This window comes from Eubalaena glacialis, chromosome 2 (genome assembly GCF_028564815.1).
Source record: "Eubalaena glacialis isolate mEubGla1 chromosome 2, mEubGla1.1.hap2.+ XY, whole genome shotgun sequence".
Classification (NCBI taxonomy): domain Eukaryota; kingdom Metazoa; phylum Chordata; class Mammalia; order Artiodactyla; family Balaenidae; genus Eubalaena; species Eubalaena glacialis.
This window is the reverse complement of record NC_083717.1, coordinates 156,635,712-156,707,800: the sequence shown is the minus strand read 5'-3', so window position 1 is coordinate 156,707,800 and position 72,089 is coordinate 156,635,712. Positions and strand designations below refer to the sequence as shown.

At 36.5% G+C, this 72,089-nt stretch overlaps 1 pseudogene; it reads left to right on the top strand.

Annotated features, from left to right (window-relative positions):
- The first annotated feature begins 15,504 nt into the window (after window positions 1–15,504).
- Window positions 15,505–33,659, top strand: LOC133085780 (protein tyrosine phosphatase type IVA 1-like; annotated as a pseudogene).
- The last annotated feature ends 38,430 nt before the right edge of the window (window positions 33,660–72,089 follow it).

The window sequence follows — 72,089 nt, the reverse complement described above, 5'->3', positions numbered from 1 at the left end:
TTTTATTTATCTTTCTTTCTTGCAGAATGTAAGCTCTTGTTCCCCAACTGTGACCTCAGCACTTGCAGCAGTACCTGGAACAGACAGTGCTTAAATATTTGTTCAACTAATGAATATGTAAATGCTTTACATTTTAATTAATAATACTTTCCTAAATCCCTCAAAGATAAACGTTATATTTCATCCATCTATGGATCTCTAGCTGCTGTGGTCCCTGCTCTCATGAAACATATTCTGTGGAGGAGATAGAATGTAAATGAGTAAACAAATGAGGTAACTTTCAGATGGTGAGAAGTACTAGGGAGAACATAGTTTCCTAGGGCTGCTTTTACAAAGTACCAAAAACTGGTTGGCTAAGAACAGGAGAAATGTATTGCCTCACAGTCCTGGTAGCCAGAAGTCCATACTGAAGGTGGCTTGTGGCAGCATAATTCCAATCTTAACCTGGTATTTTCCCTGTGTTAACATGGGGAAACATAGTTAACTTTCCTTATATACTTGTACTCTCTTCTCAATTAATTTGTAAACATTTCAAGGCGAAAGACCAGGTTGATGGTCTCACATTCCATGTATGTGATGTTCAGACTTAATATATAGCTAGAAGTAAATGGGCCCATTTTATTAGAGAGCAGTCAGCAATAGTAGGAATGAACTTGTTATTCTTATTAGAGTGAATAGATCTTTTAAAATCCCATGCATTCCTACTGTTAACTGACCCCAGAGGAAGCTGGAAATAAATTGTTTATTAAGGGAAATAACATTTTATGGCCCAGAACTTTGCTTTAAACATATCTTAGCATATAAATTTAGATATTAGGAATAATCACAGTGGTATACACAGAAAAGACTTGTTGAATGGAGCTATAATACAGATATCAAAAAATAAAAACTTCTCAAAAGGACATTCTGTACCTTCAACCTTTCTTTCACCTCTCAGTTAACTAACCTGATAATGGGGTTCTGCTATGTCAGTAATTAGAACTATATTGGAGTAATAAGCCTGCCGTATGTTTCCCTACCATTTCACTGCATTTAGTATGCTATTGCTGATGTTTGGTTTTATAACTCTTTGGAATGACCTTTACCAAAGATGGGAGACTGAGAAGATGGCACAGTGAGGACTTTTAAGTTTAGAAGCTCACCCTAAGTGTCTGAGAGTAGAATTCCAGTTTTACTTTAGGCTCTCCTGTGACAGTCTCCAGAAGACAACACATTAGCTGCAGAGTTATGCTGTGCTATGGAGTGATTTCCTGCACATCCTAATCAAGGTACGTAAACTCTGAACTCAAACAGCATTGTCAGTTGATAGTTCTACCAGTTGTACATAAGTCTGGAAACTTAGATAATTTTTTTTTATGTATGCATGCATTTACAGATAGAAAATGTCTTTCATGACATTCTATATATTTGATTATGTTTTCCAGACTTTATGGACCCTCTGTTTTCTCTTGGGATTTTTCTGGACTTTCCAGAAAGTTGTAGAGATATAGGATCTTCTTAAGGAAAGTTGACATTTTTGGTACAATTTACTTCTAAAAGAGTTTCTATAGTGTTTGTTGAATCCTCAATGTCTACTGTCTTTCTCGAGAAATTTTGGCAATATACATCAAAAGCTTTAGTGTTTTGCATCCTATGAATTAATAATTCTATCTTTAGAAATTTATCATAAAGACATAATCATGAATGTGAATAAAGACTTAACTATGTAAATGTTCATCAAAGCTCTGCTTGTAAGAGGGGAAGCATAAGTTGTATTTTGCTGCAAGGCACAGAAAATCATATTAATAATGTGGAAATTGTCTACTCCTAGTTTGTTTCTGCAATCCGATTGAGAAACTAGGCTCTTTCTATCCTTCTTCTCTGCCATCCTCACTGGGCGGCATTTTTTTAGTCCTCTTTATGTTGGCCATAAAATTATGGCCACAGATCCAAGCAGCAACCTGGAGAAAATGAAGTAAATGATAAATAAAGCTCTCCATTCATCATGGGGAGGGGTGATATTTCCCAGAAGTCTCCCTATCTCAGTAGACTTGCCCCTACCTCTCATTGGCCAGAAGTGGGTCATATGGCAAATTCTAGTTGCAAGGAGGCTGGGAAAGTAGGTATCCGGAAAAAGAGATAGAATTTCCATGATTTATATGGAACACTCTTCAATCATTTCCTAGGGGATAAATACACTGCAACCCCAAACAAAATCGGGGTTAAATTGACAGGAAAAGGAGAAAATATGGCCATTGTGTAGGTACTAACATTCTTGCCACTCATGTGTGAAATAATTAGGTACAGATGCAATGAAACTTGCAAAGTTATGTTATAAATTTACTTCATACCATGTAAAGTAATTGTTAAATTATAAATATTACAGTTCTCTGTACTTTGGAATATTAAAAAAATTCCTGGATTCAAAATATGGAAGGAAGACAGTAAGGCTTTGCACTAAAGTATTCCAAAATTCATCTCTGGGTAGAAGGAATTGTTAGGAATCAGAGTGAGACTAGAGTTTTGGTAGGTAATATTTGACCAGGTAATCAAGTAATACTGGACTTCCAGCCCATATTTCAGCCATTCTTCTACACAAATCCTCCAAGGAACAAATTTGTTATCTGGCAGTATATCTGACATCCCAACCAGCTGGTGCCCCAGGATAGAGATCTAAATAATCTCTTCTAAATCTAATGCTCACTCAACCCCCATTTCCCTCTACTCCCAAGTCCAGCCTTCATCTTGGGACCTTCTAGATTCTGGTGGCAGAGAAAAGAGGGGAACAGACAGTGTCTCATGAAAGGCCTGGATTCAATTACAACTACTGCCTCCTATTTGGAGGTGTGAAGAGGGGAAAAAATTTCATCCAGTGTTTAACTTTTTAAAATATAATGACTCTGACCACTGGAAAATATACCCTAGCAGCATTCCAATCTATAGCCTATAATGTTAAATCTCTGTTTCAGAAAGTGAAAGAGGAGGAAGAGAGGAGAGAAAAATGTTTCCCTCTCTTGGTCCACAGGATAATTTACATTTCATATGAATCTTCTAAATTTTCTACAATGAACATATTTTAATTCTATAATAATAAAATATTATAACAGCATGACATTTTTGACATGAGTTGCATATTTAATGAGGTGTTATTTCCTGAAAGATTGTTTTCCACTTTTTAGTTTCATAGGTCATAACCTTTGCTGCAGTAAATAACATGCAGTAGTCAATACTGGGGAAGTGATAGATTTTGCAATTAATATTTACAGCAAAGGGAAATAAATGAAAATTTTATAACTAAAAGGAATAGGATTAGGAAAAGGAATATAAACAAAAAATTAAATGTGATAGAAAAATAATATCTTAGATTTGAAACGAAGCTTAGAAGTCATCTACTTATTCTAATTTTTCATTCTCAAAAAGCAATCACCTTTTGACATATAGTCACTTAAGTTCTGCTTGAATGCTTTCAGTAACACAGCATTCACTATTATTTATATTAGTATAAGTTATATTACCACTGTTTAGTTATTACCAGCCATTTTTTGTGTTGTACCAAAAACTTTTGCTTTAAGATCCCACCTCCTCTCCATCTCATGGTCTAAGCTTGCAAACTTCCCGATATGTGTTTGGTGAGATGGATGCAGATGGATCATGTTCTTTCTAAAAGTTTTACATTATTTATTTTTGCTCAAAAGATCATAATTTCTATCTATGATCCTAACAGTATTTAAACCCCCATATTTTCAATGTTAGGTGTAATTCTAATATTCCCTACTCATTCATTAATAGATAATTCTCTTGATTTTCTTCTTATCTGAAGAACTTTTCTTTTTATGTGTCTTGCAAGTTCTGTCTCCCTTTTTATGATACCTTTTCTAATTCTCTATCTGCCTTTGTGCCACTTTTTTATTCTCCTTCTTGATGACTTTATTCTATTAGTTGCTATATTACTGTGTAGCTATATCACAATACAAGACAAAAGGTATTTAAGTTTCTCTTTCTATAGAATTCTGAATTATTCAGATAGGCCGTATGTTACAGAGGTAGTTCTACTATGTTTCATCTGCTCTTAAAGCACAGGTGGAAGTCTCCATGTCTTATACAAATTTGTGTCACCCAGTGCTTAACAGAGAACCTAATTGTAAGGTCTATACATAGGGTATACAAGGAAGCATACTATATCCTTCATCTATACTATAAATATTAGCTATATGTGTATATACAATATTGATATAATCAGATATATATGTATATATGATAATGAAAAATTTATAGTGAATCTAGTACACTGGAACTGTTTATCTTTTTGAACCTTTAAGAAGCCTGACTGTAAGCAATACTAAGACCATTGGCTTTCTCATAGCTGACTCTTGAACTAGTTAATAGTTCTTCCAGAAGCGAGCTTCTTGCTTCTGCTGATAATTTCTTGGGAGTACTGAAAAAAGCATTTTTAAAAAGCTAGTATTACAGGAAAGACTGTTAAGTGAAAGAGTGATTACAAAACTATGGAAACAATAAGAAATTTTGAGTTACAACCATTCACCAGAGTGCAGGATTGATCTTCTTGCCAAACTTATGCTCTGTCCATCTTGTGCAATTACTGTTTTTTCACATAAATAGGATCATTTTTGGAGTATGCCAAGAAGGATGCTAATCTATGCTTTTACCTATAATGGTGTATTTGCTATTAAAAGACAAATACAAAATTACTTATCTTCATTTTTCATGCATCATCACACAAATATAAACAGTCTGTCTGGTTTTAATTAGTGATTCAGATAAGAAACAAATCGAACTTAAAGAATCTTTTAGATTTTCTGCTACTGAATTTCCATTTATGATGCAGACTCCAGAAGTCACCCATGACTTCTCTTGATGGATTTTATCACAGTTTTAGAAGAATGTAGAATTTATGTGCTGTAATTAAAGATTTTACACTCAGTCTTTTTCCTCCGAGCAAATATTTAAAATTCCAAATATCCACAAAATGTAAATTTTTGTTAGGTCGCCTTCCTTTGAAAGAAATCAGTGAGGAAAAAGGATACCTAAAGGAACATTACCTAGCAAATGAGAAATACATAATTTAGACAGTGCACTAATGGTATTGCTTTTGTAATTGACATAAAAGCAAAGTGTACAGGGAAGTTTATTGTTTTTGAGGTCACTCACACCTGATTCAAACTCCAGGTCGGTCCATCACTTTCTAGGTATGTAATCTCATGATATTTATTTAGCATCTGCTTCATTCTCCTTATCTCTAAAATGGGGATGATAATATCAATCTTTTAGCATTGTAATGAAAATTAAATAGAAACATGTATATGAAACACTTAGCTTAATGTCTGACATATATATTTTTATTATTATTATTAATGTCAAATATAGTTTCTCTTCAATTCAACATTCTATTGGAAGATCTAGCCAGAGAAATTGGAGAAGTAAAAAAAAAAAAAAGCATAAAAGACATCCAAATTAGAAAAGAAGATGTAAAATGGTTTCTGTTCACAGATGACATAATCTTATATGTAGAAACCCTAAATATTCCACAAAAAAGTTAGAGATAATAAACAAATTCAGAAAGTTGTAGGATATAAAATCAGCATGCAAAAATCAGTTGCATTTCTATACATTAACAATGAGCAATCCAAAAAGGATATTAAGAAACAATTTCATAAAAATAGCATCAAAAAGAATAAAGTACTTAAGAATAAATTTAACCAGGGTGGAAAAGACTTGTACACTGCAAACTACAAAACATTCCTGCAATATATTAAAGAAGACATAAAAATAAACTTAAAAAGTCCCACATTCATGGATTGGAAGACTTAATATTTTTAAGATGGCAATACTACCCAAAGCCAGCTGAAGATTCAAAGCAATTCCTAACAAAATATCAACAATGTTTTTGCATAAATAGAAAAATCTATCCTTAAGTTCATTTGTGATTTCAAGGAACCCCACATAGCCAAAACAATCTTGAAAAAGATAAAGTTGGAGAACTCATACTTCTTGAATTCAGAACTTGCTACAAAGCTACCATAACAAACAGCATGATTCTAGCATGGGAAACAGATACATAGATAAATGAAATCAAATAGAGAGTCAAGAAATAAACTATTGCATATATGGTCAATTGATTTTTGACAAGGGTGTCAAGACCATTAACAAAGAAAGGATAGTCTTTTCAACAAAGGGTGCTGGGAAAGCTAGATATCCATATGTAAAAGACTGAAATTATACCCTTACCTTACACCATATACAAAAATTAACTCAAAATGGACTAAAATCTCGATGTAAGAACTAAAACTGTGACAACTTCATTAAAAAAAAAAAACCTAGAGGAAAATATTCATGACATTTGATTTGCCGATGATTTCAACATTGTCGTAAAGTACAAGCAACAAAAGAAAAGTAGATAAACTGGACTTCATTAAAATTTAACACTTTTGTCCATTAAATGACATTATCTAGAGAGTGAAAAAGCCGCCCTCAGAATGAGAGGAAATATCTGCAAAGCATTTATTTGATAAGGGATTGATGTCCAGAATAGATAAAGAACTCCTATAAGTCAGCAACTACTAAAAAATAAACAATTTAATTTAAAAAATACATAAGGACTTGAAAAGACATGGAAATATCTCAACATTATTAACCATTGGGTAAATTAAAATTAAAATCACAACGAGATACTACTTCACACTCATTAGCATGGCTATTATAAAAAACAGGAAAATAAATATCGGTGAAGATGCTGGAGAAATTGGAAATCTTGTGCATTCTTGAAGGGATATAAAATGGTTCAACCACTGTGCAAAACAGTTTGGTGGGTCCTCATAAAGCTAAAATAGAAGAATTACTATATGATACAGCAATTCCACTTCTCATTATATACTTAAAAGCTTTATTCAAACAGATACTTGAATGCCTATGTTCATAGCAGCATTATTCACAATAGCCAAAACGTTGAAAACAACCCAAATATCCACAACAGGTAAATGGATAAACAAAATGTGGCATATACATATAATGGAATGAAAGGGTTAAAAGGGATGAAATTCTGATACATGCTACAACTTGGATGAGCCTTGAGAACATTTTGCTAAGTGAAAGAAAGCCAGACACAAAAAAACAATCGTATAATTCCACATATATAGGGTACCTAGAATAGGCAAATTCTTAGAGACAGAAAGTAAAACAGATGTTATTAGGGGCTGTGGGGTGGGGAGAATGGAGAGTTATTGTTTAATGGGTACAGAGATCCTCTTTGGGATTATGAAAAAGTTATAGAGTTAGATGGTGGTGATAGTTGCACAACATTGTGAATGTACTTAATGCCACTGAACTTTACACTTTAAATTGGTTAAGATGGTAAATCTTATTTTATGTATATTTTAGCACAATAAAATATTTTCAAGGAACAGGATACAAAAAGATATCCCATATATACACTAATCAATAGAAAGCTGGAGTAGATATATTCTGTCGGAAAAGTTTATATTGAATCAAGTAAAATTACCAGGAGTAAAGAAGGAAATTACAGTTATCCCTTGAACAACATGGGCGTTAGGGGCACCAACCCCAGCACAGTCAAAAATCCACATATAACTTTACAGTCGGCCCTCCATAGATTCAACCAAATGTGGATTATAGAATATGTATTTATTGAAAATATTGCATATAAGTTGACCCACACAGTTCAAATCCCTGTTGTTCAAGGGTCAACTGTACATACAAGCAAAAGGTCAAGTCAGCAAAAAAACACAAAAATCCTAAATGTGTTTGCATATAGCACATACCAATAGAATTTCAAACTAGAAGAAACAAAAACTGATAGAACTAAAAGGAGATATAAACAAACCAACAATTATAGTTGGGAGATTCAAAACCCCTTTCTCAGTAACCAATAGAAAGTCAATAGGATATAGATAAAGAACCAGATAACACCAGTAACCAACACACATGGCATTTTGAAAACACCCCAAACCAACAGAAGAATAAACATTATTTTCAAATCCTATGGATCGTTTGCTGAAATAGAGAAGAAAAAAAGACAAACTATATCTTAAAACAAAATTACTATATCATATATTCATAAATTTATGGATCCTCAAAGTACTCAAGATATATCCCAGAATGATAATGGCTCATTATATTTCTTAAAGATCAAATCAAATCTTTATAAAACCCAAGAATGAAGAAATGCCACTGTCATGTTTTCCCAAATTTATTAATACTATTCACATACTATATTACTTTCCTTGAGTGGCCAAATATCGAACCATTTAGAACACATGTTCTCAAACTTTAACATGCCTCAGAATCACCTGGAAGGCTTATTACAACCCTATTTGCTGCACCCTACTTCCAGAGTTTCTAATTCAGTAGGTCTGGGGTGAGGCCCAAGAATCTGCAATGCTGACCAAATTCCCAAGTGAGGCTGAGGCTGCTGATCCAAGAACCACACTTGGAGAACCTCTGCTTTGGAAGATTAGAGCCAAGTTGTTCCAAATTTATATAGCCGTTTCACTATAATCTATAAAAACATTCTTTGACTTTCTTACGATCAGGTGGCAAAAATTATATATTACAAAAACGAATTAAGACCAAAATCGCCATAATGTTTTCAAATAGATGTTATTTTGAAATAAAATATTATATTAGAAATACTATACTGAGAAAATATGTAGTTTTTTTTACTCAAGCTAGAATCTGATAAAACTCTTATACAGATCAATTTTGTAATACTTATCAATATTATATTTAAATGATTAACTAATTGCATACCTAATATCTCTTTTCTCCACTTGATTTCTCTCACTTACCCATAAGGGCAAGGACTATCCTCTCCTCTATAGTTTACTGTTGTATCTCTATTGCCTAGCGCAATGTGTAATACATAACAGGTATTTTTAAAATAATTGTTGAATAAATAAATTTTAAAAAACTACTATATCTTAAACCAAACATTAACCAAATTTAATATAATTGAAGTCATGCAAATTATGTTCTCTGACCATAATGGAATTCAACAAGAACTTAATAACAGAAAGATAACAAGAAAATCTCCAAATACTTGAAAATTAAACAACATATCTAAATGATACATGGATTAAAAAGGAAGTCACAGGAAAATTAGAAAATATTTGGAACTGAATGAGTATGAAAGTCCAAATAAATGAAAGTTTGTGGGATGTATCTCAGGCAGTGCTTAGAGGTAAATTTATACCCTTAAATGCTTATATTAGAAAAGAAGCAAGATCTCAACTGAATAATCTATTTTTTCACCTTAAAAACTGAAAAATGTAAAATAACCCAGAGTATGTAGAAGAAAGGAAATAATAAAAACCAAATCTATTCAATAAAATTGAAAAGAGAAAATCAGTGACCCAAGGATGATTCGTTGAAAATATCAATAGAGAAAATCAGTGAAACCCAAAGATGATTCTTTGAAAACATCAATAATAATAATAAATTAATGCTAACTTCTGCCAAGACATACAAGTAAACTATAGACAAGTATTTCTCTTAAATACAGACACAAAAAATCTTCAATAATATACTAGCAAATCTAATCTAATTACATATAGAAAGAAGAGTACAACATAACTGAATGATGTTTATTCCAGGAACGGAAAGTTCATTCAATGTTTGAAAGTCAGTCAATGTAACCCACCATATTAACGCAATAAAGAAAAAAAATCACATAATGATATCAATTGATGCAGAAAAATAATTTGACAAAATTCAACATCTATTCCCTCATCACAAAAACTCATCAAACTGGGAATATAAGGCACTTCCTCAACTTGATAAACAACATCTACAAAAACCTACCACAAATATCACTTAAGAGTAAGAAACTGAATGTGTTCACTCTAACATTGTGAATAAAGCCAACTGTCTACCCTCACCACTACTAGTCAACATTATAAGTCATAGTCAGTACAATAAGGTAGAGAAGATAAGGTAGAGAAAATTTAAGAAATTAAAAGCATATATATCAGAAATAAAGAAATATAACTGTCCCTATTCACAGATTACATGATTGTCTAGGTGAAAATGTTCATGGAATCTATCAAAAAGTTTCTAGAACTAATAAATGTTTTGGAAAGCAGCAGGGCATAAGGTCAACACACAAATATCAATCTTATTTCTATGTACTAGCAATGAATAACTGGAAAATGAAATTTTGAAAAATAGTATAACTTACATTAGCACCAAAACTTGAACTTTTTAGGTATAAATCTACCAAAACATGTGCAGGCTCTCTATGCATAATGCTACGAATCACTAATGAAACAATTCAAGGACGATGTAAGTATATCAGAAGGTATACTATGTCTTGGATTGAAATACTTAAAATAGTTAAGATGATCTTACAATTTTCTTTGTCAATAACACCTCAGCAAAGCTGAAAAAAATAGTTAAGATGTCAATTTTCCCCAAACTAAACTACTTATTGAAGAAAAATCCCAACAGGAATTTTTGTAGATAGATACTAGACAAGTTGATTCAAAAATTTATAGGGAAAGGTAAAGAAATAGAATAACCAAAGTGATTTTGAAAAAGAAAAATAAAGTCGAATGACTCACATTACCCAATTTAAACACATATAAAAATCTAAATAATCAAGACAGCATGGTCCTGGTGAATGAGCAGATACAGATATCAACAGAGCAGATAGATGTTTCATTGAACATAGAATCCATAAATAGTTCCTCATAAATATAACCAACTGATATTTTATTGTGGGAAAATACACAGGAAGTTAATCACATTTATGCTTTTAAATGTACAATTCAGAAGAATTCAGTTCATTTGGCCAATTGATTTTTGACAAAGTTGCAAAGGCAATTTCATACAGAATAGATTGTCTTTTTGACAAATGGTGTTGGGATAATTTGACATGCAAAAAAACAATCTTGACTCAAACCTCATCTCTTATACAAAAAATAATTCAAAATGAACCATAGAACTAAATTCAAAACATAAAACTATAATAAAACTTTAAAATAGGAGAAAATCTTTATTACTGGGATTTAGGTTAAAAGTTCCCAGACACGATTTTAAAAGAACAGTCCATCAAAGAGAAAAAAAGATTGCCAAATTAAACTTCATCGTAATTAACATTTTTTTCAGTGGATACACTGCTGTGAATAAGCAATGAAATACTGCTAAGAGAATAAAAAGACAAGCTGCAGACTGGGAAAAATATTTGCAAATCTGATCTCCAACAAAACGTGTATCCAGAATACATAAAGAATCTGTAAAGAACTCTCATATCTCAACAGAAAGGAAAAAAACAACCCAACTAACAAATGGGCAAAAGGCTTGAAAAAACACTTTATCCAAGAAAATATACAAATGGAAAATAAGAACATTAAAAGTATCACATGCTAACCAGAAACATAGATGAAAAAGGAATTCTGGGAACTTTAGTTCAGCATGACCATGTTGGCACATAACAAAAACATCACAATTGTTAAGTCGTATTCTATGGTATGGATATACCACAATTTGTTCTTCCATTTGACAATTGACAGATATTAGGGATCTTTTCACTTTTAGACTTTGATGAATAAAATGGCCTCAGAATTTTTTGTTCAAGTGTTTTGATTGAGCTGTGTTTTAATTGCTCTCGGGCAAATATCTAGGCATGGGATTCCTGGATTCTATAAATGTATATTTAACTTCACAAGAAACTGCCAAACTGTTTGTAAGTAGCTGTACCATTTTGCATTTCTAGCAACATTTATTCAACATTCTTGCCAACCTTTCACATTGTCAGTCTTGTTGATTACAGTCATTCTAGTGAGTGTCTAGTGGTATTTCATTGCAGCTTTAATTCATACTTCCTTAATAGTTAATAGTGTTGGTAATCTTTTTATGTACTTATCTGCCATCTGAACTTCTTTTCTGAGGGTCTTTTCAAATATTTTGGCCATTTGTTTTGGATTGCTATCTCGTATTATTCAGTTGTAAGACTTCTTTATATTTTAAGGGCATCTTTTAAAAATAAACTTCCTACTTTATAATAGGTTTAGATTTACAGAAAACTTGCAAAGAGAGTACAGAGAGTTCCCATATATCCCCCACCTAGACTCTGCCATTATTAACATCTTACTTTTAGTATGGTACATTTGTCACAATTAATGAACTGACATATTAACTAAAATCTATACTTTATTCATATTTCCTTAGTTTTTCTTAATGTCCTTTTTCTGTTCCATGTCCAGTTGAGGATTCCACATTACACTTAGTCATCATGTGTCTCTTTTGTTCCACTGGGTGGTTACAGTTTCTCAGACTTTCCTTGTTTTTGATAACCTTGATAGTTTCGAGGAGTACTGGTTAGGTATTTTGCAGAATGTCCCTCAATTGAGATTTGTCTGATTTTTATATCATGATCATACACGGGTTATGGATTCATCTGAAAATGCCTTTATTCCCCCTTTCTGAAGGATATTTCCCTGGACATAAAATGTGCCATTGGCAGTTCTTTCTTTTTCATAACTTTAAAAATGTTGTGTCACTTCCTCCTGGTCTCCATTTAAATCGGGGTTCCCCTATAGATACTGTGGGCTTTTTTCAGGCTGGTTGTTATCTTTGTCTTTAGCTCTCTAAAATTTAATGATGATGTATCTTGATTTATCCTATTTGAAATTAGTTTGGTTTCTTGAATCTGTAGGTTTATGTCTTTTGCCAAATATGGGAAGTTTTCAGCTGTTATTTCTTTGAATAATTTTTCAGTTCAACTCTCTCTCTTCTCCTTCTGGCACTCTAATGATATAAACATTAACTTTTTTGTTATTGTTCCAAAGGTCCCTGAGACTCTGTTCATTTTTAGAAAATTTATTTTCTCTCTGTTGTTCAAACTGGGTAAATTCTATTATTGTATGCTCAAGTTCATTGATTCCATTCTCTGTCATCCCCATTCTATTATTTATCAAGTTTTAAAATTTTGGTATTTATATTTTTTAGCTCTACAGTTTATATTATTTTTTATAGTTTCTATTACTTTGCTAAGATTTTCTAATTTTTAATGTATTTCAATACAATATGTAATTGTTTATTAAAGCATTTTAATGATGGCAGCTTTGAAATCTTATCAGATAATTCCAACAATTAAATCATCTCCTGGTTCTTGGTATGTGATTTTTACCTACTGTCTCCTGGATATTTTGGATATTATGTTGAGAGACTATGGATTCTATTTTTTTATCATCTTTTATTAGTAGGCAGTCTTCATGTTGAAGTATAGCACTAGGGCCAGTTGGGTATGTATAGTCAACTCCTCGCCCTTTGATGTCAGAAGAGGGGAGGGGGAAACAGAATGCCAGCTAGCCCTGCTTCCCACACCTCCTTCTACTTCATTGATGAATAATTGGATAGTATCTTAGTCACCCCCTTGGCCCTAAATGGGTGGGGGAGTAAAGCCTGACGGTGCCGAGTCCCACCTCACACTGCTTTGCTAAGCCGGTTGCTGCTGGGTGGAAATAGAAGTTCAGTTGCTGCTGAACCCCACTGACAGCACCTTGCTGGGGAAATTGGAGCACAGCTTTCTGTAGGCCAGCAAGGATGTAACAGCAGCTTCCTGCTTGGCTCATCACAGCATAGCGCAGGGGAATCAGAGTGCTGCCTGCTTCTGTTGGACTGGGGAGTGGGTGAAAGATTAATTTCCACTTGGCCTTTCTGAAACGATAGTGGGTGGGGGTGAACTTTTTCCATTGGTATTTGATTGGAGTAGGGTGGGAATTGCCAATAAGTTTATTCTTGTTGGGTCACCCTATTGTGGGCCCTTAAGCTAGAGTTAAGGGTTTACTTGAAGCCTTTTTAACCGTGCCTATTGGCATTCAGAGTTGGAGGCTTCTGCAGCACGCTGTCCAGAGATATATGGAAGGCAATGAGGAAACAGAAGAACTCACCACTGTTGTTCCTCAAGTCCCCAGAAGCCTAGGCTGTCCACCTTCTTTTTTTCTACCTTTCAAACTTTCTTTGCTTGTTGTGTTATCCTGTCTGGGATTTCTCAGTTGTTCCAGTTGATTTTTGATACAGCGATCCAAACAATTCAATGGAACAATTCAATAAAAATTCAACCATTTGCAACTAATGGTTTTGAATATGATTTTGTATTACTGAATATACGTATGAAAAAAGTAAACCTCAACTCCAATGTCTCACTATATACAAAAAAAAGAAGTTTGAGAAAGATTATTGACCTAAAACTAAAAACTAACATTATATAACTTCTAGAAAAAAGACATGAGAATGAGAATATCTTTGTGACCTGGGGTTAGCTAAACATCTCTTAGGCAGACACAGAATGCAACCATAAAAGGAAAAAATGTTATGGTGTACTTAATCAAAATTTAAACTTCTACTCATAAAAATAGAGCTTTAAGAAAATGAACCAGCAAATATTTATATAACATATATATGACAATTTATATGCAGAATATACTAAGAATTCTTATAAGTCAAGAATAGACAAAATCCAGTTTTAAAAACATATAAAGGACTTGATAAAGATGATACATGAATGCCCAATATGCACAGGCAAGCTTGTATTACTTTTCAGGACATTAGCTATTAAAACCATAATAGCATGTCACTTCAAGTCCCTAGAATGGCTAAAATTAAAAAGGCTGTCAGTACCAAACTTTGGGGAGATTGGATAACAACGGAAACTCTTATATGTTATTTATGTTATTAGTGGGAGAGTAAAATGATAAAAAACAGAAAATTGGAAAACAGTTTGGAAGTTTCTTATAAGGTTAAATATACTACTACTCTATGATCCAACAATTTCAGTCCTAGGCATTTACCCAAGAGAAATAAAAACCTGTCCACATAGATACTTGTACAAGAATGTTCCAGCAGCTTTATTCACAGTAGCAATAAAACTGGAAACCATGTAAATATTTATCAACAGTAAAATAATCAAATTCTTGTTTAATCATGCAATGGACTACTTCTTAACAACAATAAAAAACTTACACACAACAATGTGCAAGAATCTCATAAACATTATACCAAAGGAAATAAGCCACATCTAAAGACTGCATGCTGTGTGTGATTCCATTTATATGAAACCCTAGAACAGGCAAAACAAATCAGAAAAATAGTTGCTTTTAATGGGGAGAAATTACACAGGGAGAGCATGAGAGAATAGTCTGAAGTAAGGAAAATGTTTTATATTTTAACATGAGTATGAGCTACCCAGGTGTATGCCTTCTTCAAAACTACTAGATTTGTACACTTAAGACAGAGGCATGTCACTGTATGTAAATTTCACTTCCAAAGAAAAAAGAACTGTAATTAAATTTTGAAATAGAGAATTTTTCCCAGTTTACCCTTCCCACTCCCCATGGGAGGGAGACTCAAGAGGGAGGAGATATGGGGATATATGTATATGTATAGCTGATTCACTTTGTTATAAAGCAGAAACTAACACACCATTGTAAAGCAATTATATTCCAATAAAGATGTTAAATATAAAATGGAGAATTTTTAAATGTTAGGACAATGGGTTGGAAGTTCCTGTTTAAAGTCGTTGAGGTAAGTTTAGGGCGAAAGAACATGCTACAAATTTTTCAATGAGAAAAATGTCTATTAATCTCATTCCATCAAAAAGTAATCTAGAAAGAAAAATGTGAATATATTAAAAAGGATATACGCTGACAGACAAGCATTTACCTCTCAGATTTGTGTGAAGATAGTCCTTCTAGTCTGAACTGGATCACCTCATCTGACAATTCTGTTGCCAATAATGATGAAAGTGCTGTCAAAGTTTGGAAGAGGAAAACAGTTTGTACATGGAAGGTGGGTTGGTCCAACAAAAGACTGAAGAGCCCTGGCCTCAGGAGCTATTTCCTCCAGAGCCCTTCTCAAATATGCTTCATGTGTTAATTTTCATTTGGAGATGGAAGAGCAATGTACTGCTAACAATCTGTGTATGTCAAAATCTTCTCTTTATTATGCTGAGTAACAGTGAAAAAGGACTTTTACTTAGACCTACAGGTTGTTGATTAGATGAAAACATTTCCTAGATCTAAAAGCTGTTGAATATTTCATGGGAAAAATAAACAATTTATTAGAATCTCCAGTTTCTCAAATAGTGTACTTACTTAGCTGCAATGCTATCTCATGCTTTGGGACTGGCTAGACCACCTCAGAAAGGACATTTTAGCTCTGGGATTCTTAAGCATTTTTTAAAATGTTTCCAGTCCTCATAAATATTTGTTGTGATAATCAGAATTTCATCTTCTCCCCTAGATACAATTCAGCAGATTATTTTTATACTTTGAAGCATCATTGCAAAAATTCACTGTCAGAGTGTCACTTAAGACTAAACAGCACACTACAAAGGCCATGGAGTAATATTTTAACAACTGATCTATTTCTTGACATTACTTCTAGCTGTGCTGCTAATATACATTGCCCTCAAGTCCAAATCAAAAACTGAATCATGAGTAAATATTTGAAATAACCACCAAAATGTGGTACATGGGTCACAATTTTACCCTCTAAATGTGCCACTAGTAAATTTTACTCTCTGAATGTGCTACTAGTAAGTTGAAGACAAGTGTGGGCTGTCCCTGGAAGTTCTCTTTGTTATGTTTTGCATTTTTTTGTTCTGACATAGAACTAGATCTCATTAACAATAACAATAGTGCATTAGATGATATTGAAATTTAACTTTCCGTCATATTCCCATTAAAGTGACATTTCTAGTCAATTCTTTGTTCTTATGAAACATTCAGTTTTTATAAGGATGAGCTTAACTTGAACCATTATAACACTGCTAACATTATAATGCTGCTAATAATTGTAATGGAAACTGCTATAACCTTTTATAATTGTTACATTATAGTTAACATGCTGAACCACAGATAATAAGTAATAAAAATTAGATGGTAGATGTAGCCATTATTTATTATTATTTTGCTTTGGGGGGAATCCATTTTGTAATATACAAAGTTTATCTGAACAGGAACTTGCAATGGCAGTGTACTATGCTATGAGTTTAAAATGCTATCATCTCAAGAACCTTCAGAAATATTGTAAATTCTAGAGGATTCTAAAATATATTTTATTTTTTAATATATGAAAATAAACTTCTTATGATAAAGCATTGTTTATTAGAAGGATACAAAGTAGCGCAGGAGATTTCATGTCAATATTTTAGTCTGGCCCACAGCCTGAAACGTGGCTCCAGAAAGTGCTGGAGGCTGTGAGAGGAAGACGTGAAAACCAGGCTCCACGAAGTCCTAAAACTGACATTCCCTTCACCTGCCGGGAGCTTCAGTGTCTCCCTCGGCCGACTTTGGTTTTCAGCATGAATAAAGGCAGAGTTTTTCTTGTCGGTAATAGAAGAACATTTTCTCCACTTCTTATTTATATACTTTGTTTTGGATGCCAGAAAATGAGTTAAGTAGTATATCCTAGGTTTCAGATGTGAAAGCAGCTTCTGAAGGAAATTACCAGCATGAGGCTTCTTTCCTGTGTAGCAAATCCATATTCTTTTCAATCTGTATTTAAACACATGATATAATAGTCACCTTATGGTAATTCTTTAAATGATTGCAAGCAGCTGGAGTTTTTCAAGTTCTAATGTGCTTAAATATACAATAACTCTGGCAGTGATCAAGCTAAATACGGCAGAAATAAAATAACATAAGAAACTATATTTACCATCATTTCAAAGCTCTAACTAGAATTAGAATGATGGAAGAGAAACTCTAAACTTACTCTTGCAGCTTTCTCTAACTTTGTAGAACAAAACTCTGAACTCTCACCTAAAGGGTAAACCCACCTGAGGTGAGATGCTTTTAATTAGATTGAGCCAGACCCCAGAGTGGGTCAGGAAGGAAAAAAGAGGAAAAATCTTCCTCAGAGCTTTTCTTCTACCACTGTTCTCCTGAATAGGCCTAGAAAATAGTCCAAACTTTCTCCCTGGGACAAAAACATAAAGACATATCTTGTTTTTGAAAATAGTGCATGGTCTTTACATGATTTTCAACTCAATTCAACCCTCTTTGAGTACTGTTCTATGCTAGGTACATATGTTAGGCCCCAAACCTGGGCCCTAAATATGAAAAAGACACAATTCCTGGGCCTAAAGAATTTAGTCCATTATGGGAGACAAACCCTTTAGTACTAACTATAAAGCAAAGTGATGGCGATGTTTGAAAAAAGCAAAAATGCATGTCTATGGTATCCCAAATGACTTCATCAGCCATCATTCATTTAAAGGCTTTTTCCTTTGTCATATTGTTTTTATGTTAATGGGAGGATTTATGAGGCTGTGCTAGAGAAAAAAAAATGTTAAAGGCATACTTATACAGAGCTAGCAATATCTCCTTTGTCAATAACAAATCTAGGTAATTTTAGTTCCTGCTCAATTATGCCAAAGGAAATTGATAGAAAACAGTATAAAACATAGATGTGAATAATACAGAGTAACTCAAGGAGATGGCAATGGAGCGGATATTCAGACTTCAAACGGGACTGCTAACGAAGATGGCTTTGGTTTCTTGCCACTTCCTTTAGAGCTAGAGAGAACGAGATGATTTTACGTATTGGAAGTATAAATTGCTTGTACATAGATTTCCCCTTTTCATCCTCAGATTGGATGAAAGGAAAACTATGCCAACTGAAAGCAGGCTTTAGAATCTCAGACTCCCTGTTATCTTTTGATTTTGTCATGTTTGACTTTCACTAGCCATTGTTCTTCCAAACCCTTGATTCAGGCAATTTTTCTGGACCCTTCTTCTGAAGTATGATATGACCTTTATTTTCCATTTTTTAATGAATTGACTTATCAGGAGTCATTCTAAATTAAGCATAATAACAGTGGAATTCTACATGAAAGACATTCTGGATTTCTGAATGTGCACCAAGAAGAATGTCATTTGAAATAATTAACTAAAAGTAGAATTTCCTATAATAAATCTACCTTGTAGATCAAGTATGAAGACGCTTTTTGCTGGTTTCTGTTTCAACCGTGACTTGCTGCAGACATTTACTCCCTCTGAGGACTCAGTGTCACTGCTTAAGTTAGGACCTTAAATATATAAATATTCTCACAAAAGATAGAAGTCAGTGTCCATATAACACAGATGACACTCTAAATTCAACCTTATCTGGAAATAGGGATTTTTGCAGAAATCATTAGATAAAGTGAAGTCATTCTGGATTAGTGTGGGCCCTAAATCCAATGACTTGTGTCCAAGAAGAGAGGACACACAGAGATTTCCACAGAGGAAGGACACCATGTGAAGACAGAGGCAGAGATTGGAGTGATGCCCTCACAAGCCAAAGAATGCCAATGATTGCTGGCAGAGAAGGCCTGGGAGAGAGGCCTGGAACAAATTCTCCCTCAGAGCCTCCAGAAGAAACCAATCCTACCGACATCTTAATTTTAGACTTCAAGCCTCCAAAACTGTGAGGGAATAAATTTCTGTTGTTTTGAGCCACCCAATTTGTAGTAATTTGTTATGGCAGCCCTATAAAATTAATATGGTTTCCAATTACTTTTATAACCAAAATGCCCCAAGCCTCGTTAACATCTGGGCAGGTAAAGAGTCACACATGTAGTAATAACTCAGATTTAATTGGGACTTGCTCACACTTTCTGATGCGTGATATTCAGGCCCTTTGAAAAGATTTCCCCCTCCTCACAATCAAAACCCTTTATTTCTGGGTATCTCCAGGGAGGGTTTCTCGGGTACGCACAGATGTCTGCCCCAGTAGAGCTTTTCATGGCCCCTGTGGATATCGCTCTTTGCCTGGTACTGTCAATGAAAAACTGAAGAACACGAGGTGCCAAAGTTTCAGGGGGTTCTGTGACACAGGAGGGAGGTAAGCCTCCCTAACCCTTCTGTGTTACATTGAGATAAAGGGGTTCTAAAACATTACTGATTTAGTAAAATAGCTTTTTAAATTTCTAAGTGTGTCTTTCTCTCTCCCTAGAAACTAGGCAAGGGGCTATGAAGAAAACGGGAAATTCAAATAACATCCATCAGACTGAACCTATTGCTGCCTCTCCATCAGTTAAGGAAGTTTTCCTTTCATCCAATCTGAGGATGAAAAGGGGAAATCTATGTACAAGCAATTTATACTTCCAATACGTAAAATCATCTCGTTCTCTCTAGCTCTAAAGGAAGTGGCAAGAAACCAAAGCCATCTTCGTTAGCAGTCCCGTTTGAAGTCTGAATATCCGCTCCATTTCCATCTCCTTGAGTTACTCTGTATTATTCACATCTATGTTTTATACTGTTTTCTATCAATTTCCTTTGGCATAATTGAGCAGGAACTAAAATTACCTAGATTTGTTATTGACAAAGGAGATATTGCTAGCTCTGTATAAGTATGCCTTTAACATTTTTTTTTCTCTAGCACAGCCTCATAAATCCTCCCATTAACATAAAAACAATATGACAAAGGAAAAAGCCTTTAAATGAATGATGGCTGATGAAGTCATTTGGGATACCATAGACATGCATTTTTGCTTTTTTCAAACATCGCCATCACTTTGCTTTATAGTTAGTACTAAAGGGTTTGTCTCCCATAATGGACTAAATTCTTTAGGCCCAGGAATTGTGTCTTTTTCATATTTAGGGCCCAGGTTTGGGGCCTAACATATGTACCTAGCATAGAACAGTACTCAAAGAGGGTTGAATTGAGTTGAAAATCATGTAAAGACCATGCACTATTTTCAAAAACAAGATATGTCTTTATGTTTTTGTCCCAGGGAGAAAGTTTGGACTATTTTCTAGGCCTATTCAGGAGAACAGTGGTAGAAGAAAAGCTCTGAGGAAGATTTTTCCTCTTTTTTCCTTCCTGACCCACTCTGGGGTCTGGCTCAATCTAATTAAAAGCATCTCACCTCAGGTGGGTTTACCCTTTAGGTGAGAGTTCAGAGTTTTGTTCTACAAAGTTAGAGAAAGCTGCAAGAGTAAGTTTAGAGTTTCTCTTCCATCATTCTAATTCTAGTTAGAGCTTTGAAATGATGGTAAATATAGTTTCTTATGTTATTTTATTTCTGCCATATTTAGCTTGATCACTGCCAGAGTTATTGTATATTTAAGCGATTAGAACTTGAAAAACTCCAGCTGCTTGCAATCATTTAAAGAATTACCATAAGGTGACTATTATATCACGTGTTTAAATACAGCAAATAGATCTTGGTTAGTCCACCTGCCAATTCAAGTGTTTCCAAATATTAACTATGGATGAATGACATGAAATCCTCCCTGAATGTCTGGGTGATTCTAGAGTAAATCTAACTTTTCCTTTCCTCAAAAGAAAATGTTGTAGAACTCTATTATTTTCCATGTTTTCTCCTCTCATGAGATTCTGTAGAGGTTCTGATATAATATTGTGACAGGTTTTTTTTCAACCTGCCCCTTTTCTCAGGGCCAGTGGGGGGTGGAAGCTGAGTGAAGAGAAAAAAAGTAGGTCAGCTCTTTCAAAAAAGTAGCAGCCATTAAAAGTAAATATCACCCCAGCTACAAGCTCAGGTGCTGACATTCACTCACATCAGCTGCCCCTCTGCTCCTCCACAGCAAACTTGAGAGCTATTGTTACTGACCAGGGAATATTTCCTGTGTAACAGTCAGTCTTGCTGATTTGTTCTCATATCAGGTACTGCTAGACATGATGGAAAATATGCTAAAGAGATCACAGTTCTGTACTGAATTTTATAATTTTAACACATCCCTCTCAGTGTATAGCAGTTGGGAAGAATGGCCTATACGTGGTCGTGGTGGGTAACTCTGGGATAGGCCGGAAAGTGTAAAGGTGCCCTGGAGGAAGCTCCAAGGCTTTGATCCTTCTTTTCAGTTTCTACAGTATTTGATTCTGACCCCGTCTCTTCTTAATTCCAATCTCTAGGCTCTGTGTAGTAATGACCACCATTTGTTTTGTATTTTTGTTTGTTTGTTTGTTTGTTTGTTTTTTAATTTTATTTATTTATTTATTTATGGCTGTGTTGGGTCTTCGTTTCTGTGTGAGGGCCTTCTCTAGTTGCGGCAAGTGGGGGCCACTCTTCATCGCGGTGCGCGGGCCTCACACTATCGCGGCCTCTCTTGTTGCGGAGCACAGGCTCCAGACGCGCAGGCTCAGCAATTGTGGCTCACGGGCCTAGTCGCTCCACGGCATGTGGGATCTTCCCAGACCAGGGCTCGAACCCGTGTCCCCTGCATTGGCAGGCAGATTCTCAACCACTGCGCCACCAGGGAAGCCCTGTTTGTTTGTTTTAATTGAAATTTTTATCGAGATATTTGAAGATTCATGTGCAGTTATTTTTTCTTTATAGGTTTCTTTTATAATTTATTCTTTAAAAGTTATTTTTTTTCATCTTTATTGGATTATAATTGCTTTACAATGTTGTGTTAGTTTCTACTGTAAAACAAAGTGAATCAGCTATATGTATACATATATCCCCTCCCTCTTGAGCCGCCCTCCCACCCTCCCCATTCTACCCCTCTGTACCATGCAGTCCTCTCTAGGGTTTGAGTCTCATTTCTCCCTAATAGTTCTTCCAAAAGGTCATGGCACATGGGGCTCTCTGTCCACACTTGAAAACAAAGGTTGCCTGAGGGGTTTGGGCACCTATCTTTCATTTCTACCTTTATCCCCATTCTTCATCTTGTTTGTCCCTTGTTTCTGTGTGCCTGAATTCTCACTTTCTCTCTAGCCCCTTGGACTCATTTAAAAGAGCTGTCTCACAGGTTTTCTTTCTTCCCCAGGACCTTCTGTCTTGTACGTCTCCTCTAGGCTCTACAAACTGCAGCTAGGAGACAATGGAACACACAAACTTTAGGCTTTCCTATCGTTCCTCAGACCCAGGTTCCCCTTAATTGGGAGATGGAGAAAAATCAGGATAAAGGGCACCTTGGAAATAAACAGAAGAGAAATTTTTCTATAATTCATTGTTTCCTAAAGATTTAGATTTCTCATCTAATAAGTGTTGTTAATTGGCTAGACAAATCATAAATGAAGAGGACGAAAGTCCCTGCATATTTAATAGTGCTTTATTCCCTGGTCAAGCACTGGATTTTCGCATGGTCGTGGATCCAATGGCTCAACACAGGGATATAATTACTTTCACTGAAGCAAAGTAAGTGATGACAATTAGATAATCAATCTAATCCTCATGACTATTGTTATGATTGTATTTACTTACTAAGAGCTGCCTAAAGAGGGTAGTTTATTGAAATAATAGCATAAATGATGAAAGGTAGTGAAGATCAAAGCAAAGGTTAATTTTCTATTGAAATGTGCCTGGTGCATAAACCAACATACAAGATTCTTCTTCTTCCTTGTTGAGCAAGTTGATTTTACCATACCACTGTAGAAGTCATCACATTTCAAGTGGATTAGATTTTTTTTCTTGTGGTTTGTCTTCCAAGTTCTGCTTCTCTGTGGACAATGCTAGACATCAGCTTACTGTTGGACATTAGCTTTGGCAAATGTCATGGGAGAAAACTTAAGTTAGGAGACCCAGATTCTATCCTACATCTCCCTACATTGGCTCTGTACTGGGTCAGCTTAGCTAAGTTAAACCATGTTTTTTAGAGCTCCTCTGCATGATTCTGGGTTTGCATGGTCCATAGGAGATATTGTGTACAAGATTTGGTAGATGGAAATGAGGCAGCTCTGAAGGTTGGTGCAGGGCACCAGGCAATTTGGCTTATGCACAAGTGCATGTGCAACTATGTAGTGAAGATGCCAGCTTGTCCTATATACCCATGGCATTGAGGTTGGATATGGTAAGACATAGACATGAGTTCCAGTTTGTTTTCACAAGTTCCAGTTGCCATTCTTTGTCTCCTTCTATTTTTGCAAGTTCCAGTTTGTCCTCGCTCTCATTCACATCCAGTTTTCCAACTGCCCCTCTGGCTAACCTCTAGTGACTTGAGGTTCAACATTAGACACAGAAATAATAGGCTGCTCCAACAACTCCCATAATTGTATGATGTCCAACCCCTAAAATAAATTATTCATTCTATATCACTTGTAGCAGTTCTGTTGCTATGATATAACCCTGACTGGTATATTCTCTAATTAGGTAAATTTAGGTACGCTTTAATTTCTAAAATTAGGATACATACTTGGTTTATATTTATCCTAATTCCTTTGTGAGAATCAACAGAGAAATCTCATATGAAAAAAACTGAAGAGTATTTGGCATACAAATGAAAGGTATATATGTGTGTGTGAACAGACACAGGTATACATTTTTACATACTAATTGGTATATTGTCAGTGAGTTTTGCTTTATCTAGGAATAAAATAATTATTAATTTAATTAAAGCTTTTAAAGTTTCAAATTAATTTTAAGACTTCCAAACAAGTGCCCCAGGCAATTTACTTGACACATGCAAATAATATTGAAGATAATTATGGAAGATAATGAAATGCTATAGAGATGTCTGGAAGTGCAAAATATTATTCAATTAAAAGATTTTTTTTCTTTTTATATCAAATTTGACTCTGCAAACTAATTGCATTCAGGTTTTGATTTCTGACATTAAAAGACAGCCAGTGTTCCTGAATTTTCCTTCCAAGACTTTCTGGAAGACAGTCAAAATCCATTTTGTCTGATCTCTCATCTGTCCTGAATGGAAGAGATGAGATCTTTGTAATTGTTTAAAGTCAGAATGAGCACATATGGAAGGTTCTCTCTGCATGGAACATGATTTATACTACATAATGTTTGTTGAATAAATAAATGGATGAATGAACCAATCAATCAATGAGAACATGGTCTGCACATACTGATGCCCTCTTACATTGCAGAATAAGGAAAAGCACCTAACTTCTGATGGATTCCTTCCTCATTTTCTAGGTAGAAGCTTCGCCTGTTTCCACAGACTTGCTTTAGTTAACCTGGTCAGAGGGTAAAAACTAAAGACAACTATGCCAAGTGGTACTCCAGTTAACAATATAGGCCATAAGGCTAAGAGAAGTTGATAGTAGCAATGTATTTTCTTTTTGGTTTATCCTTTATGTAATTAATTACACCTACTAAGATTCATTGTTGGCTTCTGTTTGATCATATAAAATACTGAGATGAGAGGCCAGGCTCTACAACCTCGTACATATGACGAGCTGATGAATTTCATGAGTATGAGTTAAGAGTATTTTAGAGTCAGGTAACTTTTGAATGAAAAAGATAAAGATCTTCCAAAATGCCAATTCCTCTCACTCTAACTACCTGGATTTTAAAAATTTTATATTATGAGAAAGTCAGAGTCATGGAAGAATTTAGTCACCCCTTAATTAAACACGTAGGTAGATCCAGTTCTGGCCAATCACATGAGATTGTCAACTGGAAATGAAAGTGTGTGCTCTTGTTAAACGAGTAAAATTAAAGGCCAGGTAGATTGAGATAGATTAAGTACCTCCACTTTAAATCCATACTCTATGCTCCTGTTGTGATACCATGATGGCTGTGAGGGATGATGAGTAGTGAAATTAACTTGCAATGTACACGTAACCCAAGAGTTTTACATAATGACATAATATTTAAAGACTGTTCCTAAGGAATGAGCAGTACTTCAACTATTTAAGGGTTTTATTTTCATGTAAGACTGAAACTCCAATCAGCTTTTCAAATAAAAATGACTGGAGGAAAAAACCCCAAATTTTGTCTTAAGGACCTAGTGTTGTGAAAAACATTTTTATTTGCACCTTGATGTTTTCTATTCCCTTAGGCAGAAATAAGATCAAGATTATGGAAATTGAATAGTCATCAGGATTGCACTATAGCCTGTTAATATTAAGCAGCCAAAATGTCCTCTTTCACCTGTTATAATGACTGCATTACTCCAATGAGATATTTGTGCTAAGTGATAGATATAATGAAATCTTCAATTTCAGGTCCTTTATGGGGGCAAAGAAGTTAACTGTATAATGGAAAAACTCTTTAGAGCAGAAGGTCATGTTTTTCACTCAAAGGTCATACCATTTAGCGTAATTGATTTAAAATATCTCTTGTTTTAATTGGCAATGGTCAGAAAAGGGGAATAACTGAGCAGAACAGAGAGAAGCCTTCATCTATAGGGAAGCTAGATTATTAGAATTCGAGTCATTGTTTTAGAAGGGCAGAAAGGACAAAAACAAGATGGTTAAGACACCCTAGTGCCATGTTATTTGGTGCTTAAAAGTCCATGATTTAGCTATTCAAATTAATTCTATGGTACTTTCATCCCAAGATGAGAATTGTATTCCTGAAAAATTTGCGTAGGAGACTTAGACTTTGTGGTTAAGAAACAAGACCTTGTTTAACAAGCATGATTAAAATAAGCCAAATTCATCATGGCAGTTTTAAAATATAGCCCCCAATTCATTGAGAAGTGGGGTGTATATTTCCCCCTCCCCTTGAATTTGGGAGAATTTGTGACTACAAGAGAAATGATGGTAAGTGACTTTTTGAGCTAGGTCACAAAAGGAAATAAGACTACTGTCTCACTCACTGGAGTACTTGTACAAGAGCCCTGAGGTTGCCATGCTGTAGAAGTCCATAGAGCCCATGCAAAATCACAGGGACAAGCCTGAGACTGAGTGAGAGAGCCCTAGCAGGTGCCAGCTGTTCCAGCCCTCTTCTCTGCCAGCTCCAGCTACCATCCAAGTGCAACCTCATGAAAGACACCAAGGCAGAACATACTGCCATGCTCTTTAGGAATTCTTGACCTGCAGAAATTGTGAGACATAACAAAAATGATTGCTATGTTAAGCCATTAAGTTTTGAGTTAATTTTTCATGCAGTAACAGAGAAAAAGAACATAATTTAGTATCTGGAATTGGACTGTATCTATAACACAAACCTAAAACAGCTGACATTGGCTTTGGACTCCAGTGATGAGCAGGAGTTGAGTGGACTTGAGGAGTCCATAAATAGAAGCTAGATAGGCCTCAAGGAGATTGTTAGTGAGGACTTAAAGGAAATTAAGAAAAATGTTATTTGAAGCTGGAGGAAAGGAGATTCATTTCATGTAGTGCAGAATGTTTTGCAAAACTCTTAATTATGGAAATATTAAAAATAGAAAATGTACCTCATGAACTGATAGATCTAGCTAAGATTTTTGTGCAGAATATTGGAAGTATAAGCTCTTTTAGCCATGTATGATAAGTTATAGTTATAAACAGATGAACCACAAAAAGGAATTACTCATTTTTCAAGCATAATTTGGAAGAAATATAAAGGATCCAGGGCTTTCTGAGTGTTAAGATAAGATCATTTCTCAGTGCCAGTCTCTCCAGATGGCAAAAATAAAATAATATAACGTTTAAATTAAGAAATAGCTTCAGGACAAAGACTAAATCCTGGGTGGGCCTATAAGATTCCTTGTTAAGACCTCAGAAAAATTTAACTGTGTCACATAAATCCTTTCAAACAGAAAAAAAAGCCTTCGAAAGATTTTAAGGGCATCTCTGGCAGACTACACCCCCTCACTGGTAAACAATAGGTCCCTAAGAATCTTAGGAGTGTTTTCCCATAGAAGCCTTGCAGGGAACTCAAGGTAGAAAAGTGTTTATCTTGAAAAGATTTGTGGGTTTGATCTCTGTCTAAAAGAATCAGTTATAAATTGCTACACAGAAAGCCCATATCATTTTTAATGTAATTGTGTTAGTGTGGACAGAATGGGACAAAGGCAACACAAAATGCAAAAGAGCATTTGGATCTTTGAGTCTCTACAGGCAGGAGACAGTCTGAGAAAAATGACTCAGTTGCATACACAGCCTCCTTTTTATGGGAAAGGAAGGATAACTCAAGTGGAAGAACAACGATCCAATAAGATGGAACCAAGAACTCTGAAGAATCAGTCCCAGGTTGCAGAACTGGCTCCTAATCAAGGAACTGCAAACATGTGTCTGACTGGGCTTCAAAATTGCTGTGTATCAGTGAACTTTGGGCCTCCCATTTCCACCTCCCCTTTCCTTTTGAATAGTTGTTCCTATAGCACTTATCCTATGCCTACCCCACCAGTGTATATTGGATGTGTAGGAGGAAAATAACTTTTCATTTTAATTCACACATCTTAAGATTGAGAGAAACCACACCTGAGGGGATGCATCCAAGGAAACTAATCCAGGGGCCCTCGTGCCATTCTGTAATGAGGTCTTGGGCCTCAGCCCTGAGCCTGAGGCTGCAATGAGATCAAACTTGTGGAGGCTATCAGGAGAGAGTGACTGTATTTTGAATGTGGGAATAATGCAAATAATTTTGGACCAAAGTGAAAATTGTGGAGGTTTAAGAATATGACCCCATATTATTTGGCACTCCATTATTGCAAAATAATGGCTATATTCCCTGTGTTGTACAATATATCCTAGTAGCTTATCTATTTTATACATAGTAGTTTATACCTCTTAATCCCCTAATCCTAACTTGCCCCTTCCCCCTTCCCTCACCCCACTGGTAACCACTAGTTTGTTCTCTATATCTGTGAGTCTGTTTCTTTTTGGTTATACTCACTACTTTGTTTCATTTTTTGGATTTCACATATAAGTGATATCATACAGTATTTGTCTTTCCCTGTCTGACTTATTTTACTTAGCAAAATACCCCCCAAGTCCATCCATGTTCTGGCAAATGGCAAAATTTCATTCCTTTCATGGCTGAGTAGTATTTTATCATGTGTGTGTGTTGGGGGGACATCTTCTTTATCCAATCATCTGTTGATGGGCACTTAGGTTGCTTCCATATCTTGTCAATTGTAAATAATACTACTATGAACATTGGGGTGCATGTATCTATTTGAATTAGTGTTTTTGAGGTTTATTGGGTATATACCCAGGAGAGGAATTGCTGAGTCATATGGTAGTTCTACTTTTAGTTTTTTGAGAAACCACCATACTGTTTTTCATAGTGGCTGCACTTCCCACCAACCGTGTACTAGGGTTTCCTCTTTTCCATATACTCACCAACATTTGTTATTTGTATTCTTGTTGATCATAGCCATTCTGACAGGTGTGAGTTGATATCTCATTGTGGTATTAATTTGCATTTCTCTGATCATTAACAGTGTTGAGCATCTTTTCATGTGCCTGTTGTCCATCTGTATGTCTTACTTGGGAAAATGTCTATTTAGGTCTCTGTGCATTTCTTTATTTTTTTAAGATTTTTTTTGATGTGGACTATTCTTAAAGTTTTTATTGAATTTGTTACAGTATTGCTTCTGTGTTATGTTTTGGTTTTTTGGCCACGAGGCATGTGGAATCTTAGCTCCCCAAATAGGGATTGAACCTGCACCCCCTGCATTGGAAGGTGAAGTCTTATACATTGGACTGCAAGGAAGTCCCCCCATTCTTAATCAGGTTTTTTTTTGGTGTGTATTGAGTCGTATTAGCTGTTTAGATAGTTTGGCTATTAACCCCTTATCAGTAATATCATTTGCAAATATTTTCTCCCATTCAGTAGGTTGTCTTTTCATTTTGTTGATGGTGTCCTTTGATGCACAAAAGCTTTTAAGTTTAATCAGATCCCATTTGTTTATTTTTGCTTTTATTTCCTTTGCTTTAGGAGACAGGTCCAAAAACTATTGCTATAATTTTTGTCAGAGTGTTCTGCCTATGTTTCCTTTTAGGAGTTTTATTGTTTCTGCTTTTATATTTAGATCTTTAATCCATTTTGAGTTTATTTTTGTATATGGTGTTAGAGAATGATCTAATCTCATTCTTTTACATGTATCTGTCCAGTTTTCCCAGCACTGCTTATTGAAGAGACTTTCTTTTCTCCATTGTATATTCTTGCCTCTTTTGACATAGTTTAATTGACCATAAGTGCATGGGTTTATTTCTGGGTTGTCTCTTCTTTTCCAGTGATCTATGTGTCTGTTTTTGAGTTAGTACCATGCTGTTTTGATTACTGTAGCTTTGTAGTACAGTCTGAAGTCAAGGAGCATGATTCCTCTAGCTCTGTTCTTCTTTCTCAATATTGTTTTGGCTATTTGAGGTCTTTTGTGTTTCCATACAAATTTTTAAATTAGTTTTCCTAGTTCTGTGAAAAATGCCCTTGGTATTTTGATAGGGATAATAAGAGCTCATTTAATTAAGAGACTACCAATTATATTGTACATATCTTAAATTAGAAATGCTAATTATTATCCAATTATTTTTATTTATCATACATTGCTCACTAAAACTGTTTCAATGTGATTCTGTAAAGCCTTTTTGTATCTTTGTAGAAATATACACATCATAGGTATATTTTTAAAATTTGTTATTAATATTTTTTATTGGAGTATAGTTGATTTACAAGGTTGTGTTAGTTTCTGCTATACAGCAAAGTGAGTCAGTTATACATACACATATATCCACTCTTTTTTAGATTCTATTTCCATATCGGTCATTACATAGATATATTTTAATGTATGTAGTTCTCCATGCAAATACTTAGCACATTTCTTTCTGACTTCCTCATTTGGATACCTTAATGACTGACTCAGGTTACAGGTCTCAGAGATAGTAATTTAGAGGTTGTTAATGGAAAAGCCATTAAAATATTTACAAGTTGTATCCCAATAGAAATGTTCTGAATTTCAAGTATACTAGAACTGAAATCCTGGGAAATGAGAGATAGTCATACAGAAGTTTGTTTGTTGCATGAGCTAGACTTTTGCCAAAGAGAAATCCAAAGTTACAAAGGGATTGATGGATCATGTCTAATAAAGTTTCAAAAGTTTATCTCTATAAATTGTGAAAACTAGGATCCCTAAACCTCAATAGCGTTGAACAGCCCATATCTATCCACCTTTTCCCCTGAGCAAAAGAGGGGATAGATATGAGATGGCTGTCTCAGAGGCATGCAGGGATGAAAGGAGATGCAGCTCTGGAGGGGTTGTGGGGTGGCTAAACTCTCCCTGGAGAAGTGGGATATATATGCTTTCAGGCTAATATGGTACAGTAAATGTGTTTCTTAAAATGTATCTGCCCCATTTTGAAATGGTGTGATAGCAGGTGATGTTGGTCTGTCTCCCTGAGGGACAAATGGGAAGAGGCAAGAGAAAAACACTCCTGATGGTGCTACTTCATCAGGGACTCTAAAGAGTCAGTGTGTGGAATGTAACAGAAAAGTGTCAGCATAGCAGTGAGAAGAGTAATGTGGTTGGTGGGTGCAGTCCAGAGAACTAGGGTAAGTGTGATGTTTGTGAGGTTAGCATGAAGCTGTGGGAAAAAGGAGGATTTCTGAAATCCTTCCCACCTCAGCAGAAAGAGTATCTGGAGTGGGATGAGAGGAGGAGGAGGAAAAAAACAAGTTGCTAAAGAATAGGGAATACTTATATCCCCCTGACTTTCTTGTTGGTTTAGGAAACTCTATGACACTAACACATAGAGAAAATAAGTGCTTTTCCTTCTTCCTGTCTTAACTGAACTAGAGGAATGGATAGAAAATCCACAGGAAAAACAAAGGGAAAAGCTTGGGAAACCATCCACCAAGATCACGAGTCCTTTAACATCAAAATTCACAGTTATCCCTTACCGATGTAACTGAAAGTTAGTGAGGAGACTTGCTTTCCTGTTTGATGAGTAGTTATTTTAAGTTCCCCTTATTCTTTTTTTCTATTATTCTACTGTGCCTTAGATGTATATAGCAATTTATGTCCACAGAGCTCAAAATATTATACGAGTTATCTCATTTATCTTCAATCCCTGGAATTTTATACCCATGTGAAATTTTCCTAGTCGGATTCTATAAATTCAAAGGTATAAATTTGGGTACATTTTACCCAAGGGGCTTTTAGATGTTGAGATCTGTCAGGGGCTATTTTTAGACTAGAGGGAATGCAACATTTCTAAAAATAAGGATTCCATCGACTAGAGCCCTGTGCATTGCTGAAAGCAGCCTTTTGAGCAGAATCATCAGCAGGAATTCGATAATCCGCTGACCCTCTCTCTTGGGAGTTGGCAAGTGAGGCAGGTGGCTCCAAAGTTAAAGGCATATTCTGCCCTATATTTTTGTACTGATGGTACAAAGAAATGGATATATCAATTTTAAGATGGCCTCTAAAGCTAGCTATATACTACAATTGGATTCCAATTAGCAAGAAGGAAGCTAAATATGTTAGAAAGAGTTTGGACCTTCATGAGAATCCATGCTTTAACTCTTACCAGCCCTTTTTAAAAAGAGGCAGAAGTAGGAAATCATGCATCTTAGAGTTATGCCAAGGGACCTGAATTGCTAGAGCACAGGGCAAATGTGGTGAGGATGAGTGGCAATTGAAGACGGAGAGGTAGGCTGTGGCCAGACAATATATGGCGTGATGAATATTCTGGATTTTATTCTGAAACAAGGGAAGTTAGTGGAGCGTTTTCAGCCAGGAAGTTCTGGTCTACCCATTGGAAACAGAGACTAGAGTAATCCTGAGAAACAGCTAAGAGACATTTCTGCCCAGCCCCACGTACATCCTTACATTTCTCCAAGCAAAACACACATAAACATCCTGCCTCTATCTATTAAGTCTCTTGGCTAAATAGATTCTGTTCATAAATTTTTTCATTAATGTGCTTTTGAATTCCCTCATTTCCCAGCTTTCCCTTCTTTGAATAAAAGTTAACCTTTGGGCCTCAGCATGCATGTTGGCTCCCTCTGCTGTGGGCCAACTTAGCACCAGGCTCTCCTCGGGGCATCTCACTGCATGGTAGAACCTGATGCCCCACCACCACCTGTGTCCCTGCCAACTACGGTCCAGCTGTATGATTAGACCACAGCCTTTAAAGAGTATTCCTTTCTTGGCCACATTTATGGAGTTTCTGACGGCCAGTGGAGATTCTTCCAGGCACAGCATGGCCTCTCTGGAGACAAGTGAAATATAGAAATTCATCACTATTTCACCAAGAAACCCCCATAAGAGCATTTAACCTGGACACAGAGTGTTGAATTGAAATCTGCAGAATATTTGCAATGAGTTCTGACCTAGATGGGATAAAACTCAGTGTGCTTCCTATCCACTGCCTCAGTATTACTGGATTGAAAGACTGCTACTTCTTGTTAGGAAATTCACTTCATTTCCTATTACTTCCAGCTTCACACTCAAAGCACTGAGAATTTCAAGTGGAGTATATTAAAATAGAACAGTTTCTTTATGTCATTTCTGTATTCAATTGAAAAAAATTTTTTTCATAACCTTATTGGATGTTTTTAACTAAATTAACATAGCTTGAATAAACCTTCCAGATCTTGTGGAAGTCTCATAAAAGAACATGAGATTTCCTATTACATTCAGTCTAACCAATGCAACCTTAAACATTTTATGGAGAAATTTAAGAAGTAAGGAGTTATCACAACAGGATAGCACTGCCCTTGTGAAGGAAGAAGGCATCCATGTTCACAAGTGGCCTTTTGATGATGGTGTCCCGCCATCCAGCTAGATTGTTGATGACTGGTTAAGTCTTGTAAAAAATTAAGTTTTGTGAAAAGCATGGTTGTTGTGTTGCTACTGAGTTGCAGGTCTTAGCAGAGCTACAGTGTTTGTCGTCCTGGTATTAACAGAAGGTGGAATGAAATATGAAGATGCAGTGCAGTTCATAAGACAAAAGTAGTGTGCAGCTTTTAACAGCAAGGAACTTTTGTATATGAAGAAATATTATGCTAAAATATGGATGTGCTTCAAAACTCCAATGACCTTAGAAACAACTATTCTAGTCAACAAAACCAGGATGCCTGATGCTGTTACCTTAGAAGTGGAACTTGAGACAGGTCCTAATTTGCCGTTCATACTAGCCAACATGGTGGCTTAGTGAGCAAGTCTAATGAAGCTTCCATAGCAGGCTGAAAAGTAGTTTTACCAGATCACAAGCTTGGCATAATTATAATCTCTATGTTTCAATTACAGTCAACCTATTTGGATGCTTAATGAAAGATTCTCATTGTTCAGCATTTAAAATGTACTTATTTTTTGTACCAAATGGAATGTTCCTTTCCTGAAATCATGCAGAATTATGTTGTCTTTAAATTGATTCTTATCCAGAATCTTATCAAAGTATAAAACAATTAGGGATATCAGGTGTCAAAATATCCAACACAATACTTGTATATTTTTAGTATCATGCAAAACTGAAATCCCAGGAACTATGAACATTCTAGTACTTATGTGGTTCATTTCTTCAGTCATTTCAAACACTGAAAGTAGGGCCTATATGGTTATTTGCCTGCTCAATTTATGTTTACATCTCTCGTATTTGTACCAGTCCACCTCAGGTTTGTACAACCATTGGTATTTACTGAATTTTTACCAAATCTTATGTTGATTATTTAACACCTTCATATGCATCTCCTTTTATGTTCTTTTTTATATATATATAAATTTCTTTCTTTCTTTCTTGATTTGTTTTTGACTGCATTGGATCTTTCGTGCTCTGCGCAGGCTTTCTCTAGTTGTAGTGAGCGGGAGCTACTCTTCGTTGTGGTGCGCGGGCTTCTCATTGCGGTGGCTTCTCTTTGTTGCAGAGCACGGGCTCTAGGTGTGCGGGCTTCAGTAGTTGTGGCAGGCAGGCTCAGTAGTTGTGGCACACAGGCTTAGTTGCTCCGCGGCATGTGGGATCTTCCTGGACCAGGGATTGAACCCGTGTCCCCTGCCTTGGCAGGCGGATTCTTAACCACTGTACCACCAGGGAAGTCCTCCTTTTATGTTCTTATGGAAAATCTCCATTTTGAAAATCTACATTGTACAGAAGCACATGTTTTTAATGACTTCAGACAAAAAAACCTTACAACCTATCTTTGTACTTTATGGCACAACTTAACAGGGAGGGTCTGAAAAAATCAGTGGGAGGGGATATTAAATATTTTTCATAAAATGTTGCCTTTGTCTTGTATAGAACATATAGGATATATCCTTTAATTTAGTGAATATTTTTAAAAGGTAGGATGCTTTATCATGCTTAAAATAATTTTCAATTATCAAATTTCTGAAATTCTTATAATTTTCTTATGAACATTGGAAGTTGCTCACCAACTATTATTCTTTGAAGTGTTACTTTTTTCCCTTCTCTTCCCAACCTCTCTTGCAAAAAAAAGTGGGTTTCTGCTAATGAATTGAGTAGACATCTAATAATTTATATGTATTTTGCATTGTGCAACCAAATATTTGCATACTTGGTCATTGTTTTTTTTTGTTGTTAACTGATAAAATTATGGTGCATATTAATGTTATTTCAACCATATATTTATACTGTCTGGGAAAGTGTGGTTAGAGTTCTGTGGAAGATATCATTTGTCAGTGTTCACCAGCTTGTAAAAACCCTAGTGTAAGAGCTGAAACATCTAAATAAATAATAACATGCAAAATATAAAATAAAATAAAATGTAAAGAGAGCTACTCTTTGCACCTTATTACAGTGAAGCACCCAAGTTTATTCAAGAATTTTATTTTAACCTCCCATCCAGGGCTTGACCCCCATGGACATGTCCTCTCTAAGGCAAATGTTTTTGATCTCCTTTTTCCTATTACAACTTCCTATCATGTCTCTTATACTCTAAATGCTCAGCTCTCTTATACTGATGGAATAATCCTTTCTAAGGTTTCAAATTCTTGTTTTCTTTCTGTGTTTCCTTTTAGATAGTTTCTCTTGTTATGTCTTCAAGTTCACTAATTTTTTTTTCTGTAATGTCTAATCTGTTTTTAATCCACCCCGTGTACTTTTCATTATGTGCATTGTAGTTTTCATCTATACAAATTTGATTTGCAACTTCTTCCATGCCTCAATATCTAGAATGCAGTTAAAATAACTGTTTTAATATCTTTATCTGCTAATTTTAGTAATTATATTGGTTCTGGATCTGTTTTGTCATTTTTCTCCTCATTATTGGTATTTATATGTTTTTTCCCATGCCTGGTATTTTTGATTGGATATCATTTATTGTGAATTTTGCCTCAGTGGGTATTGCATATTTCTGTGTTCCTATAAGTTTTCTTGAGCTTTGTTTTGGAATGCAGTTAATTTATTGGTAACACTTTGATTGTTTTAGGTTCTCTTTTTAAGACTTATTAGGTTGCAACCACAGCATTGTTTAGTCTAGGGCTAACTAGTCCCCAATACTGAAGCAAGATGCTTCTGACTCCTTTACATAATACTCTGTGAAGTGAGATATTTTCCAACCTGGAAGATGGGAACAGGCATTATTCATGGTCCTATATGAGTGACACATTCTGTTCCCTCTAATTCTTTCAGTTAGCTCTTTTCCCAGCCTCAGGTAATTCCCTCCCATGCATATTTTAATTAAGACTCTAGGTTGATAAAACTGAAGACTGACCTTATGCAGATTTTTGGAGTTCTTTCTCTGTGCTGCTCTCCCTTTTTGTTCATTTTTGTGAACTGTAGTTTCTTTAGTTTCCTGGATTCTCAGTTCCATTTCAATTCGAGTTCTGTAGGTAAAGTGACCAACTGTCCTAGTTATCCCAGAATTTGGGTGGAAGGGGATCATGGGATGCAGAACTTTCACGTTTAAAATTGGGAAAATCTTAGGCAAATTGGAACAAGTTGGTCACCCTCTGCCCTGTTTTCGCCCCTGTGGTGTTACAGCCTGGAAACTCTCTCAAAATAATAAAATGGAGAACCTATAGGATAACATCTTTGTTCCAGTGTCTTGGGGGTCACCATCCTGCATTGCCTGAAATCCAGGGTCTTAAAAACCATTGTCCCATATTTTGTCTGTTTATTTTTTTCTCCTTTGATTGTTTCAAATGGGATGGTAAATCTTCCATTTTGGCTGGAACTGAAACTCGTTCTCTCTTGATTTCTGTCTATCAGGTTTTCTTCACCATCTCTCCCCTGAAAGTGCCCTAATTAGAAGTCACCAATGGGCTGGGTGCTGCAAAAGTCCAATGATCAGTTTTCAGGTTCATTTTACTCAACCAATCGGCTGTAGTTAACACTCGATTACTAATTTTCTTTGAAACAACTTTTTCAGTTCGCTACCAGGATAAAATTATCTTGGTTTTCCTTTAACAAGTTACTCCTTCTTAGTCTCCTTTGCTGAATCATCCTTATGTCCCCAACCTCTAAATGTTATAGTGCCCTGGGCCTTAGTCCTAGGACATCTCCCTGTTTCCCTCTACATTCATTCCCCAGGTGAGCTCATCAAGTCTCAAAGTTTTATATATCTTTAAACACAAACTCCTAATTTATATCTCTAGCTTTCCAAAATTGTGTACTTAAGTGCCTACTCAAAATTTACACACAGAGGGACGTCCCTGGTGGTGCAGTGGTTAAGAATCAGCCTGTCAATGCAGGGGACGTGGGTTCAAGCCCTGGTCTGGGAAGATCCCACATGCCGCAGAGCAACTAAGCCCATGCGCCAAACCTATTAAACCTGCACTCTGGAGCTCATGTGCCACAACTACTGAAGCCTGCGTACCTAGAGCCCGTGCTCCACAACAAGAGAAGTCACTGCAATGAGAAACCTGTGCACCGCAGTGAAGAGTAGCCTCTGCTCGCCACAACTAGAGAAAACCTGCACTCAGCAATGAAGACCCAACACAGCCAAAAATAAATAAATAAATAAATAAATAAATTTTTAAAAAGAAGGAAATGGTGACAGAGGACATAAGTGCCTTTAAAAAATAATTTACACATGGAGAAGTTATCTCAAACTTAATATTTCCAAAACTGAACTCTTAATTCCCCCCAGTCCCTGAACCTGTTACTTTCAGATCCATCTTATTCTTAGTAAATGGCAACTCTGTTCTTCTGATTGCTTAGGCCAAAGTCTTGGCATCATCTTTGACTACTTTTTCACACTTCTAATCCATCAGCAAATCTAGGCAGTTTTGTCTTCTCACTATCTTTACCTGCTTACATCCTATCCAAGTCATCATCATCTCTCACTTGCATTATTGCAAGAGCCCCTAGCTAGTCTCTCTGCTCACACACCTGTGTGTATTTTTCATGTGGCTTCCAAATTATTAATTTCAAATTGTGAACTGAATTGTGTTACTCCTCTGCTTAAAATGCTGCAGTGCCTTCCATATCACTCATATTAAGACATAGTCTTTACTTTGACCTTCATGGGACTTTATGCCCTAACCAAATATTATAAGGACAACCACCCTTCCTTTTTCTCTACTCCATCTACAATGACCTCTATATTTTCTTCAAATATGTAAAGCATATTCCTGCCTTCAGATCTTTGACCACCGTAACTCACTCTTCCTGGAGTGCCTCCCCTGAGATGGGTGACTCACTCCATTATTTCCTCCAGATCTTGGCTCAAATGTCACCTTATCAGAGGGTCTTCCCTGACCATCTAATATGAAAGCACATTCTCCAACACAGTCCCCACCATCTCCCTTAATTATTTTCTTATATTTTTCTTCATAGTACATAGTACTGTCTGACATGCTTCTTGCACTGGGTTATTCCAAGAGAACAGGGATGTTGTTTGCAGAGACATGCCTAGTACCGGCACACAGTGGATACTCAATAGGTATATGTTAGGTGAATAAATGAGTGAGTGAAACTCTGTAGTTATGGACATTTCTTATTTAGGACATTAAACAACATAGCTGATTTAAAGTGAGCACTGATTACCAGGTAACTTTTCAGATTGAATGTAGCAGCATTCTTCTGAGGCTCTCTCAAGTATGCTTGTAAGATATCAGTTAGTTAAGCCTTATATGTATATGTCTTTTTTTTTTATTGGAACATCATAGGATATAAATCAATTCAAAGAATCATCATACATAAGGACTTTCTTCTCATAATTTTAAGGAAAGGAAAAATCTTCCTTCAGCTGAATAAAGTTTGAACTTTAAGTTTCCAGGGGGTGAAAAAGATATTATTTACAGCTATCTTCTAATGTTTTGATTAGAGCAAAATGGTCCAATTCCTTCCAAAAATGTTATTCACCTGGACACATGATGACAGTATTTCAATGACACAAAAATCATACATTTTCCTCATTCAGTTTCAAGCAGAAAACGAAGTTTCACTTTTTCAGAAAAAACAGCCCCATAAACTGGATTCCATTCCTTTTATTTCCAAAAATATTCTTTCAATTTAGGTCTTACAGTTTATGAAACATTAAGTTTAAATGTTTTTTATTATTTTTTGGTTAATGAAAATCTTCCTCCTCAATTTTAGCAATAGAATTTTTTACCAAGACAATATTTTACAATATTTTAACAACTGTTCTCTGGACCAGGAATTATATGGTTTCTTCTGTTGTAATGGGTGATTTTTGCTGCATGTCACATAGAGGTGGTCTCAGTAACTGATTATAAGGGACGACAGGTTCAACTACCTATTTACATACACTTTCACATCTACAGGAGAATTTTCAGAGTAAAAAATATTTTTGCCTTTTATATGAGTATTTATAGATATGCCTACTCTTTTGTAGAAAAATGTATATTGTATATTCCAAAGTCATAGAAGGAGACAATAATATTACAGCATATATATACATATATAGTTGACTGAGAAGCTGATTAAAATTAAAATTTAGTTCATTGTAAGGAATAATCATAATCTCATAATTATAAGTAAAAGTCACTTTAATATGGAATTATTTTACTTTTAGAAACCCTATTCTTATCTAACATTTAATTTTCTCGCCATCTAAATCTTGTAAGGAAGCTAGCATAAGATATCATTATTCCTATCTTACTGATAAAAAAACACGTTCAGCTAGGAAAAGTGATTCTCCCAAGGCTTCATAATTAGTCCCTACTCTTTACAAATGATTATGGAACATGTTTTTCTGGTATGTAATATGCAGAAGGAGTAAGCAAGGGAAGACGAGAACATAACAGTAGATTTCAGGATCTTTTTTTTTTTTTTAATTTTTATTTTATTTGGAGAACAGTTGATTTACAATGTTGTGTTAGTTTCAGGTGTATAGCAAAGTGATTCAGTTATTATGTACATGTATCTATTCTTTTTCAAATTCTTCTCCCATTTAGGTTGTTACATAATATTGAACAGAATTCCCTATGCTGTACAGTAGGTCCTTGTTGGTTATCCATTTTATTTTATTTTATTTTATTTTTTAACATCTTTATTGGAGTATAATTGCTTTACAATGGTGTGTTAGTTTCTCCTTTATAACAAAGTGAATGAGCTATACATATAAATATATCCTCATATCTCCTCCCTCTTGCATCTCCCCCCCCCCATCCCACCTCTCTAGGTGGACAAAAAGCACAGAGTTGATCTCCCTGTGCTATGCAGCTGCTTCCTACTAACTATCTATTTTACATTTGGTAGTGTATATATGTCCATGCCACTCTCTCACTTCGTCCCAGGTTATGCTTCCCCCTCCTCGTGTCCCAAAGTCCATTCTTTACATCTGCATCTTTATTCCTGTCCTGCCCCGAGGTTCTTCAGAATGATTTTTTTTTTGATTCCATATATATGTGTTAGAATACGGTATTTGTTTTTCTCTTTCTGACTTATTTCACTCTTTATGACAGTCTTTAGTTCCACCCACCTCACTACAAATAACTCAATTTCATTTCTTTTTATGGCTGAGTAATATTCCATTGTATATATGTGCCACATCTTCTTTATCCATGCATCTGTCGACGGACACTTAGGTTGCTTCCATATCCTGGCTATTGTAAACAGAGCTGCAATGAACATTGTGATACATGATGCTTTTAAATTATGGTTTTCTCAGGTTATATGCCCAATAGTGGGATTGCGGGGTAATATGGTAGTTCTATTTTTAGTTTTTTAAGGAACCTCCATACTGTTCTCCATAGTGGCTGTATCAGTTTACATTCCCACCAGCAGTGCAAGAAGGTACCCTTTTCTCCACACCTTCTCCAGCATTTGTTGTTTGTAGATTTTTTGATGATGGTCATGATGACCAGTGTGAGGTGATACCTCAATGTAGTTTTGATTTGCATTTCTCTAATGATTAGTGATGTGGAGCATCCTTTTTTGTGTTTGTTGGCAATCTGTATATCTTCTTTGGAGAAATGTCTCTTTAGGTCTTCTGTCCATTTTTGAATTTGTTTGTTTGTTTGTTTGATATTGAGCTGCATGAGCTGATTATATATTTTGGAGATTAATCCTTTGTCAGTTGCTTCATTTGCAAATATTTTCTCCCACTCTGAGCATTGATTTTCACCTTCTTTATGGTTTCCTTTGCTGTGCAAAAGCTTTTAAGTTTCATTAGGTCTCATTTGTTTATTTTTCTTTTTATTTCTGTTTCTCTGGGAGGTGGGTCAGAAAGGATATTGCTGTGATTTTTGTCACAGAGTGTTCTGCCTATGTTTTCCTCTAAGAGTTTTATAGTGTGTGACCTTACATTTAGGTCTTTAATCCATTTTGAGTTTATTTTTGTGTAGAGTGTTAGGGAGTGTTCTAATTCCATTCTTTTACATGTAGTTGTCCAGTTTTCCCAGCACCAATTATTGAAGAGGCTGTCTTTGACCCATTGTGTATTCTTGCCTCCTTTATCAAAGACACAGTGACCATATGTGCGTGGGTTTATCTCTGGGTTTCTATCTTGTTCCATTGATCTATATTTCTGTTTTTGTGCCAGTACCATACTGTCTTGATTACTGTGGCTTTGTAGTATAGTCTGATGTCCAAGAGCCAGATTCCTCCAGCTCCGTTTTTCTTTCTCAAGATTGCTTTGGCTATTCGGGATCTTTTGTGTTTCCATACAAATTGTGAAATTTTTTATTCTTGTTCTGTGAAAAATGCAATTGGTAGTTTGATAGGGATTGCATTGAATCTGTAGATTGCTTTGGGTGGTATAGTTATTTTCACAATGTTGATTCTTCCAATCCAAAAACATGGTATATCGCTCCATCAGTTTGTATCATCTTTAATTTCTTTCATCAGTGTCTTATAGTTTTCTGAGTACAGGTCTTTTGTCTCCTTAGGTAGGTTTATTCCTAGGTATTTTATTCTTTTTGTTGCAATGGTAAATGGGAGTGTTTCCTTAATTTCGCTTTCAGATTTTTCATCATTAGTGTATAGGAATGCAAGAGATTTCTGTGCATTACCTGCTACTCTACCAAATTCATTGATTGGCTCTAGTAGTTTTCTGGTAGCATCTTTAGGATTCTCTATGTATAGTATCTGCAAACAGCGACAGTTTTACTTCTTCTTTTCTGATTTGGATTCCTTTTATTTCTTTTTCTTCTCTGATTGCTGTGCCTAAAACTTCCAAAACTATGTTGAATAATAATGGTGAGAGTGGGCAACCTTGTCTTGTTACTGATCTTAGTTGAAATGGTTTCAGTTTTTCACCATTAAAAATGATGTTGGCTGTGGATTTCTCATATATGGCTTTTATTATGTTGAGGTAAGTTCCCTCTATGGCTACATTCTGGAGGGTTTTTATCATAAATGGGTGTTGAATTATGTCAAAAGCTTTTTTGGCATCTATTGAGATGATCATATGCTTTTTCTCCTTCAGTATGTTAATGTGGTTTATCACATTGATTGATTTCCATATATTGAAGAATCTTTGCATTCCTGGGATAAACCCCACTTGATCATGGTGTATGATCCTTTTAATGTGCTGATGGATTCTGCTTGCTAGTATTTTGGTGAGGATATTTGCATCTATGTTCATCAGTGATATTGGCCTGTAGTTTTCTTTCTTTGTGACATCTTTGTCTGGTTTTGGTATCAGGGTGATGGTAGCCTCGTAGAATGGGTTTAGGAGTGTTCCACCCTCTGCTATATTTTGGAAGAGTTTGAGAAGGATAGGTGTTAGCTCTCCTCTAAGTGTTTGATAGAATTCACCTGTGAAGCCATCTGGCCCTGGACTTTTGTTTGTTGGAAGATTTTTCATCACAGTTTCAATTTCAGAGCTTGTGATTTGTCTGTTTATATTTTCTATTTCTTCCTGCTTCCTTCTCAGAAGGTTGTGCTTTTCTAAGAATTTGTCCATTTCTTCCAGGTTGTCCATTATATTGGCATATAGTTGCTTGCAGTAATCTCTCATGATCCTTTTTATTTCTGCAGTGTCAGTCCTTACTTCTTCTTTTTCATTTCAATTCTATTGATTAGAGTCTTCTCCTTTTTTTTCTTGATGAATCTGGCTAGTGGTTTATCAATTTTGTTTATGTTCTCAAAGAACCAGCTTTTAGTTTTATTGATCTTAGCTACTGTGTCCTTCATTTCTTATTCATTTATTTCTGATCTGATCTTTATGATTTCTTTCCTTCTGCTAACTTTGGGGATTTTTTGTTCTTCTTTCTCTAATTGCTTTAGGTGTAATGTTAGGTTGTTTATTTGAGATGTTTCTTTTTCCTTGAGGTAGGATTGTATTGCTATAAACTTCCCTCTTAGAACTGCTTTTGCTGCATCCCATAGATTATGGATCATTGTGTTTTCATTGTCATTTGCTTCTAGGTGTTTTTTAATCTTCTCTTTGATTTCTTCAGTGATCTCTTGGTTATTTAGTAACGTATTGTTTAGCCTCCATGTGTTTGTATTTTTTACAGATATTTTCCTGTAATTGATATCTAGTCTAAAGCGTGGTCATCAGAAAAGATACTTGATACAATTTCAATTTTCTTACCTTTACCAAGGCTTGATTTGTGACCCCAGATATGATCTTTCCTGAAGAATGTTCCATGAGCACTTGAGAAGAAAGTGTAGTCTGTTGTTTTTGGATGGAATGTTCTATAAATATCAATTAAGTCCATCTTGTTTAATGTCTCATTTAAAGCTTGTGTTTCCTTATTTATTTTCATTTTGGATGATCTGTCCATTGGTGAAAGTGGGGTGTTAAAATCCCCTACTATTGTTGTGTTATTGTTGCTTTCCCCTTTTATGGCTGTTAGCATTTGCCTTAGGTATTGAGATACTCCTATGTTGGGTGAATAAATATTTACAATTGTTATATCTTCTTCTTGGATTGATCCCTTTATCATTATGTAGTGTCCTTCTTTGTCTCTTGTAATAGTCTTTATTTTAAAGTCTACTTTGTCTGATATGAGAAGTGCTACTCCAGCTTTCTTTTGATTTCCATTTGCATGGAATATCTTTTTCCATTCCCTCACTTTCAGTCTGTATGTGTCCCTAGGTCTGAAGTGGGTCTCTTGTAGGCAGTATATATACGGGTCTTGTTTTTGTATCCATTCAGCAAGTCTATATATTTCAGCTGGAGCATTTAATCCATTTACATTTATGGTCCTTATCGATATGTATATTCTTATTACCATTTTCTTAATTGTTTTGGGTTTGTTTTTTTAGGTCTTTTCCTTCCCTTGTGTCTCTGCCTAAAGAAGTTCCTTTAGCATTTGTTGTAAAGCTGGTTTGGTGGTGATGAATTCTCTTAGCTTTTGCTTGTCTGTAACAGTTTTAATTTCTCCATCAAATTTGAATGAGATCCTTGCTGGGTAGAGTAATCTTGGTTGTAGGTTTTTCCCTTTCATCATTTTAAATATGTCCTGCCATTCCCTTTGGGCTTGCAGAGTTTCTACTGAAAGATCAGCTGTTAACCTTATGGGGATTCCCTTGTATGTTATTTGTTGCTTTTCCCTTGCTGCTTTTAATATTTTTTCTTTGTATTTAATTTTTGATAGTTTGATTATATGTGCCTTGGCATGTTTCTCCTTACATTTATTCTGTAAGGGACTCTCTGTGCTTCCTGGACTTGAATGACTATTTCCTTTCTCATATTCGGGAAGTTTTCAACTACAATCTCTTAAAATATTTTCCCAGTTCCTTTTTTATTCTCTTCTTCTTCTGGGACACCTATAATGTGAATGTTGTTGCATTTAATATTGTCCCAGAGGTCTCTGAGAATGTCCTCAGTTCTTTTCTTTCCTTTTTTTTTTATTCTTCTCTATGGTCATTATTTCCACGATTTTATCTTCCAGGTCACTTCTCTGTTTTTCTGCCTCAGTTATTCTGCTATTAATTCCTTCTAGAGAATTTTTAATTTCATTTATTGTGTGGTTCATCATTGTTCGTTTGCTCTTTAGTTCTTCTAGGTCCTTGTTAAACGTTTTTTGTATTTTCTCCATTCTATTTCCAAGATTTTGGATCATCTTTACTATCATTACTCTGAATTCTTTTTCAGGTAGACTGCCTATTTCCTATTCATTTGTTTGTTCTGGTGGGTTTTTACCTTGCTCCTTCATCTGCTTTGTATTTCTCTGTCTTCTCGTTTTGCTTAACTTACTGTCTTTGGGGTCTCCTTTTCACAGGCTGCTTGTTCGTAGTTCCCATTGTTTTTGGTGTTTGCCCCCAATGGGTATGGTTGGTTCCATGGCTTTTGTAGGCTTCCTGGTGGAGGGGACTGGTGCCTGTGTTCTGGAGGATGAGGCTGGATCTTGTCTTTCTGCTGGGCAGGACTGCATCTGGTGGTGTGTTTTGGGGTGTCTGTGAACTTCTTAAGTTATTAGGCAGCCTCTCTGCTCATGGGTGAGATTGTGTTCCTGTCTTGATAGTTGTTTGGCATAGGGTGTCCAGCACTGTAGCTTGCTGGTCGTTGAGTGGAGCTGGGTCTCAGCATTGAGATGGATATCTCTGGAAGAGCTTTCGCCATTTGATATAACGTGGTGCCGGGAGGTCTCTGGTGGACAAATGTCCTGAACTCGGCTCTCCCACTTCAGCGGCTCAGGTCTGACATCTGGCCTGAGCACCAAGACCCTGTCAGCCACATGGCTCAGAAGAAAAAGGAGTAAAGAAAAGAAAGAAGGAAAGAAAAATAAAATAAATAAAGTTATTAAAATAAAAAATAAATATTATTAAAAATAAAAGGGTAATAAAAAAAGAAAGAAAAGGGCAGCAAAACCAAAAAGCAAATCCACCAATGATAACAAGCATTAAAAACTATACCAGAACAAACAAACAAACAAAAAAAAGGAAAGACAGAACCTTTGGACAAGTGGTAAAAGCTATACAGAAAAAAAATCACACAAAGAAACATACACATACACATTCATAAAAAGAGAACAAGAAAAAAATATATGGGGAGGAACCAAGATGGCGTAGTAGAAGGACGTGCTCTCACTCCCTCTTGCGAGAACACCAGAATCACAACTAGCTGCTGCACAATCATCGACAGGAAGACACTGGAACTCACCAAAAAATATACCCCACATCCAAAGACCAAGGAGAAGCCACAATGAGATGGTAGGAGGGGCACGATCACATTAAAATCAAATCCCATAACTGGTGGGTGGGTGACTCAAAGACTGGGGAACACCACAGAAGTCCACCCACTGGAGTGAAGGTTCTGAGCCCCACGTCAGGCTTCCTAAACCGCGGGTCCGGCAACGGGAGGAGGAATTCCTAGAGAATCAGACTTTGAAGCCTAGTGAGAATTGATTGCAGGAATTCGACAGGACTGGGGGAAACGGAGACTCCACTCTTGGAGGGCACAAACAAAGTAGTGTGTGCATCGGGACCCAAGGGAAGGAGCAGTGATCCCAGGGGGGACTGAAGCATACCCACCTGCTAGTGTTGGAGGGTCTCCTGCAGAGGCGGGGTGGGGGGCGCTGTGGCTCACCGTGAGGACAAGGAAACTGGCAGCAGAAGTTCTGGGAAGTACTCCTTGGTGTGAGACCTCCCAGAGTCTGTCATTAGCCCCACCAAAGAGCCCAGGTAGACTCCAGTGTTGGGTTGCCTCAGGCCAAACAACCAACAGGGAGGGAATCCAGCCCCGCCCATCAACAGTCAAGTGGATTAAAGTTTTACTGAGCTCTGCCCACCAGAGAAAGAGTAAGCTCTACCCACCACCAGTCCCTCCCATCAAGCCTCTCAGATAGTCTCATCCACCAGAGGGCAGACAGCAGAAGCAAGAAGAACTACAATCCTGCAGCCTGTGGAACAAAAACCACATTTACAGAAAGATAGATAAGATGAAAAGGCAGAGGGCTATGTACCTGATGAAGGAACAAGATAAAACCCCAGAAAAACAACTAAATGAAGTGGAGATAGGCAACCTTCCAGAAAAGAATTCAGAATAATGATAGTGAAGATGATCCAGGACCTCGGAAAAAGAATGGAGGCAAAGATTGAGAAGATGCAAGAAATGTTTAACAAAGACCTAGAAGAATTAAAGAACAAACAAACAGAGACGAACAATACAATAACTGAAATGAAAACTACACTAGAAGGAATCAATAGCAGAATAACTGAGGCAGAAGAACAGATAAGTGACCTGGAAGACAGAATGGTGGAATTCACTGCTGTGGAACAGAATAAAGAAAAAAGAATGAAAAGAAATGAAGACAGCCTAAGAGACCTCTGGAACAACATTAAATACAACATCATTCACATTATAGTGGTCCCAGAAGGAGAAGAGAGAGAGAAAGGACCCAAGAAAACATTTGAAGAGATTACAGTCGAAAACTTCCCTAACATGGGAAAGGAAGGAGCCACCCAAGGCCAGGAAGCACAGCGAGTCCCATACAGGATAAACCCAAGGAGTAACATGCTGAGACACATAGTAATCAAATTGGCAAAAATTAAAGACAAAGAAAAATCATTGAAAGCAGCAAGGGAAAAACGACAAATAACATACAAGGGAACTCCCATAAGGTTAACAGCTGATTTCTCAGCAGAAACTCTACAAGCCAGAAGGGAGGGGCATGATATACTTAAAGTGATGAAAGGGAAGAACCTACGACCAAGAGTACTCTACCCAGCAAGGATCTCATTCAGATTCGATGGAGAAATCAAAAGCTTTACAGACAAGCAAAAGCTAAGAGAATTCAGCACCACCAAACCAGCTCTACAACAAATGCTAAAGGAACTTCTCTAAGTGGGAAACACAAGAGAAGAAAACAACATACAAACACAAACCCAAAACAATTAAGAAAATGGTCATAGGAACATACATATTGATAATTACCTTAAATGTGAATGGATTAAATGCTCCAACCAAAAGACACAGGCTTGCTGAATGGATACAAAAACAAGACCCATATATATGCTATGTACAAGAGACCCACTTCAGACCTAGGGACACATACAGACTGAAAGTGAGGGGATGGAAAAAGATATTCTGTGCAAATGGAAATCAAAAGAAAGCTGGAGTAGCTATACTCATATCAGATAAAATAGACTTTAAAATAAAAAATGTTAAAGAGACAAGGAAGGACATTACATAATGATCAAGGGATCAATCCAAGAAGAAGATATAACAATTATAAATATATAAGCACCCAACATAGTAGCACCTCAATACATAAGGCAACAGGTAACAGCTATAAAAGAGGAAATCGATAGTAACACAATAATAGTGGGGGACTTTAACACCTCACTTACACCCATGGACAGATCATCCAAAATGAAAATAAATAAGCAAACAGAAGCTTTAAATGACACAATAGACCAGATAGATTTAATTGATATTTATAGGACATTCCATCCAAAAACAGCAGATTACACTTTCTTCTCAAGTGCGCATGGAACATTCTCCAGGATAGATCACATCTTGGGTCACAAATCAAGCCTCAGTAAATTTAAGAAAATTTAAATCATATCGAGCATCTTTTCTGATCACAATGCTATGAGATTAGAAATGAATTACAGGGAAAAAAATGTAAAAAACACAAACACATGGAGGCTAAACAATACATTACTAAATAACCAAGAGATCACTGAAGAAATCAAAGAGGAAATCAAAAAATACCTAGAGACAAATGACAATGAAAACACGACGATCCAAAACCTATGGGATGCACCAAAAGCAGTTCTAAGAGGGAAGTTTATAGCAATACAAGCCTACCTCAAGGAACAAGAAAAATCTCAAGTAAACAATCTAACCTTACACCTAAAGCAACTAGAGAAAGAAGAACAAACAAAACCCAAAATTAGCAGAAGGAAAGAAATCATAAAGACCGGAGCAGAAATAAATGAAATAGAAACAAACAACAATAGCAAAGATCAATAAAACTAAACGCTGGTTCTTTGAGAAGATAAACAAAATTGATAAATCATTAGCCAGACTCATCAAGAAAAAGAGGGAGTGGACTCAAATCAATAAAATTAGAAATGAAAAAGAAGAAGTTACAACAGACACCGCAGTAATACAAAGCATCCTAAGAGACTACCACAAGCAACTCTATGCCAATAAAATGGACAACCTGGAAGAAATGGACAAATTCTTAGAAAGTATAACCTTCCAAGACTGAACCAGGAAGAAATAGAAAATATGAACAGACCAATCACAAGTAATGAAATTGAAACTGATTAAAAATCTTCCAACAAACAAAAGTCCAGGACCAGATGGATTCACAGGTGTATTCTATCAACCATTTAGAGAAGAGCTAACACCCATCCTTCTCAAGCTCTTCCAAAAAATTGTGGAGGAAAGAACACTCCCAAACTCATTCTATGAGACCACCATCACCCTGATACCAAAAGCAGACAAAGATACTACAAAAAAAGAAAATTACAGACCAATATCACTGATGAATATAGATGCAAAAATCCTCAACCTAATACTAGCAAACAGAATCCAACAACACATTAAAAGGATCATACACCATGATCAAGTGGGATTTATCCCAGGGATGCAAGGATTCTTCAATATATACAAATCAATCAATGTGATACACCATATTAACAAATTGAAGAATAAAAACCATATGATCATCTCAATAGATGCAGAAAAAGCTTTTGACAAAATTCAACACCCATTTATGATAAAAACTCTCCAGAAAGTGGGCATAGAGGGAGCCTACCTCAACATAATAAAGGCCATATACGACAAACCCACAGCAAACATCATTCTCAATGGTGAAAAACTGAAAGCATTTCTTCTAAGATCAGGAATGAGACAAGGATGTCCACTCTCACCACTATTATTCAGCATAGTTTTGGAAGTCCTGGCCACGGCAATCAGAGAAGAAAAAGAAATAAAAGGAATACAAATTGGAAAAGAAGAAGTAAAACTGTCACTGGTTGCAGATGACATGATACTATACATAGAGAATCCTAAAAATGCCACCAGAAAACTACTAGAGCTAATCAGTGAATTTGGTAAAGTTGCAGGATACAAAATTAATGCACAGAAATCTCTTGCATTCCTATATACTAATAATGAAAAATCTGGAAGAGAAATTATGGAAACACTCCCATTTACCATTGCAACAAAAAGAATAAAATATCTAGGAATAAACCTACCTAGGGAGACAAAAGACCTGTATGCAGAAAACTATTAGACACTGATTAAAGAAACTAAAGATGATACCAACAGATGGAGAGATATACCATGTTCTTGGATAGGAAGAATCAATATTGTGAGAATGACTATACTACCCAAAGCAGTCTACAGTTTCAATGCATTCCCTATCAAATTACCAATGGCATTTTTTAAGGAACTAGAACAACTCATCTTAAAATTTGTATGGAGACACAAAAGACCCTGAATAGCTAAAGCAGTCTTGAAGGAAAAAAACGGAGCTGGAGGAATCAGACTTCCTGACTTCAGAATATACTACAAAGCTACAGTAATCAAGACAATATAGTACTGGCACAAAAACAGAAACATAGATCAATGGAACAAGATAGAAAGTCCAGAGATAAACCCACACACCTATGGTCAACTAATCTATGACAAAGAGGCAAAGGTATACAATGGAGAAAAGACAGTCTCTTCAATAAGTGGTGCTGGGAAACCTGGACAGCTACATGTAAAAGAATGAAATTAGAGCACTCCCTAACACCATACACAAAAATAAACTCTAAATGGATTCGAGACCTAAATGTAAGACCGGATACTATAAAACTCTTAAAGGAAAACATAGGAAGAACACTCTTTGACATAAATCACAGCAAGATCTTTTTTGATCCACCTCCTAGAGTAATGGAATTAAAAACAAAAATAAACAAATGGAACCTAATGAAACTTCAAAGCTTTTGCACAGCAAAGGAAACCATAAACAAGACAAAAAGACAACCCTCAGAATAGGAGAAAATATTTGCAAATAAATCAATGGACAAAGGGTTAATCTCCAAAATATATAAACAGGTCAGGCAGCTCAATATTAAAGAAACAAACAACTGAATCCAAAAATGGGCAGAAGACCTAAATAGACATTTCTCCAAAGAAGACATACAGATGGCCAAGAAGCACATGAAAAGATGCTCAACATCACTAATTATTAGAGAAATGCAAATCAAAACTACAATGAGGTATCACCTCACAGCACTTAGAATGGGCATCATCAGAAAATCTACAAACAACAGATGCTGGGGAGGGTGTGGAGAAAAGGGAACCCTCTTGCACTGTTGGTGGGAATGTAAATTCATACAGCCACTATGGAGAACAGTATGGAGGTTCCTTAAAAACCTAAAAATAGAATTACCATATGATCCAGCAATCTCACTACTGGGCATATACCCAGAGAAAACCATAATTCAAAAAGACACATGCACCCCAATGTTCACTGCAGCACTGTTTACAATAACCAGGTCATGGAAGCAGCCTAACTGCCTAATGACAGACGAATGGATAAAGAAGATGTGGTACATATATACAATGGAATATTACTCAGCCATAAAAAGGAACGAAATTGAGTCATTTGTTGAGACGTGGATGGATCTGGAGACTGTCATACAGAGTGAAGTAAGTCAGAAAGACAAAAACAAATATCGTATATTAATGCATGTATGTGGAACCTAGAAGAATGGTGCAGATGAACTGGTTTGCAGGGCAGAAGTTGAGACACAGATGTAGAGAACAAACATATGGACACCAAAGGGGGAAAACCGCGGTGAAGTGGGGATGGTGGTGTGCTGAATTGGGCAATTGGTATTGACATGTATACACTGATGTGTGTAAAATTGATGACTAATAAGAACCTGCAGTATAAAAAACCAACCAAACAAACAAAAAAAACAACTAATACTAAACTTTCTTCGGGTTATTTGTATGGAAATATGTTAATATAAATGTTTCAGACATTACGTGAAATTTCTAAAAACCTTATATGTTCTGGTATAATGTTATAAGTCCTAATTCTAGTTATTACTTTAAAATGTATATCTCAGAAATAACTAAATTTCCTTGTCAATTGCATTATTATGAACTTTCATCAAATCTTTAACCGTGGTCATTTTTAAGTCTTTTGTCATTTACAGACAGTTCTGGGTGTACTCTGATGCTTTTGCAAAAAAGTTCCTATAAAAGGGTTTCATCTTCAAGGAATTCATGGAAAAGACTCTGACAAGTACAGGTTCCTGGTAACTGACTATACTGCTGAACCGAATGAATAAGCATTTTCAGAACTCTAATGGAAAACTGATGAATTCATAAAAGTGCTAACAAATGATCAAGATGAAAAAAAAGTTAATTACATGAGACTGAGTAAACTGATGAGGATGACTATAATTTTTGTGACTTTCTGTTTGAATAATGAAAAAAAAATCCCACAAGGACTCAGAGGCAACAAATATACAAATTAATTTTCACTGCAAATAAAGGAGCTGTTACAGTGGAGGATTACTGGACTGAATGTCAATATTATGACATAGCGTGAGTGTGTTTCGTGTTTGGTAATTGTAATCATTGTTGCTTTTGTTGTGGTCATCCATTTACAAAAAATATATATATATATTTTTAAAAAAGAGGAAGAGAGCAACCAAATCAATAAACAAATCTACCAATGATAGTAAGCTCTAAATACTAAACTAAGATAAACATAAAAACAGAAACAAATTAGATGCAGAAAGCAAACCCCAAGTCTACAGTTGCTCCCAAAGTCTACCGCCTTAATTTTGGGATGATTTGTTGTCTATTCACGTATTCCAGAGATACAGGGTACATCAAGTTGATTGTGGAGGTTTAATCCATTGCTCCTGAGGCTGCTGGGAGAGATTTCCCTTTCTCTTCTTTGTTCGCACAGCTCCTGGGGTTCAGCTTTGGATTTGGCCCCGCCTCTGTGTGTAGGTCACCTGAGGGCATCTGTTCTTCACCCAGACAGGACGGGGTTAAAGTAGCAGCTGACTGGGGGGCTCTGACTCACTCAGGCCGGGGGGAGGGAGAGGTACGGAATGCAGGGTGAGCCTGCCGCGGCAGAGGCCGGCATGATATTGCAACAGCCTGAGGCGTGCCGTGTGTTCTCCTGGGGAAGTTGTCCCTGGATCACGGGACCCTGGCAGTGGCGGCTGTGCAGGCTCCCAGGGGGAGGGGAGGTGTGGAGAGTGACCTGTGTTTGCACACAGGCTTCCTGGTGGCTGCAGCAGCAGCCTTATTTCATGCCCACCTCTGGTGTCCGCGCTGATAGCCACAGCTCGCGCCCATCTCTGGAGATCATTTAGGTGGTGCTCTGAATCCCCTTCCTCCCGCACCATGAAGCAATGGTCTCTTGCCTCTTAGGCAGTTCCAGGCTTTTCCCCAGACTCCCTCCTGGCTGGCTGTGGCGCACTAGCCCCCTTCAGGCTGTGTTCACGCCGCCAACCCCAGTCCTTTCCCTGGGATCTGACCTCTGAAGCCTGAGCCTCAGCTCCCAGCCCCCACCTGCCCTGGCAGGTGAGCAGAGAAGCCTCTCAGGCTGGTGAGTGCTGGTCGGCACCGATCCTCTGTGAAGGAATCTCTCAGCTCTGCCTTCTGCACCCTTGTTGCTGTGCTCTCCTCCGTGGCTCCGAAGTTCCCCCCCCCTCCACCCCCCATTTCCACCAGTGAAGGGGCTTCCTAGTGTGTGGAAACCTTTCCTCCTTCACAGCTCCCTCCCACTGGTGCAGGTCCTGCCCCTATTCTTCTGTCTCTGTTTTTCCTTTTTTCTTTTGCCCTACCCAAGTACGTGGGGAGTTTCTTGCCTTTTGGGAGGTCTGAGGTCTTCTGCCAGCATTCAGTAGGTGTTCTGTAGGAGTTGTTCCACATGTAGATGTATTTTTGATGAGGAAGGTGATCTCCACGTCTTTCTCCTCCACCGTCTTGAAGCTATCCCTGGTTATCCATTTTAAATATATCAGTATGTACATGTCAATCCCAAACTCCCTAAGTATCCCTGGCCCCCACCCTTCTCCCAGTAACCTTAAGTTCGCTCTGTAAGTCTGTGAATCTGTTTCTGTTTTATAAATAAGTAGATTTCTATCATTTTTTTTTAGATTCCACATATAAGCGTATCATATGATATCCGTCTTTCTCTGTCTGACTTACTTCACTTGGTATGACAATCTCTAGGTCCATCCATGTTGCTGCAAATGGCATTATTTCATTCTTTTTCTCTTTAATAGATTGCAGGACCAGCTCTTCTCAGGCTTCTTTTGTTCATCCTCATTATGATCCTTTGCTTTGATGAAAACAGGGAAAACATTTACAAAACACTTTTGACTTTGCCTCAGCAAGACTTAATGATTTGCATCAGGTAAAAAACCAAAGGAGAAATGTTGAGATTTGTAACATGAATGTTTGCCTCTCTCTAGTTCCCAGTTCTTTCTCTGGTAAGGAAACAATCCCAATAATGAGACCACTTTTCTCTGCTCTAGACTGTAAATATAGAATCACAAGCTGGTAGCTCATGAGCCTGTGCTAGTCCCCAAATGTGTGTGCTTGATGTGTCAAAGTCCCTAACATTCTGTGTTATATTACACACACTGTTCTCCAAACTTGCATTGCTTATGTGGTCCCTGAAGGTATCTGAGTCTGGCCCAGCAGACTCGTAAACCTTCATCACTGCTGCTCTCTGTTTTTCGTCACTGGGCTGTATATCATCTCTCCCTTACCTTTATTTTCCCCGTGACTAGAGTTAATGGCAGACTGTTGCCTGTACATCTATTAGGAGACTCTATTGCCACACTCTATAAATGTCAGCTAGAATGCCTCCCTCTAGCATTACAGAAAGCTCTTTCTGAACAAAACTTATTTTTAGAAATGCAACATAGTGATTTTTTTCTAAAAGTAAAGTTGGAATTTCCATTTTATTTAGAAGCCTTAAGGACATTATGGCTGAGGAAATGCATTCTTCAGCCAAGAGGCTTGATCATATTGTCCTTACAAGATGACAGTGGGTATTTTGCTAGAGTAAGGAAAAGAAAATTAGACCTGTCATTCTTGCTTAGGTATCTGAGAAGTAAGTGTGCAGCATGAATGATGCTGGCTCAGGCTTTTAGACCTGAGCAAAAGGGGCAACAAGACTCCATTTTCAGTACTATCTGGACTTAGCGCCTATTCTGGGCAAAACCACTGCTCAAGGTCACAGTCTCAGTCTTTCCACAAACATGTTACAGTATGTAGAGATTTTAGCATCTCTTTTGGATCTATTCATAGTTATCATTTTTCTATTCCATCCAAGTCTCCCCAAATACAAAGTGAGTCCTGGATGAGTCTCCATTGTACCTAGCTTACGTGTCATTAACAACCACTCAAAATAAGCCTTGAACCTGCACTTCACTCTAAACATTGCCTTGATATCAGGGCTGGTCCACTGGAAGAAAACACAGGAGTTTGTTTTCAGAAAGACTGGTTATCAGGCAGGAAAGAATATTCAGGCAAGATTAAGAGAGAGACCCAAGCAGGATTGGCGCCTCAGTGGGCACCCTTATTTACATGCTTAAAAAAAAAGAAGAAAGCTCCAAAAAGTTTAACAATACACATTTCTTCTCATTGCCATGGTTTGAGTTACTTTCAAAATAAAGATTTTTCTATATAAATGTATGATTTTTACAGTGAAAATTTTAACATTTTTTTAATACTCTCCCATCCCATACTCAGGACTTTACTCAAGTAATACAGAAATATGAAAGAGAGGCTGGCCCATGAAGGCTAATGTCCAGTATACATACTGCTCCCCACCCCCCATTTTATAACACACATAGCTTGTTTTAGTTCTTACCTGGTAAATGATGGTGTTCTTAAAGGGATTGTGGCTTTTATTACACTTCAAGGTTCCCATAGGATCATGAGTTTGCAAATGATAATTCTTAGTGCCTGAATATTAGCTCACTAATCATTACACTGTCCCTGTGAATGTGCCTGAGTTTTATCATTTTGCACGTGGACATGCTTATTTTGTCTCTCAATAATGAGAAATAGGATTTTCAATAATAATTTTATTCGGGTCTGTATAGTTAAGACTCTACTTAAAAGACTGTGTTTTAAGTTAGGACTTTATAAAGAGAACATGTTAATTAAGAAAAACTAAATTCATGATAGAATCAACCATGAGCACAGAAATAGAAAATGCCAGCAAATTTCTGGATATGCATATGCATGTATACTCACACACTAATACATTACAATAAACATGCAGTCTGGGAATTCAGAGATAACCACAAATCTCTCTTCACTGCTGCATCGATGAGTTCCTGCATTGACTGCGTAAAGGAAATTACTTTTTTCCTCATTATCCTTGTTCTGGTATCCATTTATCTTCCACTGTATCCACGGAAGCCCAAATAAGATTCATAACTTCCTTGCATTAGAAAATATATGTCAATTCTAAGATTGGTTAGTTTCTGTTACAAGTGCTTACAGTTTTGACTTTTTAAGGACAAATTATTTTAAAAGGTCTATTTCTGTTTCTGTTTGAGAATGTGAAGATTTGAACAAGTACAACTTCAGGTTACAAGGCTCTCTTTTACTTGCTGCAAAATGTCTTTTTTCTTTTTTCATGTTATGCATTGGGAGGAATTCATACTCCTCCCTGGTTCTCGACAAGACAGGAAAAACACTGGTTTCAGAGTTCTCAAGAGGAGAGTTACCCCCTTATAAGCATGTTTTTAAGTTATTTGCTTTATAATCATTCCCATCTATTTCTTAATTATTTCTTATATCACCTTCCCCTGACCAAACAGTAGTAGCAGTTGGCATAGAAAACTGTCAGATTTGTACCTCCAGATTGTTTTGCTATTTAACAATTTTGTTACAGGTATCAGAACTTATCTTCCAAGCAGTTTTAGCTTCTAAAAATTTTGAAGGCCAGAGCATAATTTAAGAGAGATGCCAGTCTTGCCTGGGAAATTCCTGGCACTGTCAGAGTAGGGTAATGGCCTGAAAAAACATTTACAAAGATGTTTAGGCACAATATAAATTTTCCTCTTCCTGTCTCTTCCTAATTCTTCCTCTACTCCCATCATCTTGGAATCCCAGATAACAGGAGACAAGAGCAGTTTCTGGTACTTCTCTAACCTAAGAGCTTTTACATCCTTTAAGAATTATAACTTTGCCAAGTAAACTACAGCTAGATTACTGAGTCTCCCAGGCCATGAATTTAAAATCCCAACTCACCCATATTTTATATATTAGAGAGAAGAAACCTGCATTCTTCACTTCTATCTATACATTTGCATGTCTGTAGCTGATTCCGAGAGCGAATAACTTCAGACCCACAGAGAGGCATTCATTCTGAAACGATTAGCTGGAAACTAAAGGAACAGTATGTCCCTGTGTTATAAGTATAAGGCTATTAGGCTTTAAGGAGAAAATGAAATGTCAGGTCCTTAAGAGAAAATGGAAAAGAGGCATGTGTGATCAGACCACCCATGATGGCAGTTCTCTTGCTCTCTGTATGTTCCCTGCTCAACCAGAGCAGTCCCTGCTTCACCTACACTCTACTCACATGACTGACCTTCCCTCTTAATCATAGGGCTTAATGTAAATGCTATGTACTTGTCCCTAGCCCCAGCTACTGACTGTTCTAATCATTAGACCAGAAATATCTCTACTATAATAGTTTATCAAAGGGACAGTGAGGGACGTGCCCCTCTGCTTGATTTCCCTGGTAACTGATGAGCCAACCTGATATCCATTCCCTCTATAACCTCCCTCTGCCCACAGCGAAGACAGCTGCTGTGTCCTGCCCGCCGTGTGCTGCACATGGTGCGTTGTTGCTCCAGGATCTTGCTTCAGATGCATAAGATTCCCCATCTATTAAATCATTGATGTCTCTGTCACTGTCTCTGGGCTCTTTCTTCGGTCTTGAGGCTGGGCAAATACAGGGCTTGCAGGCCCGTGGAGTGCAGCCCAACAGGGCAGATTCAAATGTTTCCTTTTCTCATTCCATTTTACTATTAATCTTCCCATTTGATTTGAATATGCTTTTGTTTCTCTACAGTTACTCATTGTACTTTATGACTCTCATACTCTCAAACATGGTCCACATAAAACCTTACTCAAAAGGAGCAATCCCTTCCAGATGGAGGATATCAAGTAGGGCAGAGTTGCAAGAACCTGTAAGCATTTGTCTGAAAGCAAAATCTGCTTACCTTGCAGGCTGGTCTTTTAAAAACTTTCTTACTCTGAATTCAGTAGAATTGACATGATCCACCTGTACACCAAGACTAAGGCTGTAGGAGTGCTTTGGTGTCTGTTTCAATTATTTTCCAAAAATTTAACATGTCAGACAAACCCATAATGACACTCACTGTGCATCTCTCCTCCACATCTCAATCATTTGCCACTGAAAAGATTTAAGCACACAATGCTCCATGCACATCTATAATTTACATTCCTTGCAGTGAGTCAACTGTTTTCTGTCCTAAAGGCTTTTTCTTTGAGCATCACCCTGGCTGTCCATTGAAGTTCCTGTGTTGGAAATAATTCAAGTATTGAGGCAAAATTCAATTCGCTGAAGTGCAAGGTATGCTAAGTATTGACAGAAAAGTTCTGAGTAATAAACGTGAACCTTCAATCACATACCCACTTAATACATGTTTAACAGAGGAATTGTCAGCATTCTGGACTTAGCTGGGTGCCTAGTTCTGGACAAGGAGATGTCCCACAACATGAAATGCTAATAACCAAGATAGACTACCTCCCCATAACACAGCTATCTTGATTTATTTTCTTGATTTCATAAAATATGGAGGGTGCCAATGACCAAAAATTTCTTGTTGAAATAGAACCTATATCCCACCTCTATGAAAATTAATGCTGTCAAAACAAGGCCAGCCTCCTTAACAATCAGTTTCATAAAGGAGGTGGAGGCATTTGATAAGCCTAGAACTAAATAAAATATTCTCAGTCAGATTCAGAATATATTCTGAGGGATTTACCTCTAAAAGAGTTATCCAGGGTACTGACCCCTCTATTTCTGGGGTTCTGAATTAGTGCACTGGAACCTCTGTGTCTAAATCTGATTTACTGCTTCTTCTTCAGCCTTGCCCTATAATTTTCAGCTCTTCTCATTTTAGCTTTTTCTTTGACCTTGTAGTGTAAGCCCTGACAGTTGGGTTTTCTTTCTTTTTTTTTTGTAATGGAAGTGCCTGATTTAAGCTTTGATTGTCCAGGCATGTAGTTCAAAGATGGCTATCTTGAATAAACACATGGCCAGCCACAGGACTAGATGAAGAGCCAGGCCACCCCTCCCCCACTCCCAAGGCTCCTTTGTTTTAAGTATCTTGGCTGATTTCAATAACAACCATTTGGGCCACTTGTTTTACTCTTCCTGTGCTTTCAATTCCCACTCATATGTTTTAAATTTACCAATAAAGATTGAGCACGTGAAATCCTATGCCTCAACCCTTGACCCCAATAAAACCAATAAAATTGGAACCCAAAGCCCGAACTCTCGCTCACTCTCTGCCGGCAATCTTGCTGTGTGGTCCCCGGAGTGCTGTGTAATTTCCAGGACTTGTAAGTGATAAACGTTTTTTCTTTTTTTAAAGTTTCCTAATGGTTATAGTGGAGGGCATCTTGCAGTCATAATAAGAACCATGAGGGCCAGTCTAGCCATAGCATTGTTTACTGATAGGCTAGAGACTGAACCCAACACAAAATAGACCTCATCCTTTCATATTTCAGATACTTCAGATAACTTGTAAATCATCCCTCTGCCTTAATGTCTAGCCATCTAGACATCTAGTGTAGCTTACTTATACCTAGTACCAGCAGATACTAAGAGGTATATTAACTGAGAATACCTCCCTATACCAACACCCTGCTCCAAGGCCACTATCTTAAGCAACATCTCTGACTCTCCTAGAGGTTAAAGGGGATTAAAAAGGAATCTGAATACCTAAAATACAGGCATATGGTTCATTTATGGTCAGCAGTATATCCTTCAACTATCCAAGGAAAATAAGCCACCTGAACTACCCCATAAGATTTCTAATTCTGTACTTCAAGGAGTAAATCCTTGGTCAGGCTGACAAAAATTTAATTGGACACAAGGATTTATTTAGACTTTAGAGTGGGTTTGTCAGTTTACAAAAATACTCCTAAATAATCCTAAATTCTTGGATTAAAAACACAAACTTCACAATAAGAGTCTTGCACTTTCTTACTTGAATAAAGAGACGTAGATAATGAAATTGTGGCTCTGAGGATTTCTGAGGTACCTTATTGTGTGGGGCTCTCTTGAGTTAGAGAAGAATCATGGAGCTGACCAATGGAGGCCTAGAAGCAATAAGATAATCCTCTAGCTGCGACCTAAAGGCAAATATCCATGCATCTAATGGAACACAGAGATCAGCCAGGACAAGCTTTCACAAGCAAAAAAGGGAGAATAGGACAGGAATCTCAGTATCTGTGTGAGCAAATACATTCCTGAAGTTGAGATCATCAACTGAGTACTAGTTTGCGTAGAAAAATATCTTGGTATTTGACACTGGTGAGCATTCAACTCTTTTCAAACTTATTTTGAAGAGTTGTCCTTGTACTTACTTGTACCTTCTGAGAGTAATTTTCAATGTCCAAACAAATGTCTTTTGTGTTTATAATTTAAATCATATTCAGAGTTAAAGCAGGAATAAAGTAGATAGGTACCAACAAAACTTATTGTTGTGAAACCATTGCAGCTGAACATAGTATGAAAGCTAATAATAGTACTAGTGTTACTGTTACTAAAACAATTTGAAAATTGAGTGCTTCGTAAAATGCAGTTGGTTAAACTGTCTTCAAAGTTGTTTGTACCCCTCTAAGTCAAACAGTACAATCAGCATAGCTCTAGAAATGTTTCAACTTGAATAAGTCAGGTGAAATATGAAGACTGTTAACTTACAGTAACTCCGTACATAGATTTAGTTGAAAATTTAACTGACTTCCCTAAGTGCTTAGGTCCATGTATGCTGCAAAGATCTTACATTCGATTGATACTGACTTTAAAAAAAGATGGATGGAAATCACCTTTCTCCACACCCGTATATCATTTCAACCTCGTTAAGAGTTTCTTCTTTTATCTATCCAGGGATAAAGGCTTAGCAATATTATAAGGGATTGTTTTGAATAAACTTTTCATTTTAGCCAGATACCTTACTGTGGAACAGGCATTAGAGTCAAGTAACACATTGCTTATTGCTTTCTGGACTATCAGGTTCCTTGCAAAACAATGTGTTGCATGCACTGTTGGTTTCTCTTATTAGAGTATGTATCATCTAAGGAAGGAGAGACAGGGTGACACTCTTACAGAAATAGTGCTGATTAGGAGTTGCTGTTCAGTTTAACAACATTTCCAAATTAAGTGTGATAATGACTGAAACAGTGCAGTATAATATGTCGCTCTTAAATACTAAGGGAACTCAGAAGTTTGTTTCAATTGATTAACGTAACAATATTCACTTTTCTAATCCTTTGCAGACTGTAATGTGGAGGGTGTTACATTTAGCAACCTTCCTTATGATCTTAAAGAGAAAAATGTCTAACTTAAGTACTTCAAATGATTTGTGTTTCTGTTTTGCTCTATAACAGCTTTAGAGTATCATTCTCACAGTTTTCTCATGAGATTAGAGACTACATGGCACAGATGTTTTCTCTTTCAAATACTCATCAAGTAAACACATGTACCTGGCACCACACTGTTTTTCCTCCCATTCCACTTCACCAGCTGAAGGTCCATTTGATACGAATTGTGAAGCTAAATTATCAGGTGGGACAAATTACAAAAGACAGCAGGCAATTACAAGAGACTTCTAGGAACAAGTGGTCAAATGCTTCATTCCATCCTAAGAATTTTTGATGTGCTTTGGAGCAAGTGGCTAACTTGAAGGATAGATGACCTTTCTTGGATTGATACACACATGTGCTCACTAAAAAAAAAATCTTTATGTTGTTCAGAATAGGGCAAACTGTAATCACACACTTTAATGAGATTAAAAGATTACTTTTCTAACATTTCCACTGTCTTTATTATTTTCTTCTCTTGTTTTGACAATCTCTTAAATATTAATGTTTACTAGACCATCGTCTCTCATGAAACATTGGCTAGTTGATCTACTTTACCCTCAGAATTTCAAATTACTGAATCTCTAAAATCTTTTACTTCAAATTCAACTTACACCTTTAATTTCAAACTATCTGTTGAACACGTGGGTATTTCCTAGCCATTGTAACCATGAGAATAAAGCAATCTAAAACTTAGAGTGGAAAACTTCAATTCAGAGTCATTCCAGTGGTCTAGAGAGAGATGATCAGCACCAGAACCAGGGTAATAGAAGTAAGAATGGAAAAGAGGATATGGGTGAAGAAAAAATTCATAAGATTGAAATCTTATGACTTCGAAGACTCTTAGATATGGAAGAAATGGAGAGGAAGAGGAATGGGCCTGTGATGATCACAAATTTCTGACTTGGCAGCCTGAATGGGTATAGGGAATATGGGGAGAAAAAATACAAGAGGACAGGACAGATAATAAGACCATTTCTGGAGCTGGGGACTGAGATAACTTCAAGATATACAGGTGAAGATATCTGTTAAGGAACAGGATATAGGGGCCTGAAATCCAGGAGAGAATTCTGGACTTGAGCTGAAATCATGGGCATGGAATATAATACCCTGAAAGAACATGTAGAAAGAGAGGAAAAGATGATGAATAAAAATCCAACACAGAATTTCTTGTCTTACTATACCTTCATAGTAATCACCTAATTGATTTTAAAATGTTGTAATTGTCTATATTTTTCAAAAAATCACAAATTATAAACATATGATTAAGAAAATGAATTAAAATTTAGCCTTTTCAAGTATTGTAATATTTACAATAGGTAATAAAATTATATATATAGTATATATAGAGTGTATATATGTATATCAGAATTAGATATGACATCTCTTTTACCAATCTTTTATAGTCATATTCAACAATTTTGAAAGAGAAATGAAGTGATACATTTACATACAGTAGTTTAAAATGCTAAAAAGTGTTTGGTAGGCAGTAATTAGATCAGAATTATCTGGTTTGGAATTTTACAGGCCACTAAAGTTAACATTCCCCTTATATCTAGGGATTCAGATGAATCATCAATATCAGCAGAGGCAAAAGCAGCAAACTAATTTAGGCATCTTTGCGGTAGGCAGTATTACTATCAGCATACTCACTCATGCCATCTGCAATAAGGAAAGGACATTAGTTAAGTTAAATGCAAAGGGAATGCCCAGAAGGTTTGAATACTTTTTTGTTCAGGTATGTAATAGATGGTCTTTTAATGCTAAGCTTCTGAAATGGTAAAAAGATGTTAGTGCCCCCATAGCATTGGCTTCATTCTCTCTATAAAATTGTTAAGAAGAGCTCTGTCATCTCTGGTAGCACATCAATGCCTTTGGATAAATTGACCCACTCAGGGCAATGGAAATTGTTAGCATTTTCCTCATAGCCATAGATGTACATGTTGCCCACTTTGCTTTGAGAATTATCTTCTATGGTTGAAAAGAAAATTAAAAACCACAATAATTTTGTTTAGGGTAGATATAAGAATACATCTGGGATTATTAATACCAAATTTGATGTACTTTGCACAATAAAGATTTGACATTACTTTTGAAGTCATAGAATTTGCAGATATTCTAGGCAGCTTACTTCAATGTTTTGTCTCTTCCAATCTGTAGATTTAGAACCCCACTTGCTTTATCTACTACCACATGAGTAAATTTGATCCCTTCTTCTTATTTACTACTCTTTATATATATATATCTGATACTGTAAGTAGCATACATATTAGAAGCAATGTTTCCTTGGCAGTTTACACCCTCTAGACCATAAACAGATTGGACAAGGGACTATGTCTTTCTCTTCTTACTTCCCCAGAATATTGAACATAGCATACAGTAGGTGGTAAATATGTGTTTGTTGAAATGAAAAATGAAATGCATACTCTTATTTTGGAAGTATAAAACTGAAAATGAAAGTATTCTGGAATGAAATCTACATTATGGGAAGCTTAAGCAAGATAACATTTGAGAAAAATGAAGCAGATAGAAAATAATACATTTTCAAAGCACAGAAAAATATAAGCTAATTCTGAAATATATTACTGTTTATATCAGTTTCATTTGAATAAGTTGTTTCAGAGAGGTGAAAAGGAATTTTAAAATATATTAGTGTTATATTTTCTACTCTTTTTGGTCTTGAATTTTTCAGAAATGTACCTGAAATGTAGCTGGGGTATCAGTTTCTTATTATGATATAGGTAGAAATATCTGTAATTAATTGAATTTTAGACATAGTTGAGCTAATTCTGAGTGGAAAAAAAAAGTAAAAAATCCTACCTGCACAAAAGAGCTCTCAACTGGTATGCTTTGGATACAGATGTGCTTACAGATGTGCTAAGGAGTTGATTTCCTGGGGCCATGATGTAGCCACATCCAGTTACCTCAGTGTAATCTATAAATATTATTTTCTACATGGGCCAAAATATGAAAATGGTTGAGAATCACTTCTTTGTGGCATAAGAGTAAATCATGATGTTGACCTAAGCCATTTATTATGAATAGCAAAATGTTATAAACAACAAAATTATATTGATATTATCCATTTGTACATGAAGAGAAACTTTAAAAATCTTTGTGCTATTTGTTTATATTGACAACATAATACGTGGTTTATATTGGCAAGAAACCAGCATGACCTCAGTAGGCATCAAGTTTAGGCACAATATTAGGAGTAGTTGTCTTTCAGGTATTATATATTCTTTACTTAAATTAATTATCCACTTTAATGAAGTCAGTTACACACTAGGGGTTCATGGCACCAGAGACCAAACTCTGGTATCAGGATCAGTGACAAATAGCAGGTGTGGAACTGTTATCCCAAACTAAGGATTGAAAAAGGCAAGTAATAAGGAGAAGCTGAAGTTTAACAATCTGAGTCATGGGAGGTCTTATTCAACCAGAGTTCAAGCAGCTGGGAAACTCGGACAGAACACAGCCATATGCCTGTCTCTACAAATGACCCAATTTCATTCCTTTTTATGGCTGAGAAATATTCCACTGTATATATGTACCACATCTTCTTTATCCATTCCTCTGTTGATGGATATTTAGATTGCTTCCATGTCCTGGAATAGTGCTGCAGTGAACAGTGGGGTACATGTGTCTTTGAAATATGGTTTCCTCTGAGTATATGCCCAGGAGTGGGATTGCTGGGTCAAATGGTAGTTCTATTTTTAGTTTTTTAAGGAACCTCCATACTATTCTCCATAATGGCTGTATCAGTTTACATTCCCACAAACAGTTCATGAGGGTTCCCTTTTCTCCATACCCTCTCCAGCACTTGTTGTTTGTAGATTTTTTGATGATGGCCATTCTGATCAGTGTGCGATGATACCTCATCGTAGTTTTGATTTGCATTTAGTGATGTTGAGTATCTTTTCATGTGTTTGTTGGCCATCTGTATGTCTTCTTTGGAGAAATGTCTATTTAGGTCTTCTGCCCATTTTTTGATTGGGTTGCTCGTTTTTTGATATTGAGTTACATAAGCTGTTTCTATATTTTGGAGATTAATCCTTTGTCAGGTGCTTCATTTGCAAATATTTTCTCCCATTCTGAGGGTTGTCTTTTCATCTTGTTTTTGGTTTCCTTTGCTGTGCAGAAGCTTTTAAGTTGAATTAGGTTCCATTTGTTTATTTTTGGGTTTGTTTTTATTACTCTAGGAGGTGGGTCAAAAAAGATCTTGCTGTGGTTTATGTCAAAGAGTGTTCTGCCTATGTTTTCCTCTAAGAGTTTTATAGTGTCTGGCCTTACATTTAGGTCTTTAATCCATTTTGAGTTTATTTTTGTGTATGGTGTTAAGGAGTGTTCTAATTTCATTCTTTTACATGTAGCTGTCCAGTTTTCCCAGCACCACTTATTGAAGACACTGTCTTTTCTCCATTGTATATTCTTGCCTCCTTTGTCATAGATTAGGTGACCATAAGTGCCTGGGTTTACCTCTGGGCTTTCTAGCCTGTTCCATTGATCTATATTTCTGTTTTTGTGCCAGTTCCATACTGTCTCGATTACTGTGGGTTTGTAGTATAATCTGAAGTCAGGGAGCCTGATTCCTCCAGCTCCGTTTTTCTTTCTCAAGATTGCTTTGGCTATTTATGGTCTTTTGTGTTTCCATACAGATTGTAAACTTTTTTGTTTTAGTTCTGTGAAAAATGCCATTTGTAGTTTGATAGGTATTGCATTGAATCTGTAGATTGCTTTGGGTAATATTGATGTGGATTGACCTAGAGAGTGTCATACAGAGTGAAGTAAGTCAGAAAGAGAAAAACAAATACTGTATATTAACACATACATGTGGAATCTAGAAAAATGATATAGATGATCTTATTTGCAAAGCAGAAATAGAGACACAGACATAGAGAACAGATATATGGATACCAAGGGGGAAAGGGGATGTGGGATGAATTGGGGGATTGGGATTGACATATATACACTATTGATACTATATATAAAATAGATTACTAATGAGAACATACTGTATAGCACAGGGAACTCTACTTAATGCACTGTGGTGACCTAAATGGGAAGGAAATCCAAAAAGGAGAGGATATATGTACATGTATAGCTGATTCATTTTGCTGTACAGTAGAAACTAACACAACATTGTAAAGCAACTATACTCCAATAAAAATTAATTAAAAAAAAAAAACCATGAGTATCACCTCACACCTGTTAAGATGACTATTATCAAAAGACAAGAAATAACGTGTTGGTGAGGATATGGAGGAAAGAAAACCCTTGTGCACTATTGGTGGGAATGTAAAGTGGTTCAACAACCATGGAAAATAGTATGGATATTCCTAAAAAAATTAAAAGTGGAATTACCACAAGATCCAACAATTCCACTTCTGGATATATAGCAGAAGAAAATGAAAACACTAATTAGAAAAGATATATACACCCCCATGTTCACTGCAGCAGTATTTACAATAGCCAAGACATGAAAACAACCTAAGTGTACACCAATGGATGAATGGATAAAGAAACTGTGAGATATATATATATATATATATATATATATATATGGAATGGAATATTATTCAGCCATTAAAAAGAATGGAAACTTGCCATTTGCAATGACTTGAATGGGCCTTGAAGGCATTATGCAAAGTGAAATAAGTCAGACAGAGAAAGACAAATACCATATGATCTCACTTATATATGGAAGCTTAAAAAAAAAAAAAAAGAGTTCATTGCTACAGAGAACAGATTGGTGGTTGCCAGGAACAGGAGGCGGAGGTGAAAGGGGTGGCAAAGTAGATAAAGAGCATCTAAAGTTACAAACTTCCAGTTAAAAAATAAATAATCATGGGGATATAATGTACAACATGGTGACTATAGTTATTAATGCTGTATTAATAATACTATAATCGCATATTTGAAAGTTGCAAAAAGAGTAGATCTTTAAAAAAAATTTGTAACTATGTATGGTGACAGATGTTAACTAGACTTACTGTGGTGATCATTTCCCAATGTATACAAATATTGAATCATTATGTTGTATACCTGAAACTAAAATAATGTTATATGTCAATTATACCTCAAAAAAGCAAAAAAAAACAGAAAAGAAAAGAATACAACCATATGCAAAGTCCAGAGATCAGGATCCAATTAAGAATAGTAAGGTCAAGGACTTAATTTAGAGGTCAGGGAGGCTGTCTATAGTAACTAGTTGTCAGGGGCCAGAGGTCTGGGAGCCAATCAGTTGCCTGGAGCATAAGAAGAGGTCAGAGGAAACATGAGGTCCAAAATTCAGACCCAGAAAGCCTGAATTAGTGAGACCAATACCCAAAGAATTGACGTTATCTAAAGTCAGCAGTATTTTAACTTAAGCATTCTTGATGCTTTCTTCCTACTTCCTGTCGGGACAGGGGTCAGTCTCAAAAGGCAGAGATAGCCTAAGATCCATTCCTATAGTCTGTTTATTTGATCTGATTCATCATATCATTGGCCTCCTTCTCTAATATTCATTCCCCTAATATCTCTGTGGTAGCCTCACTGGGCTACTAGCTGATCTTTGAAAATGTCAAGCACTCCCAGGGGATTCAGATTTGTTGTTGCCTTCAAAAGCTCTCTCCCAGGCATTTGAAGCGTTTGCTTTCCCATTTTGTTCAGAGGTCTGTTCCAATTACACCGTCTCAGCAAGGTCTTTCTTAACAACCCTATGTAAAATATCAATAGTACCATATATCACCTTCCATCCTTTAACTATTCTCATTTTCATTCATAGACCTTAACCCTATGATACTGCATTGCATCTTATTTTTTATTTGTAAACAGGATATAAGTACCATAATGGTAGAAAACTTGTTGTGTTTCCCATCTTTTCACCAGAACCTAGAATAAAGCCTAACACATAATATTTATTGAAATAATAAATAAGTGAATGAACATTTTGAGTAGAAGTTACAGGTAGTTGGAAACTTAAATGAGAAGATGTAGTTACAGATAATTTTGTAAGCTCACTGATGAAGAGGATTCTGTCCTTGGGTATAACTAGGGTGACCACGTGTTAGAGTCTGAGCAGGACAGTCTTGTTATATAATTATTGTCCCAACAAATTACTGATAGGACTGTGTTTCTGTTTATGCTCATAATATTTTGATTTGGATGATAATTTAAGATCACCCTAAGGGGACATTTGTATGGGAAGGGAGCAAATAATGGGTGAATTTAGACAGTGCTAGTCTCACCTGTTTTAAATTACAAGCACCAGAGGGGAAGTTATATGATCATTTGTTTTGATTGGTTCTTTAGCCATTGAAATTACATGTGCCTCTATTGGGGACCAATCTCTAAGGTAATAGCTTTAATTTCAAATGCTTCAGGAGATAGCCAGGTAACAGGAGTGTGTCGAGTGGGCAGAGTGAAAGACAGTGGGAAGCCGTGAAGACTACGTGAAGCTAGATTTCCATGTCCCATAGAAAGAGGGAAGCTGCTATGCAACCACAGCCAACTGTAATGCCATGTCAAAATACAGGTCCAATAGTGCAGTCCTTACACATTTAAAGAAAAAATATAAATCCAGGAGAGGAGATCATGATGGTGGGGTAGCAGGATGTGGAACTCACCTTCCCCAACAAACATATCAAAAGTACATTTACATGTAGAACAATTCTCACTGAAAACTAACTGGAAACTAGCAGAAAGATTCCTGTCCAACCAAGGTTGTAAGAAAGATCCACAGGGAATCGGGTAGAAAGGGAAGCAAGAGATCAGGTTGGGGCCTGTGTCCCAGGGAGGGGACTCAGGAAAAGGGAGATTACATGGGTAGAAATTCTCCATGGGGTGTGAGCAGTTCGAGCCCCAGATTGGGCGCCCCTGCCCTGAGGTCCAATACCAGGAAGATGAGTCGTCTTGGCTGGTTGGAAGGGTGGCGGGACCAAGAGGAGGGCTATGGGAAGCCTGGATTCTGTTTCAGAGGAGCATGTACACCCTTGCTTACTCCTGAAACACAGCAGAGATAGCAGATGGAAACTGCATGGATGGCCGACTAGTTTCCCACAACCACCCTAGCACATGCCCCACGCTGAGCTGAGTGACTGCTCTGGCCTTGCTTGCTTTGTGACACAGCTCCATACTGAGGCAAGGGCTCCTGCAGCCAAGAAGAAATCTCAGCTGTGAGACACAAAAACAGCTTAGACCCAAAGTGATGTATGAGCAGGGCGGGGGGCAGCCATTACTTGCACTTACCCAGGCAGTGCATCAGGAGCCGCCCCAAACTCTGTCTATGGCTGGACCACCATCATCTGCATCCTGTCCTATGCCAAGAGCCCACACCAGTGCTTCCTGTGCTGCGGTGTGGCCCCACATTAGGGTGAGAGTGGCAGAGGCCAAAGGGAGAACCCAGCAGGCAGGGACAAAGGCAGATCAGACCCAAAGCTACATTTGAGCAGGGCCAATACGGGTGCATACACAGGCAGTGAATCAGAAGCAGTCCCAATCTCTGTCTGCTGATGGACCATCACAGCACGTGCCCAGACCCACACTGAGTGCACACACCAGGCCCTCTTGCCAGAGCACTTCTTCTCTCTGGGGTGAGGGTCCTGGTGCTGGGAGGTAGGAGAGCTTGAACCTGACCTGCAGGGCTTCTGCTCCAGCAACTTGGGACCTGCCCTCACCCCAGATAGGGTGATGACAGCCACTGAGAAGAGGAGAAGCCCCAACTCACATCTGGCTCTGGCCCTAGCCCCTCCATCTTCAGCCTCATCTCTTACCAGCGTGATAGCTGCCAGCGCACCCTGAGGAAAGACATGACTTGTGTTCATGTTGGATTCACCTCTCCCATCAAAGTCACTGTTCTCACATAGACTCTATAGGGATGCTCCCACACAAGGACACCACTTCAAGACGGCAATAGGTAACTATTTCAGCTAAATTCACAGAGACAGTGAAAGTTAAGCAAAATGAGAAGACAGGGGAATTTGTTTCAATTGAAAGAGCAAGAGAAAACTGCTTAAAAACAACTAATGAAACAGAAATAAACAATTTACCAAATCAAGAGTTCAAAGCATTATTAATAAGAATGCTAACTAAATTAGAGAAAAAAATATGTGAACACATGTGTCCTAGCCACAGCAATAAAATAAAGAAAAAGAAATAAAAGGCATCCATATTGGAAGAGAATAAGTAAAACTGGCACTATTTGCACATGGTATGATACTATACATAGAAAACCCTAAAATCTTCACCAAAAAACTATTAGAACTAATAAATGAATTCATTAAAGTTGCAGGATGTATTAATATACATATTACCCAGCTATAAAAAAGACTGCCATTTGCAACAATGTGGATGGACCTAGGGAATATTATGCTTAGTGAAGTAAGACAGAGAATGGCAAATAAACACTGTATGTTATCATATACATATATGTGGAATCTAAAAATTAAAACAAATTAATATAACAACTTATTCTGGCAAAGTTGGTGACAGCTACATGCAATCTACAGAAATAGCAATAATAGGCAGACTGATTCTAGCATGTGATTGGGGACATTATTATTGGTTTGATAGCCGATTAGCCTGATCTGGCCCATCCAGAGATTCTGAGAGCTATTTAATATCAATTAATAAGTTCCCCTTCAGCTTAAGATAGTCAATTTCTATAGTTTTCAGTTAAAAAGCCTGATTAATACCACCCTTCCAAAATAGTCCCCTTCCGTTTATTCTTTATTTTTTCCATTTACTTTTTTTTTCATGGAAAAGAATTTTATTTTAAATATAGCAGTGTGTACATGTCAATCCCAAACTCACAATCTATCCCTTGCCCCTACCCTTCCCCCCTTGGTAACCGTAAGTCTGTTCTCTAAGTCTGTCTCTTTCTGTTTTGTAAATAAGTTCATTTGTATCATTTTTTTTTTTTTAGATTCCTCATACAAGTGATATCATATGATATGTGCGTTTCTCTGTTTGACTGACTTCCCTTAGTATGATAATCTCCAGGTCCATCCATGTTGCTGCAAATGGCATTATTTCATTCTTTTTAATGGCTGAGAAATATTCCATTGTATATATATACCACATCTTCTTTACTCATTCATCTGTTGATGGACATTTAGGTTGCTTCCATGTCTTGGCTATTGTAAATAATGCTGCAATGAACATTGGGGTGCATATATCCTTTTGACATGTTTTTCTCCAGATATTAGGTATATATCTGGAGAAAATCCATTTACTCTTTTAAATAACTAAGATTTTTGAAAACTTGCTACATACTTGCTATGGTGCTAAACATTTGGATTCCATTATTTCAATTAATTCCTTTGATTTAGGTGCAAAATTACTCTTAACTTCTCACTGTATGGCCTCTCCAAGACCTATGCATGATTGACATGTATGTGCTCATGGTGTCTATGATGGTGGTTTGCACTGAGTAGACACTCAATAGTTATTAATGATGTACTAAAAATTTTCATAGAGATTTTGTCTTAGTCTTCTCAGGATGCTGTAATGATACCATAACTGAATTTTATTTTCTCACATTTCTGGAGGCTGGAAGTCTGAGATCAGGGTGCCACTATGGTTGGGTTCTGATGTGAGCTCTTCTCCTTCCTTGCATGTGGCTGCCTTCTTGTTG